At 39.0% G+C, this 72,089-nt stretch overlaps 3 protein-coding genes across 3 annotated transcripts in view; 1 reads left to right on the top strand and 2 right to left on the bottom strand.

The window, feature by feature from the left end:
• The window catches only part of LOC140237927 (angiotensin-converting enzyme-like), a 28,165-nt gene extending 28,060 nt beyond the window's left edge, over positions 1–105 (bottom strand). Inside the window, exon 1 of the mRNA XM_072317856.1 lies at positions 34–105. Coding sequence (XP_072173957.1) covers positions 34–105 — 72 coding nt within the window. The remainder of the gene's footprint in view (positions 1–33) is intronic.
• Positions 106–12,957: 12,852 nt separating this feature from the next.
• On the top strand, positions 12,958–33,179 carry LOC140238068 (uncharacterized). Its single transcript, XM_072317992.1, has 8 exons — positions 12,958–13,120; positions 18,980–19,169; positions 26,348–26,601; positions 28,245–28,688; positions 29,779–30,222; positions 31,023–31,448; positions 31,911–32,330; positions 33,008–33,179. Exons 1-8 carry the CDS (start codon positions 12,973–12,975, stop codon positions 33,055–33,057), a joined length of 2,376 nt encoding a protein of 791 aa, XP_072174093.1. The 5' UTR covers positions 12,958–12,972; the 3' UTR covers positions 33,058–33,179.
• A 5,803-nt stretch (positions 33,180–38,982) lies between these two features.
• LOC140238067 (angiotensin-converting enzyme-like) lies at positions 38,983–62,627 on the bottom strand. The gene is made up of 13 exons (XM_072317991.1): positions 62,486–62,627; positions 55,377–55,578; positions 53,774–53,904; positions 51,980–52,134; positions 49,442–49,695; positions 48,819–49,010; positions 47,970–48,105; positions 47,034–47,165; positions 46,322–46,545; positions 44,661–44,805; positions 42,816–42,914; positions 40,776–40,898; positions 38,983–39,253 (listed from the first exon to the last, which is right to left on the bottom strand). The coding sequence occupies exons 2-13, from the start codon at positions 55,564–55,566 to the stop codon at positions 39,061–39,063; spliced, it is 1,974 nt and encodes a 657-aa protein (XP_072174092.1). The 5' UTR covers positions 55,567–55,578; positions 62,486–62,627; the 3' UTR covers positions 38,983–39,060.
• Between the last annotated feature and the right edge of the window lie 9,462 nt (positions 62,628–72,089).

The raw sequence follows: 72,089 nt of genomic DNA, 5'->3' as shown, positions 1-72,089 counted from the left end.
GGCGACAAATATCATAATAATGGTCTCACTTACCCGGGGTATCCTCTTCAGTGCTAACACTCTCCTTTCAGGAAGCTTCACCGTCAGCCACACCAGAATTGCCATCTACATGTACCAGCATTTGCACCTGGGTCGAGAGGGACATCGTGGATAAAATTATCTTATGCAAGGACTCGAATTCGGGACCTTGGTTGTGATGCCAAGAGTCTTATCCGCTGTACAACAGAGCCCCGAACAACGTTTGTCAAGCATGACAGACTAGACATCTCCTAAATCCATGCTAATTCTGCAATGCTCGTTTCACTGTCATGCTACGGTATACGTGTCTGCTGGTTTCTAGTCCAAGTGACTTGAAATGCCGGAACTCACCCCCTCCTAAAACACGACCATCGCAGCAATGATAATCATGTTAAAAGGATCAGTTTCTTGCTGTCAACGCAAACCGACCTTTTACTTCCAAGAAGTGGTATGAAATCATTCGAAGAGTTGTTTGTTTGTTTGTTTTATTTCCGTACTAAAAAATCAACACATTTAATACATAAAGGTCAGTAAAGAAAAAAATACATACGGAGGGTAGCCCATTTTCAGTAGTGACAATGACAGTCACTTCTGGTCTTCCATGGGGCCCTGTACACAAAGATTTCATACAATCAGGGACTGATGATAGAATAAAGTATAACACGAACACAAATAGAACGGTACATACATTACTACATTGTGACTACATTATATACCATATTATCGCACATTGTTCAAAGGTTTGAAGCACAAAAAAGATCAAATAGAAAGGATGTCGGTTTTCACTAAATTGAACTTAAAAACGGGTAAAGAGGAAATTTGACGCAAATCATTGGGTAAGTTGTTATACGCTGATGCACCTCTGTATGAAAAAGATCTCTTACAATAATTAGTTTTTGGCCGAGGTAACTGTAAATCGTAAAGAGTATGGGCGTTGCACGTTGAAGTAATTGACTGGTAACTGCATTATAATTTTTAACTATAACAGCAGAACAGCAAATTAGATAACGACCGAAAAAACCCCGAAACAGTCAAATATTACTCCAGAGACTCTCACATTAACATAGCAAAGTCATAAACCTGCCTTGCAACAAAAGGTTGCTTGAATCATGGAGGCAGAAATGAGCCTACCTCCATGCTCGAATGTACTTCCGAAGGTAGCAATAATGCTGGCAATAAAACCTCAACAAGCCAATCGAATTTTGAAGACGTTATCGAAAAAAAAAAACTATTTGAAATTATATGATAAGAAGTGTTAATACAGCAAACATGACTATACATAATGAAAATGTCCTCTCAGTTCTTCACATATCTATCACACACACGCACTTATACCTTCACACACTCTCACACCCACACATACGCACACGCACAAAAACACACACACACATGCCACTGCGCTGCCCAGAGATTTCGATCCTTGCATGACAAGTTGTGTCAGCGATGCGTCGCTCCACAGATGGAAGTTGGTTCGGACAGATTGTTACCCACCCATTGGCGTCCGCGCTCTCAGACGTTCATGGCTGGAGTGCAAAGGCTCCATCATTTTCTAGACTATCTAATGTGGAGTGCGTAAATCATCTTCAGAAGAACGAGGTCCGTGAAATATTGAAGTCAACAAAGACACCGACAACTTAGGGGAAAGGAAAAACTCTGAAAACAAAGCCACTATAACAGCAGAAAACTTTTTCCCTTACTGGTGCTCATTGTAAAACCAGGATATCCCATCTCTTTCTTTGCCTCTGTGGGATATATGAATATATTAGGGAATCTAATGATTACGGGCATTCAGTCAACATTGGTTCTTCCAGCGCAAGCTTTGAGCAGGTGATATGTAGCTGCGTCATCTGTCCATGCCATTTACTTCCTTCTTTTCAATATCAAATATATTTTGTCGATGTACGGTATTGCTCACCGGCGCCCCCACTGCCAGCGGACTGTGCTTGTGTGTGCTTAGGCTGGTTTCCACACCCTTTGCCAACTGGACTTCGCCTTGAACTACCTAAAATTATACCAGTTTTCGACGTTGAAGGCGTCAATATCCTGAATAGCGAAATAGTACGAGCAGAGAGTCTGTAAGCCAGACTAGTGTGTGCTGGGCTGGGGTGGGGTGGGGGGGGGGGGATGGAGCAATAGTGATAGAACGTGAAAGGTTAAAATGCAAATCGCTTTGATTTTTTTTTTTTGTCTCTGAGATAATAAGATATCTTATTAGAGTTCATCGGAGTTGATACGCACTACCATTCATGTAGGTGCTCCAAACTCAATTTACACTTACCGTGGGTATCTCATTGGCCCAGCGACTGGATGGCGACTCTCAGCAACGTCTCTGCGACGTCTCGGGGAAATCAGTGGGTCTCCGGGGAGTCGCGGGAAAATCAAACATTAGGAGCATTTATACTGCAAAACACCAGAATTACAAAAACGTAGTTTTCGAGATACCGTTTACACTGTTGGAACACCAGAATCATCCCAGCTTTTTTTTTCCAGGAAATACGCATGTGCAGGAAAAACCCGGAATATAATTGGACCACTAATCTGTGTTATTCCCTGTTAGTATGGTTATTCCAAGAAGGTAGGCCCTACTAGGTGTATAGGGCCTACTAGGTGTTAGTAGAGCCCCCGCGCCAGAGAGTGGACGTCACGAGACATAAAATCGGAATCAACCTGGCGAGCCGCGAAGCGAGCGTTTACACTGGCAAAACAAACAAACAAACAAACAAACAAACAAATAACAATCAAGCAGACAAAGAGAAAAAAACAGAATAAGACTGCAGAGTCTTAAAAAAAAATCATTCGTGAGGAAGATTTGTTTTGTTTTTTCCATTCTTCGCGAATACCGTTAGATGATTAGCAGCCTACGGAGAAAATTATGATAATTACGATTTTTTTTTTTTTTTTTTTTGGTGGCAGTGTAAATTCTTCTGTATTCCAAACAACAAACAAACAAAACAGAATAATTCTACCATGTTTCAAAAAAAAAATGAAAAAAAAATCATTCGTGAAGAGATTTTTTTTTTTCGATTCCAGTTTTCGCTCAAACACCGGCAGATGATTAGCAGCCTACGGAGAAAATTGGCATGTGATTTTTTTTTCTTGCAGTGTAAATTCCCCTATATTCCATTTATAGCCATTATTTCAATCTCCAGCAGGTTTAGGAAACGTTTCCGCGACGCCTCTACGATGTCTCCATCAGTTGCAGCGACGAATTTTTGTCTGTGACTGTCCCCGACGTCTCTGCTGCTTGATCCGCTTTAGAGACCATGTGACCAGGGAGGTGCTATAAGACCTCCCTGATGTGACCGAGTGCGTGCTGGCATTGCCAAATCGCCTTCACTACAGCTGGTCCAAACGAGACTCTTCACGGTCAAGGTCTTTATCATTAACCGACACTTGTTTCTGCTACTGCTGATGCTCCTTAAACTGTCCCGGAAGAGGCGCTATATACCACCTTGTTTAATTTGCCAGGGGACATCTCCATCTCTAGTGATGCACTGTCCCTCTAACATGGCATCACCCAGGGGAGGTGGGGTCGCACTTTGTCAGGAGAAGGAGGATGACGCAGTCAGCGCAGTTTGTGGATGCTGAGGCAGCAGTTGATGATGGAGAGGATGAGGAAGATGGCTCTAGAGGCGATCATACCAAAAACAATACTGGTTGTCACCTTACTCTACATAGTGACATCTTGTGACGTCGCACCGGAGTGTTTTACTGTCGCCTTGGTGAGAGCGCAAGCCCTCCTTTAAATTGGGTCTCTCGCCCGAGCAGCCGAGACTGATCACCCTCGACAGTCGGCGACGTCTCCACCAATAGGGTCCTTATAAAACATAATTATATCATATTCAACAACATATTATTTCATCCTTTCACAAAAAAACTGTGAAGAATGTATCATACGGATTCTTTTTTTTTAGGGGGGGGGGGATCGAGCTGCAGTGTACTGATTCAAGTGAGTTTTTTTTTTTTTAATTATGTCAAAGTTAATTTTCACTCCATTTAACTTTGCTTCAGTAAATAAAGGTAAATGAAACAAAGTTATTTCTTATGAAACTTCTGCCAGCTGATATTTTCATCAGACAGGACTTACACTTTAAAGGACAAGCAATGCAGATGCACGTTAGATTTGTATTGTGCTGATCGAAATATCTTCCAAATCAAGTTTCTGAATGTAAACGTTCTCCCAGGATGAGGACAATGTTTCCATGTTGCTAATCTTAAAAAAAGAGATTGTGTGGAAACATGCAAGTCATGCTTAGTTTTGGGCAAAGTGCATTTCAGTGTTTTCGTGCATCATATTAGTAGTTTAGCTCTTATTGACAGATGATGTCACAGAATCTTAGTTTGAAAGATTTTCTTTTTCTTGTGGGCGTATCCATGGAATCTGAAATAGAATGGAAGAAAAATCATTATGAAATATATGTCATATATTCAGATATATATTTTGCCACATATGTGATGATCAGGTTGTCATTAATCAACACAAGTACACATGCATTTACATTGCATATACCCTTTAAAGGGTTCATCATCCATTGGAAGTATAATATCAGAATTTTATAGCGAAAGATTAAAATTTGACGCGTGTTTGACTATAGAATCCATTCTTCAAATTGAACAGTCAATCTTCATTCTTCAGACGTCCACCGTCAAAAAAAAAGAAGAAAAAATCTCAAAAGTCAGTGACGTGATGTTCATCGGCTGCTGATGAGCATTACCAAAAAAAAAAACAACAAAAAACAAAAACAAACTCTTCTCTCCGAGCTTGCCGAATCTGTACATGTATACCATTATTTTTTCCTCCCATCTATTGCTTACTCTAAATACATCTCGACAAGTTCTGATAAGTCAGCAGTCGATGTCACAAGCAGTGAGTGTCTAGATAATTTTTCGTTTGTCCTTAATGACTGGGTCTGCCTGCTGCTCCTACCCTACACATCTGCTGGAGACATTCCGCTATTGAAAGGACACTAGAACTTAAATAGCAAGCAAAATACTTGCACCTAACAGCTGTAATTTGCAGAGATCGCGCCCTACTTGATTGGGTCTGAGACAAAAAGTCTGCTACGTAAACGTAATACATTCTACAGTGGACGGTACTATGACCATGACCGAAGCATCTCACTTAAAGTAAACCATTCAGTAAAAAAAGAAGGGACATCGCTTATATACGATATCTATTTGTTACCCGTACGTATCATGACTTTATTTCTCTCTCCCTCTTTCTCTCACTGCTTCTCTGTCTCTAATTCTCTCTGTCTGTTACCATGGTTACTGGGCAGAACAATCATATCTATCAGACTTTTTGCAAACAAAGTCACGAAATATACCGAAAGTGCCTACTCGAGTGCTTATCTCTCGTATTGCCCTGACAAGACTAAATACCGTCAGATGGTGAGTGAAAAACTACTGTAACCAACGGTAACATAACCATGACACATATGAAACCGAACCCACCAAAACATGGAGCACTGCAGATTACGAGCAATGCAAAAAAACAAACAAACAACAACAACAACAACAACAACAACAACAACAAACAAAAATACAGCAGCGACCCCCCCCAAAAAAAAGTGTGAAGATTTAGTAAATTGAGGATATATTGTAGTAGTAAAGTAAGCCTTTACAGAACTCGCTGGATAGAGTATAAAAGGCATGTTTCGCTGAAGATACGAGAGCGGAAAGAAAATAGTTTAAGGTATTCATGCTCACGTGACAAGGAAAAGAAGAGCTGCAATGGAGCAAGGGTGAGTATAGGAGCATATCTGTCATGATTGGTATCATGACTTGATAATAACATCACGCAATAGTCAATATCTTTGTCATGCACGTACTCCTCATTTGCATAATATTTTACCCCTTGAAATAATTATCTACTTGCGTATTATAATGCAAATAATCAACATTCCATGAAATCCTTATTTCATGTTCGAAATTGATACGACGTCTACTTGTTTGTTGGTTTCATTCACTTCATCTAATCAAGTAAACGTGACCTTGGGATGAATTTTCATACTTAAAATCAGCTTTCCCTTTAACGAAGTCACGAGTAGAATTGTGACCTTATATAACAATGCTTTCTGAGACGTATGATATGAATAAACATACATTGAACATAATCTACAAATATTCAGGGGCGTCGACAGTTTTCAAGGTGTCAAGTGGAGGGGGGGGGGGGACCCTGAGGGATATGTGAGAGGGGAGGGGATGGAATGGGCCTTTCCTAAATCCCAAAACGAGGAAGCTTTTTCATTATTAGAATAGAAATTCAACGAATATATTTCACACATTTTTAATATATTTTTGGAATTTGTAGATCAAATTTTGAATGGCTAAATCGTGGTAAAGATATCTATCACTTCATTATCCGCTTGTATGTTTTTACCGTGTTCGAATTGTGTGGAGGTGGTCCGAGTGGGGGGGGGGGGGGAGGGTGTGGGAGGGGTATACCACACGAAGAAGCCTTAACAATTTTATAATTGAAATGAAACAATTTGAAACACACTTTTTGTTTTATTTTGGACAATTATCAATCCCAAATGTGTGCTAAGTTTATGGAGGTGGGTCGAACGGTATAGGAGGCTGTGGAAGAGAGTATCCCTAGAATTCCACGATCTCATGCACACGTCGGGTAAAATAATATTGACAAAAACGTAAGAAAACCAGTGTTTCTCGCTTGAGGGACAAAAGCGCAGGACCACCTTCGGAAGGGGAAAGTGCAGGGAAGGGTTAGATTTCGGAACCACTATGGGTGCTTAAAGGTACTGTTTACCATTGGGAGCAGTAATTTAGAATGCTCGAACTATCACATTTGATGCATATGTGTAGGTCAGTTGTATCACAAAACATCCTACCATATACAAATTTTGTAATAAAGCTTAAAATATAAGGAGATATCACTATTCTTTCCACTAAGCCATTACTGTAGACGGTTTAGTCTAGAAACATTTTTATTATAACTGTTTTTCACATTTCTTATATTTAACAATACTTAACATTGATTATACAAACTGTACTGATTCAAATTTTCACTTTGGGTGTTTCTATCCCTAACTCATCCTTTATAACTACTTTAAGGCACTAAAGCTTTGTTTTTGTTTCACATTCGCAATGCCCCGTTGAAGAAGGATTACCCATTCTAGAGATTAGTAAATAAGTGAAAAGTGAAAAAATAATTTAAAAAAGGAAGAAAACACTTTCAATTTTATCATTTCATTAATTTCATCATTTTCACCCTTGTTATAACTATGATTTATCAGATTTAACTAACCATAATCTTGGAAAAAAAAAAAAGCTATCGCTAAGTAATGTGAATGTGACGTACGTGGAGAATTGTAGAATGACCTGTAATATGCATCCGATTACAAATTTGGCCCTTTGTTTCAACCGTTTTATGCCTAGACCTTGGATCTGGAGACATGTAGAGGAAGAGACGACAGACAGATAGTGGAGGACAGTGATCGACGGCGGAACATGGAATAATTGATGCCAGACGATTGCACTCGGACGTCAAAACACGTGTACAAGATGTTGGTATTATAATAAATATTAAAGGGGACCTCCGGATGATTTTCAGACTTTTACATTTGAACAACTAGTTTCAGAATTTATAGTGATTTGAATGAGGAATACGAATGTTTTCAAAATTTATAACAAATTAATTGCAATGAAGAATAATTAAGGATGATGACATGGCAGCATCACCATAAGAATGCATGAGTTGCGGCTCAAGGAAGCAGAACAAAAAAAGAAAGAAAAGAAAAGAAAAGAAAAGAAAGGCATGCATGGATTCTACACATATTGTTAAAGAGATAGTACAGTATTGGTGGAGATGAGAATTGGGCTTTAAACTTTTTGCGAGATACCAAGAAAACACTGATGTTATAGTACAGAGCATACCATTTTAAGAGGAATTCAAAGTTTATTTGATGAAAATTGGGTTTGGAATGACTGAAACATCTAAAAAACAAAGTAAAACAAAGCGATCATAAAAAAGTGTGGGTCCCACACTTATTAGAATCGCTCCGTTTTGGATATCTCAGTCATTTCAAAACCAATTTTCATCAAATAAACGTTAAATTCTTCATGGAATTACTTGTTCTTTCATATTTCATAAGAGGTTTCTCATTATCTCACCAAAAACTGTTAGAAACCTGAAATTAGCTCTCAACCAAAACTATACGATCCCTTTAAGCAAGCGGTATTGTAATGGACTTACACTGCTACATTTCTGAAATATATGCGGCTCTGTGTCATCAACATTGTTTAGTGTAATTTTTTTTTTTTTTTAGTTTTTCAGAGTATTGGTTTCTCTGCTCAAGGACCACAATAAATTTCACAAGTCTATACATGGAGGTGTTGATTTATGTACTACATGATGTGAAATTATGAAAATCGTCTGGAATGCCCCCTTTAAACTGTTATCAACCCTGACTCTTATGTTCAGATTGATGATTGTGCTTCTTTGTTTGTTTGTGTGTGCGTGTGTGTGTGTGTGTTGTGTGAGTGTGTGTGCTGTCCCTATACGTCTAGCTACTGTCCAGCATACATAATCACAATAAATGTAACCAATCCCAGTGACTTTCTACGAAGATAGCCAAAACCCTGACATACAATTTTATTATTGTTGTTATAAAAGATGCATCAAACGAAACCAGTCAAAGTCAGAAATTCTAGATTATATGTTTCTCTCATGTTCACCATTAGAAATGTACAAAAATATATCTGTATATCACATAATCTGTATGATTATGTGATTTGAATGCCGGGCATAAATACGAAAGTGGGATCGATGTATATGACTAAATAAAATTGTACAACATTTTCAGGTATGAAATATATAAATATAAGTTAATTATGCAGAAATATACAGATTATATTGTCGCTATGTGGAAATTTACTTTAACATCACAGTAAGTTAGATTCTACCACACTACTAGTATATTCGACATCAATGTCAACTACAAACAATGTAAACATTTTGTTCCCATAGTATCATATCGGTCTCTTCCTCTCTTTTCTCTATATTCCCTTCCTCTCCGTTCCTTGGCCAATCAACTGTCAAGGAGCATTGTTATTGTGACGTCACCTTCTTACGGGCACGCATCGCGCACTGGGACGTCACTATGAGGCGCTTTACCAGGCTTGCAGTTGTGGGTGGGTATGGCAATTTTAGCATTGCTGACGATAGCTGTTGTCATTTCGTATTTCACATGCAGGTCATCTTGTTGAGTTAACCAAAGTGCCTAAGTAACAGGGGGGAAAAAGCATCAAGGAGAAACCAAGAAAAGAGTTAGATCGGAGCGCTCGTCAGGGCACGTGACACACTTGGTCAAAAGATTTCTGGTTACGAGCTAACAGCTACTTTTCTCTAGAAGTCGTCAGTTGGCTGGGAACCTCGTGGAGAAAGCTGGCGCAATCCCTGTTGTCGTCCAGCTCACCGCATCTTTCTCTTCATCGCGGTTTCTCTACGTGAAAAGTCCACGACTAGGAAGGAGTGTCCACCATGTATACCTTGGTGGACAGACTTCTGCGACACAGGCAAAGTCTGATTTTTGGGCTTGCTGTTTTGGCTACCCTTGCAGTTGTCTGCAATGGACAGGACGGTAAGATTTCTTCGTTATTGAGCATTTCTCTTTGTGGAAGACTCTAATTTACATTTTCTCCGATTTCGATTTTTTTTTCTCACTTGATACAACTCTCAACAAAACACTGAAATTTGATAAAAATACAAACAAACAAACAACCTACCTTTTTACGGTGGTAGTGTAAATGCCCGAAAAAGTGGTGCTTCCGATTTTGGAACGAAGAGGACAGGTTTTATATATTTCTCCATTACACATACGTCATAATGGGCCTCGTCGTTTCTTTTCCGATTAAGACATATCTGGATATAGCAAATATACTTACATGACTTTCATAACATTTCATAAATCTACCCTCGAACTGAGCTGATGTAACTGTACCTGTCACATTACTATATAGTCGGTTAGGCTTCAATTTAAGGGGCGCATTTCACACGATTTTCATAATTTCACAATCAGTCATCATGTAGTACATAAATCGACAGCTCCATAATTTCGTGTAACTTATTGTGGTCCATAAGCAGAAAAACAATACTCTGAAAAATACAGGTTTTCCCGCCCAATTTCATCAGATTTGCATTCGAATTTATGAAAAGGCGTTCAAATTCAAGCGATTTTGGTCACAGCTGTACTCTCACGGTTCATTTTAATTCTTTGAGTATTCAATTTCATTTTTCATGTCATTCCTTTTAGATTTTATTTCATTCAATTTAGAGAGAAATTCATTCAATTTAATGCCTCAAGTTGGCAGTAAATTTCGCGCTAGCTGGATAGACGTTTAAATTCGTGCCAAATACCAGTTTCAATTTCATTTATAGGAACACAACTTCGCACTTTGAACGTTCGAAGTCAATCAACACAAACAACTTCTATAGTCCTGTCTTTTTTTTCACTGTCATATTGGATGATACAATTTCATTTTCATTTCAAAGTCTCACTTAATCATCTTAATTGTGATTTTATTTCCACTCCTTAGTTCCCCATGTTCATACCATAAGTAAACAAATTACACTGAACAATGTTGATAACATAGAGCCTCACATATTTAAGAAGTGTAGCAGTGTAATTCCATTACGATACCACTTGCTTAACAAGTTCACCTATGTAGATTGTATGCATGCCATCTTCTTTTGTCCTGCTTCCTTTGAGCCCCAACTCATGCGTTCTTATGGTGAGGCTGTCGTGTCGTCATCCTTGTTCATTGCAATTTGTTGTCGATTTTGAAAACATTCTTATTCCTCATCCCAATCACTATAAATTCTGAAACTGTACTCAGTATAAATAATTTATAGTTATTCAAATGTAAAAGTGTGAAAATCATCTGCAGGTCTCCTTTAAAGTATAATTATGTTCAAGTTCATCTATGATTTTTTTTAAATACTCGGTAATCGTCACTAATGTTGAAGAGGAAATATTCTTTGATGCCTAAATAGCAACATGATTAACTGACAACGCCACGGGTCGGGCTGTGTTTTACTTGCCATTAAAGCCAAGCAAAGAAATCCAGGTAATGATGTTCAATATCAATTGCACTTCTCGTTCTGTAGTCAGCATTTCAACATTAGCAATGGAAGTGAGGTGGTCTTTTTCCTGTACATTCCCTTTTTCATCAGAGAATCCTGATGTCATCAAACTATTGAATCTAATAAGCATGCGGTTTTCCTTCTCTTTGCGACGCATTATTAGCTACTCGTTCCTCTCCCACTGACAAATTAAATGATAGCTATTCCTTTCATGAAATATACAGTTCGACCTCTCCTATACGACTTCCTTTTATCTGGATATCTCTATTATCCGGATGCGATCGTTTTTTTTTCTTTTCAATCTAATAATTACGGGGAAAGGGAGATTTCAAACTCAAACAAAATTTCTACACAAACTCACATGAATTACCTATCATTCCCAACATAATTAATATACATTCACATCTAATTTTCATCTAAATAGCATGCATTCAGACATTCACTAACCCCCCTCCAAAGACCAGGGACAGATTTATTTTTTTATTTTTTTTTTAATCAAGGCACGTTACAGCTGATCATTCATTGAGCAAATCATCAGAGAATTCTTAACGCAGACCTGCTGACGAGGACGTGACATGTTCACACAAAATTGATAGGCCTATACATATTGCTACCATTGGATAGGCAGCTGTGTGTATTATTATGCGTGTCTCCCATATCCGGCAAAATCCGTTATCCGGATGAACGCCGGTCCCGACATGTCCGGTTAGGAGAGGTCGGACTGTATTACTTTATGATATCGCATTTGCTAGAGGCGAATTTAGCTTAAAGGGATCGTAGTTTTGGTTGAGACCTAATTTCAGGTTTATAATTTTTTTTTTTGGTGAGATAATGAAAAACCTCTTATGAAATATGAAAGAGCATGTGATTCTATGAGGAATTCAATGTTTATTGGTGAAAATTGGTTTTGAAATGGCTGAGATATCCAAAAAGAGGGATTCTAATAAAGTGTGGGATCCACACTTTATTACGATCGTTTTGTTTTACTTTGTTTTTGTATGTTTCAGTCATTCCAAACCCGATTTTCATCAAATAAACCTTGAATTCCTCTTAAAATGGTATGCTCTGTACTATATCATAAGTATTTTTTTGGTATCTTGCAAAAAGTTAAAAGCCCAATTCTTATCTCCACCAATACTGTACCATCCCTTTGAATTCCCACGTGCCCCTGGCTCCGAAATGTTTTCGTCTCATGTGTGGGGCTAACCTCAATTATCAGTGAGAAGTAAGGCGTCTCGATATTCCTAAATCTCAGTCATGCGTGACATGCACGTCAACATTGCACGATTCCCTTATTAACAGTCGTACTGCGCTTGACCTCGAAAAAAAAAGCATGAATACGTGATTATATGCAGTTGTATCGAAGAGATAAACTTGAACCTGAATGAACTGGTCAATTCAAGAAAACCTTTTCAACGTTTTCAACGCTAGATTCGAATACAGTCGGATAGGTGTTATGTTTCTTTTCCCTTTGTGTGCTGTGTGTGCCGATGGGCACAGAAAACCAAATTGCGTTGTACACACTGTATAAATCCCTAGCACAGAAATGGTTGAAAAATGACACAATATTATTTTACATTCAGTTGTCTAATAATGAGGGCGTCAATTAGGGACTTCTAAACAATTCTGGTGCTGCTGTTTGCACGCCTGTTATGCCAACTCATCGATGTTTCATTACAGAGAATCGATTCTTGCTTACCTTATCATTCATTACGTTTGTGTTTCTTTCTGTCGCTTTCTATAATATTATATCGTTTTTCACTTTTCTTACTTTCCTATCAGACTCGTTATCCTTGAGCATCAGCTCCGCAGAGAATCTCCTCCCGTGCGTCTACCGGGGAACCCCTTACATGCACGGTGATGAGTGGGAGGTGGACGACTGCACCACGTGTAGCTGCGACAATGCCACTCTGACATGTGTGATTGAGAGCTGTCAGCCAGCGTTTTGTCCACAGCCAATCAAGCCAACGGGAGAATGCTGCTTCCTCTGCCCATACAGTAAGTAGATGCACTTTGACAGCGATACCGCCTTGTCTGTTTCGCAGCGAAAATTGTTTTAATTGAAGCCGCATCCTTTCAAAAGGTTAATACTTAAACAAAAGCTTCTCCCATTGGAAAATACAGGTGCCAGGATATTGGATATGGGTCAATGTGAATCGTTGTTGTTACCTCTCTTTTATCTATAAGTTATTATTCAATATCATTTTTTTTTTTTTTTTTTTTTAACACTTCGTCTGCATTACCCCGATTAAATGCACTCGATGTCGGGCACGCGTCGAGTTTGCTCGATCCTCTCGGGAGATATATTGTCGGGCATATGCATAACGGGATGTTTTCCTCTTCGCTTTGATGAGGCTCCGATTATTTTTTTTCCGGGGTGTGAAAACTCTCCAAAAGATGTGATTTGATAGTCTGTGCCTGTTTCCTGAAAGATGATGGTAATCCGAAATTGAAATACGGGTTCTTATTCAATGGTTCGTTATTCCGAAATGTTCGTTAATCCGAACATGAAATAGGTGAAGGGTCGTTAATCCGATAACGAAATAGTTTTGTCAATGAGAAAATGAAAGAAAGGTGGGTACTAACGAACCCTCGTTGTTGCAAACTTTATTTTGTTTTCGGATTAACAAACCATAAGAATAACGAATCTTCGGAATAACGAGCTGTAACGGAGGTCAGGGGGCGACTCTTAATTGATTGGCAAGGCAAAATTAGCAAGTGCAAAATGGAGTAAGCTATCTCAATCTATTGTGAATTGCACTGTTCATTTCAGTGTGGGGAACTTATCGAGAGTGGGTTATATTCATAGTTTGGGATAGCGAAAGGGCAAAAGAAAAGAAAAAAATATCTGAAATCATCCATATCGGTTCAAAAAGGATAAGGATAACATGCTGAGGAGAAACAAACAGGGGAGAAGAGCTAGTAAGGCGGGAACGAATAAGGATAAGTAGATTATGCACAGACCGTGTTCTCGATCTTCAGTTTTGCTAAGATGTTTGTACTTGTTACTACCACCGGACAGTATACTTCTATGAGTGATATTTTTAATATTTTCATCGTCTAAATGCATTCCAAATTGCTCAAATAATAGAATACGTCTGACTCTGCAATAATTCATGTGTCTCACCGCAAAATATACGAAAAAAAAAAACTAGAGTAATTTATGTTAACAAGTAAAAAAGGGGAAAAAATGGTCCACGCACTTGACTGGGTCTTGCCGTGCTTGCTTGGTATTGATCTAGATTACAAGACACTTGGAAGTGGCATGTTGCGTATGACAAGGATATTTTGTAGTCGGTTACATAATGCATATCATAATTATCATCGTAAATATTTCCGTCGTCTGCACCCTTGTGGAGCCGGGAAATGTGCAAACAACGGGAAATGTGCAAACGCCAGAAAATGTGCAAACGTCTCGCCGGGAAATGTGCAAATCTCTAAATTTCATCAACGGGAAATGTGCAAACGTGACGCCGGGAAATGTGCAAAATAAAATGTTTAATTTTGCCGGGAAATGTGCAAAAGCCGCCGGGATATGTGCAAACCGTTCATTTCACCTATATTATGTAATAGATGGAAGAGAAACTCTCAATCAAACCTGCGGTTGAATCATTACTACCCTTTCCACATGTCGTAGCCCTCACCTGTCTATAGCGACCACTTGTCTTTTTTTTTATTTTTAACATTTTCTTGTAAACCCCACGACGGATTGTCACCAGATTTGGCAGATAGCATCTTATAGGGTGTGTACAGTTCTGGTCGAGGTGAGGATTTAGCTTTCGTTTTGCGAGATATTCAGAAACCACTCTATGAGATGCCAAAGAGCATGCAATTCTAAGGGGTATCAACAGTTTATTTGATGAAAATCGGTTTTGAAATGTCTGAGTTATCCAAAAACAAGATGAAACAAAGAGATCCTAATAAAAGGCGTGGCCTGTCACCTTTTATTATTGTCACTTTTTTGGATATCTCAGCCATTTTAAAACCAAATTTCATCAAATAAATGTTGAATCCTTCTTAAAATTACATGCTCTTTCATATTTCATAAGTTTCTCATTATCTCACTTCAGATTGTTCAAATCATGAATCCCCACCTCAACCAGTACTGTATGGTCGTAATTTGTTAAAATGAGCCCCCCCCCCCACCACCACCACCACTGAAGGGGGGGGGGGTGAGGGTTGAAGCCTCAGAGTTCCTGATCTATGGATTTTTTTTTTCTCTCTTGTTCTGCCGAACAGGAAAAAAAAAGATAAATTAATGACTGCAATTTCATTTTTTATTGTAGCGGATCCAAGGGTGCCCTGATTTGGGGGGGAGGGGGGGGGGGTGACGCAGAGGAGGGAGATTGTCCACATTTTCAGCATCTTCTCGATAAATCTCATGACAGATTGTCACCAAACTTGGCAGAGAGCATCTTTACGGTGATACGGGGGGGGGGGGAGAGGAGATGAAGTGTCAGATCCCTAATCTCTGGGATTTTTTAATTCTTCTGTCAAACCAGAAAATATAAATGTAAGTTAGTGATATGAAGACATTAATGACTAAAATTTCATGTTTTATCATGGCGGATCCAGGGGTGCCGAGACTTGGGGTGGGGGGGGGGGGAGGGGGATTTTCCACATTTTCAGCATCTTCTTTAAAAATCTAAGACGGATTTTTAGTTTGAAGTTGAAGTTGGCAGATAGCATGTTTATGGTAGCATGATCTTAATTGATAGAATGAGCCCCCCCTCCCGCCAAAGGTGGGGGGGGGGGGGAGAGGGGGTTGAAGCCTCAGAGTCCCTAAACTCTGAATTTTTTCTTCTTCTGTCAAACCGGAAAAGATAGAGGTAAGTTAGTGCTAATGAAGACGTTAATGACTGAAATTTCATGTTTGATTATGGCGAATCCACGGGTGCCCAGATTTTTTTTTTTTTTTTTTTTTTGGGGGGGGGGGAGGAGGGTTTTTTTCCACATTTTCAGCATCTTGAAAAATCTACAACGGATTTTCACAAAATTTGGCAGATTGCATTCATTTTATGGTGATATGATCTTAATTGAGAAAATGAGCCCCCCCCCCCCACACACACACACACATACACCGCTGAAGGGGGGGGGGGGGGGATGAAGCCTCAGAGTTCCTAAACTGTGGAATTTTATCTTCTTCTGTAGAATAAAAAAAAAGATAGAGCTAAGTTAGTGCTATGAAAAATTAATGACTGAAATTTCATGTTTAATTGTGGCGGAGCGAGGGATATCCTTATGGGGGGGGGGGGGGGGGTAGAGTGAGGGGAAGGAGGGGGATTTTCCACATTTTCCCGCATCTGTTTGATAAATCTTCGACGGATTTTCACCAATTGTGGGAGGTAGCATCTCTAGGGTAATAGAATCCTACTTTGTTCGAAGGGGCAACAAGTCCAATTTGTTTCCTTTCCTAAAAGCGGGGGCTAAGACGAGGGTAGCCACCACGTTATAAGCAGACGTGAAATTTCATCAAAGTAGGCAAACCTCATACAATACATGATAAAACTGTGTTCTATTACTCTTAGTTGTACAGAAAATTTCTTCAAATATGTAGGCATATTCCTTTTGTCATGCGTAGGGTTTCCAAGAAATACCTGAAATTCTGAATTCCACCCGAACGACCACACCCCCTCGTCTCGGCCCTTTTCGAGGGGCTGAGATAGGGGTGGGGGGGGGGGGGGGGTCCACATCCTCCCACCTTTGGGGTTGGGGCGATGAAAATTCGTCCTAGATATTTTTTTCTTAAGAAGATGGAGAAAATTTGGAAAATCTCCCTCCTCCCCCTCAACCGACCCACCCCCGATCAGGGTATCCCAGCCTGCACCCGCCATAATCAAACATGAGATTTCAGTCATTAATGTCTTCATAGCACTAACTTAGATCTATTTTTTTTTTCGGTTCTACAGGAAATAAAAAAAAACATCAGAGTTTAGGGACTCTGAGGCTTCAACTTCCCCCTCCCCCACCCCTCCTCTTCAGCGGGGGGGGGGGGGGGGATCATTTTAACAAATCAAAATCAAGTTAGGTGAAAATCCGTTAAGATTTTTCAAGAACATACAGAAAATGTGGAAAATCCCCCTCCTCCCCCTCATACCCCCTATCAGGGCACCCCTGGATCTGTCATCATCAAACCTGAAATTTCAGTAACTATAGTGTCTGCATAGCATTAACATAGTTCTATCTTTTTCGGTTTGACAGAAGATTAAAAATTCCAGAGATTAGGAATCTTAAGCTTCAACTCCCCCCCCCCCTCCCCGAAAGGGGACTAGGGAGGGGAGTTGAAGCCTCCCCCTCCCATGGCCTCATGCCCTGCATCCCTGAATTTGCCATTAAACTTGAACTACTGTCATCAATGTCTTTACAGCACCAACCAAGCTCTAATTTATTTGGTTATATACTATAAGAAGAATTTTGATAAAACCGTAGTTCTGGAACATTGAGGTCCCCCCCCTTTTTTTTTTTGGTGGGGGGGGGGGGGGTATGACTAATCTAAACAAGCTGAGATCCTATTGCCACAACGGTGCTACCTGCCAATTTTGTTGAAAATCTGTCAAGGATCTTATTAAGAAAATGTTAAAGGTGGAGGTTCATGCGCAGTTCTGACGTGGTGTTTATCTACCATTTTTATACACAGTATTGATAAAGTAAATGGTTTGCACATTTTCCGGCGACGTTTGCACATTTCCTAGCAAATTGAACTTTTGCACATTTCCCGGCGTCATTTTAGCACATAGCCCGTTGATGAAATTTGCACATTTCCCGGCGTTTGCACATTTCCCGGCGAGACGTTTGCACATTTCCCAGTGTTTGCACATTTCCCGGCGTTTGCACATTTCCCGGCTCCACAACCCGTCCTGCATATCCCTCTCCTGCTCCTGATATCTCGTCGTGCCACATCCACCTTCTAGACACATTGCAGTCTCAAGCTCTGCAAATGATCTGTGCCAATAGGGCAGCATTCCATTTGCACCTCTCAGCCATTGTTTATTCGCTTCTCCGATGAAGAGTCAGATTTTGGCCGATGTATTGCAACATAGATCCTTATCTCCAATATAGCCAAATGCAGTGTCGAATATTACCTAAAAATGAGTAGGCCTATACATTGCAAATGCTAATAGTAATTGTGTGAACATGCAATTTCGATGAGACACTGAAATGAATCGCCATTGATTTGGTGAATACTGCAAGGCGTGATGGTCAAATTTGTACAGGGTGAGAAGGTATTTTGTTTTAACTGTGATAATAATCGTAGTTTCCGTGATTAGGGCGCATTTCAACATTTTGACAAACAGTAAAGTAATTCTGTAAGCACGTGCTGAAATCAAGATTATATCCAACGAACATGATGAACATGAACATGATAAAACATTCAAATCACGGGAATGTCAAGCTTTTGCTTTTAGTTGCGAAGTTCTACAATAAAACACGCTTTAAACATACTACACCTGGGATCTAAATGATCACTCGTGTATTTCTTTTGTACATTAATGTGTGAACCGCAGAGCGCTGCCTATTGGCAGACGCTTAACACAGAATACAGAAATTTTAGAGGAAAATGGACTACAGTAATTCCCAATTTGTCAGAGGATAGTTGTTATTACAAATTGTCATGTTAGCAGATTTGATCAACAATCAACATGATTATCCTATAAAGTACAACGTCATCAGAGAACTCTGGAACGGAAATGTATTTCGAAGGCACGTACTTATTTGAATTAACCTTTGGCCGTGGTGAGTTATATTCAACGTGTTACGCATGAATTCAAATGGAAAGATTGACATACGCTCATGTGGAGTTTATAACGTGACCAGTTTGCTATCGAGATGTTTTTTTTTTTTCCCCCATTATCCAAGACGTGAAGGTGAAGCAAGTCAGCCCGGAGATCACGAGCACTGGAGATCTCTTCGAAGGGGGCTCGAACAGGCTGCAGCTCAACGTTCCCATCAAGTTTCAGGAAAGCAGGGATACGACTGGCGTGCAAGGCGAGGATCTCTGGCGGCTCAGTGCTTGGGCCTCCGACAATCCCGATGGCACGGGAAAGAGGTACACTGTACTTTTCTTATTCTTCAATACCAAGTGGGTGATTTCAATGTCGGGGCTAGTGCTGGAGCAGGTTGATGGTTTGAGCTCCTACACAGACGGTCAGATGAATGTAAATGTAAACGATACCAATCACAGCGGCTATCGATCCCCGAGTCTCTAGTGTTATCTTCACACCGCTGTTTTAGAAGTGAAATGGCGTTAAGTCACTTTTGCACTTCCGAGATATTTGCGTTTGAAGTTTTGGAGCCTTTTAAACAGACGATAAAAATACGAAAATCCCAGTTAATTTTGTTCTGCTGAAGGTCGGTGATTGTTTAGATGTTTTTCAAAATAATAGTAAAAAATTAGAGATAATAACTACTTCATGCTGACGTAATACAAGAAATTAAAGGTGCATAGTCGCGGTAGTGTAGAGGGCGCTGTTGATGACACTGCCGATCACCGTTAGCATTGATACGAAGATTACCGAAGTTGAGCTGTCATCAAGAGTAAAGCGCGTAGGTGTTGCTAAGTAACGTTGCCTTCGTTGTCTCCTCTGCGCATCGGGCAGTCTGTAGTACTGCCAGGGTGCGTGCCTATGTGCTTGTTATTATGACATCACAATAGAAGTTTGCTAAAGCTGTCATCCTCCTCAGCCGAATCATGAGCCGAACTGTGATCCGACCACTGAGTACAGTGAATCGGACTTCTTCGGACTCGGGGAAGTGGGCCAAAGCGTAAGCGCCAAAGAGGAATCGATATCGTAGGTCTCTATAGGAAACTTGCGCCGTGCGCCCGCGTACGCATTTGACCAAAACACCGGAACCATGCACCTGCTTAGCGCCCTTATCACTTTCACAAAAGGTAACACGCGCAAGGGCGCTAAGTGGCTGCGCGCGCTTAGCGCCCTTATCACTCCGAAAAAACTCACGCAAAATAGCGGGATGACGATCGCGATCCACATCTCGAGTTTTTTTGCGAGCGTCCACACGTACCAAATTAGCGGGATAGCGATCGCGATCGGTATCCCACTAATTTGGCGAGCGTCCACACGTACCGAATTATCTCGCTAATTGCCGATAGAGATAACAGCAAAGCCTGCAAACTGGGTCACACAGCGCCCTTCTCTATCACTGCCTGCGCGAACTTACCTTTGTCCATTGTCTTTTACGCGTCAGTGGTGTGGTTCGCGCGCTGTTGTTGTTGTGCTCCAAAGAGGTGAAGGACCTCTTCGCTGAGGCCTCGCTGTTGTGATGTGCGCATTGCATAATGGGATGTAAAAACTCGAGATTCTAATCCCGACCGTTCACACGTACCAGTGCGGGGCCAATTATCCCGCTAATTGATGAACCAGCGCAAGATTTCTTGGGATTAGCATCGCGATGCTTATCCCGCTAATTTTCGGGTTTTTTTCTGTCCACACGTGCAAAAAACTCGGGATGACGATCGCGATGCAAATCTCGAGATTTGTATCCCGCTAATTGGTGTACGTGTGAACCCGGCTAATTCATGTTGTTCTACGTATAGGGTCAATGGTTCTACTTTATTGCGTTTTGTTCTTCTCCGCTCCAACGTTATTCCGTCACTTGAAAAAAAATGGCTTGTTTGTTATAATTTGAACATTTTATCTTAATGTGGTTGACGCTGTACTGTTGTTGCAATCAACGGTCTTTTCATACTGTAACAATGACACCAAAAAAAGTGTTAGAAGGAAAACTCGAACTTCTACATGTACTTGTATGTCCATGCTCCGTGCTGAAATGGGGATGTACTCTATCGGAAGTGTTAATCAATTCCTTTGACAAAAGAGAGCATGCATCATTCCTTAATAAAAACAACAACAACAACAACAACAACAACAACAACAAACAAACAAACAAACAAACAAACACCCTTGAAGAGCAGCTTGCAGTATACATGTACTTTGATGCCCCTTTCATTATTTTCGGCAAAATCATTTAGTGTGCGAAGGGCAGGACGCGCAAACAAAGATAGGCGAGGAAAAATGCCACTAAAACAAGCAAACTATGGGATCATTTCCATTACATTATACAATGTATTTCTAAACCCGGTAAATGAATTTCTGCACGGATATCCGCAAATTTGTTAAATATTTTTCTTGAAAATAAGATACTAATATTCATTTGTTCTGTACTAGGGCATTAACGTCAAAGATTTTAATTAGAAATGTCGCTAGGGCAACTGGTATGCCTCCGCCATAATACATGATTCTCCTATGAGGTCTATAGTACCTCTTGACAATTTGCGATGACAGTTTCACAAAATTGGCAAAACATGAAAATGACAGGTTTGTCATAAATGTGTTGAATATTAACTTTCCGTGAATGAGGCTTACTTGGATGAATGGCTTTGGATTATTGTTTAAGAGTGCAGGTATCTGGGGATTTGAGGGTTTTTTTACTTGAATTTTGTCCCTTTTATAAGTTTATGCATTGAGTAATTTTCAGAGTATGGAGAAAAAGTGTAATTTCAATATCAAATAGTACAATTTCAGCATTTTAACCTGGCCTTTGACTCTTGACCTTTGACTCTATGACTCCATAATTTCCAAGAGAATCACTCTCAGGTAGAACATGCATCTATATAGATATGTACCGATGTACTAAGTTTCATGATGATACCTTGAGTCACTTTCGAGATATGGAGAAAGAAGAAGAAATCAGCACTTTCACTTAACCTTTGACCTTGTGGCAAGAAATTTCCAAGGGATTTTTATTGGGTACGTATATATGTATATATTCAGTTTCAAGAAAATCCTGCGCGTATTGCATAAATACATTGTCTGAGGGAAATAGTGAGATTTTGAATAGTTGACCTTGACCTTAAACCCCCTGACCTTTGACCCATGACCCCAAATTTCCTACATAATCACTGCCAGTCAGTATATGCATATGTACTACGTCCCATGAAGATACCATGAACCATTTGCGAGATATGGAGAAAAAAGTTCATTACTGACTAAATGCCCCTCGGTTCTAAGCTCATTATCAGATATTAGGAATCATCATTTTCTTGTTGAAATTTTTGTCATCACAAATATCATGGCTACCACCGCTATCATAACTGTCGGTCTTCATGAACCCCAACATCGTCACATGAACTTCAGTATGTAATGGAAGTGATAAGATGATGGCAAATGGTAGTGTACTTTGTTTGTTCTATATCTTCTATTGTCATTTTTGTTGTTTTCCTCCTTGTATGAGTGTGGGAACTTGCAAACTAATTTGCTTACAAAATGGTTAGGGGTAAGTCTGATGATGAAAGTCTTTCAGTTTCCATGCACTACTTGCTTGAACTTCTTTCTATTACAACATTTTTTGTCACTTTGCTCACTTTTCCACTTCTATTTTTGTTAGATTTGCTACATCTATTCTCATCGCTATGGCACAGAAATCTATGAAAACATGATTCATATCAGCTAAAAAATAACGAACAAGTACATGTAAGGAATTCAAGTTCAAAACAATTTAATATGTACCACGTGGAACAATTTGATTGCGAAATATCTGTTGTAACTTCACCTCCTGTCTGGAGTGACATCCACCAGGCCGCGGACACTTCCACAGTTTACATGCACACATGAATGAAAATGATAATTTAATTTTTACAGCATTTCCATTTCTTATTTATTATCAATTGCCATTGGGGATCAAAAATATCATTTTTACAATAAACTTGTATGATTATCCGGAAAAGAAGTGGAAATCAAACAGAGTATCCTGACTTTGGTTTGCAAAATAATTTCACTAAATTGAGATGATCTGTCAATACTTGTTTTTCTTGTTCTATCATCACATGACAAAAAGTTGTTAAAGTTATGAATCAGACATATTTTCTGTCAGCATGGTTACATGCCCTTCTAGCAAACAAATACTTTCCTGCACACTTTCCACTGAAACAATCACATTATAGGCTGTAAGTTTTTTTGAAAAATTTGTTTTGCTATATATTAATCAATATCATAGCAGTAATCCCTTCGTGTACTAGCGCCATCTATTGGTTTGTAGTGTACCGACACAAATTGACTGTAATGAAATCAAGAGAATCCTTTCCCGTGGAAATGACACAGCAATAGTGTGTACACCTCATCTTTTTCTTTATACTATTAGGCATTGATAAAACAACTTCGTTCTTCATTGTCAAACAGCTATAAATAAGCAACTGCTTTAAGAAACTGTTAAGAAGTCTTTCTCATAGACCTCATGTGCTTCATGTATCAATGATTTATAAATGAAACATCATAACAACAATTTCACCTACTTGCTTAGGCACCAAGTGCGATGACTTTTGCTAATTATTCTCCCTGTTCTTAGTAAATGGCTAAACTCTGGATTGACAGAAAGAGAGAATGAACATGGTACATTCTATGAAATGCCTTAAAAGTATTCGATTATTAACATTTGATAGTTTAAGCACCTCAGTTGTAGTAGTCAATACTCAAACTGACCTTATCAGAATAGAAATACGTTTTAACCCTCTTGATTTCATCATTCATGCTACTATCATTTATTAATACCTAAAGTATGATGGGTTTGTTCCCACGATCGCCTCTCAAAAAAGAAAGAAAATAAAAATGAAATATTAAATGCATTTACTCCGTGACAACAGCATTGATGCAATTGAGAATTGAGCCAGCACATGAAATATTGTGAAAAAATACCAACTAATTCATGAGGATTAAAGCTAAAGGTATAGGTATAGATTAGGCTGCTTGTACGTTAATTTATGCCTTTAAACCAAATAACAATAATAAAAAAAAATTAGCTCTGGCCCCCATTTCCTAACAACGTTAAAATTAGTGAAATGGATGATAAACTGTTGCAACAAATCTAAAAATCAAACCAGTGGCGGGTTTTTCATTTGTCACACTTGGCATCCTTGCTTTGTGCCAATTTTTAATGTTCATCTCATACACAGGATTAACAAATTGTTTTACTTTTCTCGCATGTAACGATATTGAAGAAACTAAATGAAATGAAAAAAAAAAACCACAAACACACACAATGACAACATTACAAAGCTAACACTAACAGTTCAAGACCTAGATTATAGAAATCTAGTACAAACTCGAAGGTAAATATGTCAGAACCATAAAACCATGCATGAACCTAAGCCAATTTATCAAATTAGTGTCATTTTAATTGAACTATTGATTTTAAGTATCTTAGGCATTGCAATTACTGACGCGTACTCACAGAAAAAATTAATATGTGGGACCTATTAGTATTGTCTGGACTTGTTAATCGTGTTCAGTAAGTAAAATTAAGTACTGTAATTTTTTTTATATGTATGACTATGTACTGATAAATAAGGACAGCATTGTTCTTCGAATACAATTCGTGGGAAATGAAAATAGTGCAGGAATATGTTAAATTCTTAGTGTTCTGATCGCTTACCCGTCTTTGATAAGGCTGCTCCATACCTTTGCGTCCCTGTCACTCTCACGATAAATTTCAACATTGCCAAGCAATGAAGAATGAGAAAGACGCTAAGCTGAGCGCGCAGCGAAGAGGGAGGTTAGCGCCCTTCTGACTCAAAAAACAGCGTGCAATTTTAGTAGTTATCGCTCTTTCATTATTCACGAATATCTAGGCAAAATTTAAAAAATAGAATAAGCATGAAGTGCCATCTGGTACGAGAGGCATCAATGAACATCATGACACATGTACCTCAATTTTAGCAAAATTCGACATAACGCCCTACTCACTTTCAACTGACAATATTAAAAGACATTTAAGGGATTAGTCTCAGCCGCATGATAAAGAAGAATGTTTAAGATCCCACAAATTTCAACAGTTCTTTCGTCACTCCTAAGTACACAAATTTTAACCAACCTCCCACGCTCAGATTGATAAGCTCATGTGCGTTCCGCGTTCTACTATTGTATCAGCACAGGTTATACGCCCACTTGATGTTGGGAGGAATGACGTCTGATATACATATTGCAAAGCTAATACCAACCGACCTTTAATAATAAATTTGATAATCCCTTGGGACTATTTTTAGTCATATAACTCGTACATATATTGCTGACACATTACACGGAGCTCGGTGTAGCAGACAATCTTTAGCACCGAGGTCAACCTGATATAACGCCGACTGATTTCAAGTTCGGGATTATCGATCGTGCTAGTTTTGAAATAGCACCAACGAAGTTGAAATCACCCACTGTGAAAAATATAAGTTGAACAATTGTTGAAAGGGCAGGTAAGTATGTGATGATGGGGAAGCATGGGAGAAGATTGAGAGAGGGCGTGATACTTCCACGTCTGGTTTTATGTCTTGAATACATCTTTGCAGTTCAGGTTTAAACTGCATTAAATAGAGCGTTATCAAACAGACCTGCCTCCCGGGTCCACTATCCCTGGCAAAATTTGATATGCAGATTTGAAGAGGACTGGTGAGTGGTGATGATATTATCTCGCTTAAGTCGACTGGTGACTTGCACAAAAATCTTTGCTTAATGTTCTCCTTTGACAATATTTGAAATGAAATAAAAAAAAAAAGATACTTGTATACTACGCCTGGAAGAATATTTGATTAATAACTTTTTTTTTTTGGCTATGTGGTTCCTACCGACATCACTGTTACGTGAGAAAAACACATGAATCTACAGACTTCCATGATTTTATTGACATTTTTTAATTGACTTTTTATGAAACCTTTATTTTTCTGTTTGTTTGATATCACCATCGAAGTTCAACTGGCATTTTACTTGCGATTTTTGTGAACTGTACAACGGCACTTGTAAGCAAATTAGAATGGTCCATGATTTACTATTAGTCATTCACACGCCATCAGTTCTATTAAAGTGCTGAGTACGTCTCTTAGCCGTCCAAATGATCAAATGCTGTGTTGTCAATTACGTAGTGCGGAGTAGCCTTATTCTTACAAGGCGTCGGTATTTCCTACTCGACTTATACAACTTAGGTGCAAGGCTCTCATTGACAACCAGTTTGTATAATCGTGATGCAATAATTCCTGCTGTGATAATCTGTGAGGATAAGGATCTGACATCTAGCTCCAAAAGCTAGTACCATTTTAATCAACAGATTTGGTGTGAGAATTTTCAGTTTCGTTCCCATCATTCTTGTTATAATTTTCAATTGTTGAAACTCGTTGATTTGAGATGTCAGAATCGGTGGAATAGAACACAAACTTTTGTTATACACCAACAGAACCTCATTTCAGAGTGACGTCCTGAATCAGGAGCAGATGGATCAATACTACAAGAAAAAGGAGAAATTCGCCTTCGAAAACATTGACTTTGTCGTCGACGATCCCATGGCTGAATGTGCGGATCTTAAGTACATCTGTACCCGGATCGAAAGGGGACAAATGCCAATAACAAAAGGCAACTTAGAATTCACATTAGAAGGTTCTCCGGACGAGACAGCTCAAACGGGATGCACTCCGGCGCCTGACTGCAAAGGTGAGAATACGTACCAGCATGGATGAAGCGAACTTCAGTAAAGTAAGATCACCGGTGAAAGTATTTCATCTAAAATATAGAGGATCTCTAAGGTCTTTCTTCAATCCCCCATGGATAGAAGAAAGACATGTTAACTTTGCAGTGACTCACTGTTCAATAATGCTACAGTCAATCTTAATAAAGGCCGTGTCACACCTTTCCGGGCAAGCTACGCGGACTTGTTGCGAGGATTGATTTTCCAGCACGCAGGAAAATTTTCCGCGGGCGGACAAGAATGTTTGCGAGTTTCGCAGTTATTTCTTACCTGCTAGACGCGTGCTACTTACCTTCTACTTTGCGTGTATTCCGTGTGACCTGCGTGAGAGCTTTGAAACCGATTCGTTTTCTGTTACGAGCGACTTACAGGTACTGCATTGGAGTTGCCTGCGAGGTGCTGCCGGTTAGGGTCTCCTACTGGTGTTTTGCGTGTACCTCTGCTAGCGAACCCCCACGACTCACTCGGAACAAGTTTTGAGCATGCTCAAGGCCTTGTCATACCGTATCTGAGGAAGTTTTGCGGCTTGACTTGCGGGGAAACAAATTTGCTACCCGGAGATCTCCGCATTTGGTCCACACCTGATAGTACCTAGCGGGTATCTCACCTGTAGTTGCCCGGAGGTGCGCACGCAAGTCCGATTTATCCGCAGCCAAGTTTTGAGCATGGCCACAACTTTTTCTGGGTGAGTCGCGGGGATGCCCGGAGAGGTCCACGCAAAAAGCCAGTAGGAGGCCCTTAGCGGCAGCAACCTCCCAGGCAACTCCCACGCAGGTACTTCGCAGTCCCCATATGCAGCCAAGGTAGTGACATTCTGTGGGACTTCTGTCGTTCCTTTGAGGAATTCCTTCACTGAGTTGTCAGCCCCCACGCGTCTGACACACAGGTCACACAGTATACCCGCGAGTAGAATTTAAGAAGAACGCGTCCAGCAAATTAAGACACATGCACTGACTCGCTCAAATCCTTGCCCGCCCTCAGTAGTTGTCCGGTATATGCTGGAAAATCCCTACACGCAACGAGCTCGCGTAGTTTGCCCGGAAAGGTGTGACAGGGCGTAAACATGGTTGCGGGTAAAAAGATTTGCGTGCTCGCCTCCGGGAGACTACGGGTGAGATACTTGCTAGGTACTGTCATGTGCTGGCCATCTGCGGGGACCTCCGGGTAGTAAATATTGTTCTTTGCAAGTCGCACGCAAGGATTGCCCGGAAAGGTTTGACACGGCCTTTACCGAACAGAATGTTTTGGAGTTGTATTCACGCGCACCCTTCAAATCTGATCACCTTATATTAATGATAATAGAAACCCGTTGTAAGAAATTCGCATTGTAGGGATTTTAACGGTCTCTGGGAGGCAATTTGTTGATCAATTCCTATTTCTCTTTTATATGAATGAAAATTAATGTTTGTTCTTTTAAGTAAAGAATAAACATTCATTTTCATTCATATAAAAGAGGAATAGGAATTGATCAACAAAATTATTGTCAGAGTGTCAATATTTCGAGATAGGTCAAGCTAATCAATATCTACTGTATCAGAATAGACCAATTTACTCTTCTTGACACCTTGTACAAAGTCTCTGGACGTCGGTTTTCATATTCATGTCGCAGGAATTATTTCCACTGATTTTGACTGGAGCATGGAACCCACTGAGACAGTCATCCCCGGCCAGGCCACGGGTGTCAGTCTGGACAGTACGGTCTTCTTTCGCGAGAACAACCCAGAACTCACTGGCAGTGGCCTTTGGCGCATGGGTATGTACGGAAGCAGGAACGCCGATGGCAGTGGGGAGCGCTTCGGGTACGTTCCCCAGGCTCTTTCCGCGGCGGAGGCAGGCACCACACTTGGAGCGAACAGCCCATTGGAGTTCATGAACGTGGAGACGGACTTCGAGATAGGGTCCATTGGTTGCAACGACTTCGGATATGTCTGCCTAGAATTTACAGGAGGTGACGACCCACAGCCAAGCTACTTTTTCCGTGTTGACGGTGCAGTCGATGGGTCAAAGGAAGCTAACACGCTGACACGTTGCCGCGAGCAAGAATGTTTGGCGAGTAAGTATTAAAATATCGCCCCTTTTTAAAAGTAAGGACGTATTAATGTTAAGCGCATATTCATATATTCAATTAGGTTTGCTTTGTGTAAACCTGCATGGCTTGTAGTGGAGTTATGCTATTAGTGCACGAATTTCGCATGACGGGGGCCGCGGAAATTTCCTTGAGTGTGTGTATGTGTGTGTCAGTAAGTGTGTGTATGTCAGTGAGTGTGTGTGCGAGTTGGGGTGTTGGTGGTGCTCGTGGTTGATTGGGACAAGAGGCAATGCTCCTCGCTATGCCCGCCCCCGCCCCTACCTCCCTTCCTGAAGAATTTGGGGCAGTGCCCTCCAAAGTCATGCGTTTTCCTACGTTTATGCTATTTTCCATTTTTTGAAGAGGCAAAAGTGTGTTTGTGTGTTTTCGTGAATGTGTGTGTGTGTGTGTGGGGGGGGGGGCAAGATCCGCGCCCCCTGCATCGTACAGGCAAAGTAATAATTGTCAGTAATATCGGCGACGTTTATGCCACGGTGTGGTTCTGTGATATGATTGCTTGTTGGGAATGCTTAAGACCTTTCTCATGGGGTGTTCAGTCTGAAGTTGCTGTGGACAACTTTGTCGGAGAGACGGCGACCCAAGACTGCCCAGCTGTTGGATATGCTGCGACTGGCTTTCTTCAGTAATACCATAATGTTGGCTTGCTGGGTACATCTTCTATGGGTACGTGTGCAAGTAGTTTGGTGAAGGGTGAAAACGAGCATTGAGTGTGCACTATGACAAAGAGGGATACTAAAGTAGTTCCCATTCGACGTCTTCCGCCGTAAAATGGCTTCATCATATATTTTCATGGAAGTATCTCTTTCAAGTCTTGTGCTTGCCATTGAAAAAAGTCATCGCTCTCATCTTATTCTTGGTGACGGTAGACCGAAAGAACCAAGCGGAGTAGAGTGTAAGCTTCATTGTTAACCCATTGAAATATCCGTGATAAACCTGACACTTTGGAAAGATGATATCCTCCGAAAAGACGTTCAATTCTGGTTGGACGATCAGGTTGGATGTGGAACCTTGGAAGTAAGTGATAATGCTTACTTCTCAATTTTCTGCCGAACAGATGTCTACGCCGAAAGTCTCGACTGGAACCTCCAGCCGACTGACACACCTGTATCGGGTCAGGCTACCGGTGTAAGCCTGGACAGCACTGTGACGTTCGAACAAGGCAACCGAGAGGTAGCAGGAAACGGCCTTTGGCGGATGGGGATGTTTGGGAGTAGGAATCCCAACGGCGACGGAGAACGATTTGGATACGTGCGACAGACCCTCGACCGCAGGGGGGCTGGTACGACACTCAATGCCGACAGCGATTTGTCGATTGACGGTGTTGAAACCCAGTTTGAACTCGGCACAATAGGATGCAATGATTTTGGATATGTATGCGTAGAGTTCACAGGCGGGGATGACCCCGATCCTCTCTATTACTTCAAGGTCGCGGGTGCAGAAGATGACTCCAGGGAGGCGAACACGATCATTGAGTGTAAAGAGCAAGAGTGTTCCTCGCGTAAGTAAGGGAGCTATAATAATAAGGGATATGTAAATTGCCTACTAAATAACACTAAGCAAAATTTGCAGCACTGTTTTCGCATCTTCCTTCCTTTCTACAGTCCTTCTTTCATTTTCCCTCTAACCGCATTGTCCTGTATACGTCTTTGTTTCCCTGAGCGTCTGTGTACCTCTGTGTTTGCTTCCGTTATTTTTTCCTTTTTTAAGTTCAATTCATTGACCTGCCCGCATTCCTACAAGCTTGTATTATACCTGGGCCTCTCTTTCCCAATAATGAACCAACTTTAGACAAAAAGTTTCATGTAATACACATGTTTTATATTTGTTTATTGCATTGTTTGTTTTTATAATTGTATCGAGAGATTGTCGTTTTGAAAATACATTGATTTGTATACTGAATATCTGTTACGCTGTACAATAGCGATTGAAGTAGCCTACGTATGCATGACTACATCATCTCCAGTAGACAGTAGACATTGAGAAATGCGGAAATAGCTCTGATCCTTCATCTTATTCGTAATTAGCAACATGCATATCGGAAGTATAGTATATCCATTGATGTGTTAATTGATGTTATGTCATAATACCGTAAGAAGTGCTGTGAAAAAGATACACCGACAGTACCCAATGTGTCAGGGTGTGATGTGTATGGATGGCAATCAACTTATGTGTTGCATTATCTTTGTTTTTCGATTCTAATCTAATTCATGACCGCAGTAGATGCACTAAATTTTTTTGTGAGTTTTCTTGTGTAGACTTGTCGTCTACTGTCTAAAAGCCTTTTGCTTCTGTTCACAGGGGCTGTTTTCACTGATCTTGACGTTGACATGGGCAATCAGAACCTCCTGGAGAATATGATGACTCCTCTGACGGTGGACCTGACCGGCATTACCGGCGAAGGCTCGACAACTGTGATGGGAGAGAACCTCTGGAAGGTTGCTGCCTACGCGAGCCCTAACCCCGATGGCACTGGACCCAAAACCGGTCTGATAGAACAGATTCTGGATCCGGCTGATGCTTCTACCGAGCTCATGGAGGGCTCGAACCTTCCGCTTAGTCAGGTCGATTTCGACTTCGACATGAGAGGAGTCAAATGCGACCAAGCCCCCTATCTCTGCTTTGATCTCGACAAGAATCCTGAGGCGAGCGTCGCCTTTCAGTATGAAGCCCGGCCCGATGACTCGGTGACGACCAAGTGTGTCGACATGAGGGATCGCTGCAAAGGTTTGTCCTTGATTTGTGTTCACTCCATCTCAAGGTACATGAAGTAATATGAAATGACCTAAAAGACCTATATTGGAAATACAAATGCTCCATCCTTCTGGGGGAACGCATGTTTAAAAAACAAAAACAAAAACATCAAACAGATTAATCATCACATTCTTCATCAGCGTGCAGGATTTGATATGACGTAAGACTTTAAAATCCGTTTCTGAAGAAGACATACACACAAGGTTCTTCGTCCGCTCCCCGTCGTATGATTATGTAAGTACATATATTATATATATATATATATATATATATATACATACATATATTTGATACTTTGTCAATGTGAATAGCACTCTTTTTCGTAAGGTATACGCAACAGTCATTGTTTTATGATTTAAAAAAATAGTTACAATTTTTGGAAGATTCATATGCTGCAAGCATAAGCCATTTGAAGTCCTGATGTTCCTTCCACAGGTGCTACTGCCATCGACATGGATTGGGAAGCAGACATAGGTGACGCTCCTTTCGACCAGCCTTCCCCTCTTTCCATTGATGCCAACGTCAACTTCGAACCTGACGGCGCAGACATCGAAGGCCAGGATCTGTGGCAGATGGGACTCTTCGCTTCGCAGAGCCCCGACGGAACCGGGCCCCGCAAAGACGAACAAACGCAGATCTTAGACCCGTTCAACCAAGCCATGCCCCTGGAAGGTGGAGGACCCATTGAGTTTGATGACATCCAGACAAATTTCCCAGTCAACCAAGTCGGCTGCGACGATTACGGGTACCTGTGCATGGAGTTCAAAAAAGGCCAGAGAGCGGCACCGGACTTCAAGTTCGAGACAACATCGGGCGAGGAGTCCATCGTCTCTTGCAAAGAGCAGGAGTGTAGAGGTATTCTTATATATTATTTTCATCAAATTCCTGTCACATCCTCTTCTAAGATATTTTCTGTCACTATGAAAGCTCAACTTTTACCCTTACTTTTTACTTTCATCCATGATGATTGGCCACCAGTGTGTTACCCATCTATAATGGCAATGAGGTTTCTGTGATGAATGGTCCTGAAAGCACTCTCAAACCGAAATGGTACGGTTTGGAGAGTCTCACGAATTTTCTCCTATACAGCATTGGGAAATCTAGGTGTAGGTCTCTGGAGGGTTGCATCCATATGATAGCAGGAGTGAATGAGGAAGCATCATCATGCTAGCTGATGTGATGTGGGACTCTTCTACAAGCATCCATGGTATCTGAGCGGTATTACGTTATTTTTCAGAAGGTAGGAAGGTCAAAAGGTCAACAATGGCTAATTATCAAATCTCATTCTATAAATGTATGTTCTGATTGAAATGTGTTTTTATTCCTACTTCTAGATAAAGAAGATAGGATAATTTGAGTTGCTTTGAACATATTTTAGGGTAAATATTGCGTGAGATTCATCGTTAGTAGCATTGCCGGAGAGCAGCATGACTCGACGTTCACTTCTTCCTTGGTAAGTAGTCTTTGATAGCCACAAAAAGCCGGCATCGTTCCCTCCCCCTTCTCCTCCTGTCCCGTATCATGTCTCACAGGTAAATCAATTTTTAGCAGCTTTAGGCAGTTTAGCGACGACCATGGATAGACACCTACTCAGCTCTTCAGGGACTATCTGCAGGTTGAGGATCAGCAGGTTGTCTTAGCGTCTACGTGATCAACATGACTGGAAAGAGGTAGTAGTCGGAGAAACAGCGTATATCAACTAGTCCCCCGGCCTCGTCTTTTTGAAGTCAATCAGGCAGCAACAAGGTACTTACAAGTCTTTTTATTCCAATCTACCTTTTGTCTATCTTTCTCACTGTTCCCTCCTAAGTTCTTATTTCTAGAAGATCCACCAATCCGTAAAACTTTTTACTGCATTACAGAATTACTTGAACGTTTATCAGTGAAACCATCTTTATCAGTGGGAATATCAGTGCGGATCTGTTCTGGTTAGCCAAGTTTGCAGCATTGTTGTACTTCGATTGGTTCCCAGTGATTCGTTTTGATATTGTTCCCTAGTTTAATATGACCATTTGGTTCTTAAGTTGTCGTTACATAGCGGTACCGGGGATTAACGGGCACCTGGAAAAAACCTCATGCAGAATCACACGATTTTTTTAATGTATACATATGTTGGCCCGTTTAGGCGCTGGGCTAGTACCCGGAAGTGAAACTTTGTGCCTACAGAGAAATCAAAACATGCTCTCTACGCTGTGAGTCCATAACGAGCACACACAAACTGGTGAGCGTCCGGGAGTCTTCCCACAATCTTATTGGCCTCTGTAAGGTCCATGCAGCTCTCAGAATATTGAGGTCTTTATCACGGTCCTGTGGTGACGTGTGATTCTTCATGTGACCATTCGAAGCATTAAACTGTCAGCTTAAATCTCCAAGCAGACGGGGACAATGCGCGTGGTGTCCTCCTGGTGGTCTGAAGCACCCTCTCCAGGCTTGTATCATACTCTCATAGATAACAATGCCTGTTGGATGACAATTTAGCGATCAGTCATTGATCGTTTTCTCAAATCATTTCATTTGCAGAGAGAGCGAAAAAAACATCAGTAGAACACCCCGTTGCCGTTTACGGGAGACGGAGAGCTGCTATAGGACGAAGAGGAACGGTTGATTTGGTGAGTAGATATTAATGCACTCTTTGGTACTAAACTTCAGTCCATGTGATGCAGAATGATCATTTTTTCCCCTTCTCCCGTCATAGAAGTGGAATACGGAGGTTGAAATCGAAACTTTAACAATGGATTGAAATAAGTCTTTGAGTAGTACAGATAGGGCTAAGAAATCTTCGGTGCTAAAGACGTCGATTCGCATGCAGTCACAAGCTCGAATTGAAAATAGGAAACATCTGTTTCATGTATCCATCCGGTCAGACCTGATGCAAAAAAGGAAAATCAGGACATCCTCTTCACGAGATCCAAACCAGACTGTTTCCATCTTTGGCGCCTTGGTTGTCAAAGCCTGTCACCGTCGATTCCATGTAGTCATATGGAATTCAAAATCTGAGAAGGGATAGAATTTTTAGATTACCAGCAATCTAATTTGTTGTCATATGCAGATTCTAAATGGCAGCAGTTTGGCGGACCTAACCTGCTCTCATCAGGGAAACAAGATCGTATCCATTCTCTCGTCATCTTGGACATCCGAGTTTCCAATTCCTCTGTTAAGTCAAACTAAACATTTTGCAAATCTAGCTTGGTGTTGTGGTCGCAGAATTCTGCGGAGACGATTGTCATGTAGCTCGTATCGAAGTCACAATGCTCACGAACTTTCTACAGCGCATAATATATGTATATGTTCACCAAGAGTTGTTGGTAACCGCATCACAACTTTGATAAATGTATTCAAGTTCAACAGAAATTGCCATTCTACAGAACGTTCTTGTTAATATCTTATCAACAGCAGTCTTCTTTGCCCTTGAATGATAATCCACTTTTATCTAGATGATCACAGCACTGGCATGATTTGGCGAAAGTATAGTAGTTAGGAAAGCAATTGAGAACAGTAGCTAAACACAAATTCTGAATAATATAGATACGTATACATATACATTTTTAACATTATATCATATATGTACATAAACATGTAAAACATGTATGCATATATGAAGAGCATGCTTCCAAAAGGCGTCAAATCCATCGGTTTTTTTTTAATGGATTTAGCGCCTTTTGGTTGAAAGCTCTTCATATAGTGGTAGAAGGAATAAAATGCCTATGTAATTGCTTAGGTGCTTTTAAAGGCTGGGAATAGTAATGCTATGTGCTGTTTAAGAATAGAGACCATTAATTTTGTTACATCTTAATACAAGAAGAACAACATTTATGTAACTAAAGGCGTTAGGGATAGTTAACTTAACCTCGATCATATAAAACATTTATGCATATATTTGCTTGTATACATTTGTGCATGGTATGAAACTTTCTGTCAGGAAAGTCTCGTAGGAAATCACGTGAAAGTGTGTGATAACAAAAATGAAATAATATAATGTATTCAAAATGAATGAAAGTAATGTTACTGCTTATAAAAATATATATTGATGATGATTGTGTTCTCATTTGCTTCTCGCTCGTGTGTGCGTGATCATTGCCCACATCAAAATCATACTTCGCTACTTTAGACAAAGATGGTCATTTACTGCCTATGTAAACGATATGTATACAACTATATGTATATATATATATATATATATATATATATACATATATGAAGAACTTGCTTCCAAAAGGCGCTAAATCCATCATTTTCAATTGATTTAACGCCTTTTGGTTGCAAGCTCTTCATATATATATATATATATATATATATATTCATTTATCTATTTATCTATCTTTATGCATTATACAGTACACAGTGTTGTATAGTGTCTTTCTGTAAGTGATGTTCGTTATTCCTAAGGTTTGTTAATCTGAACATCAATTGTCCAAAAATGCAAAGGAGGTGCGTACTAACGAATCACTGTTCAATAGTCATGTAAAATTCAAGAAACATGATGACAAAATTGCCAGATAGTTTTTCAGATAATTCTGTTTTGGCCTTCATGACAATTAGCTCCAGCAACTGAAAACGTACTGCACAAGTTGTAGGTTAAGCGTATCGAAGCGGTAATCATTGTGTGAAGATGTATGTGAAAGCAAAGCGTGGTTCACATGCTGGCTTTCTTTAAAGAATTAAATATAAACGGTTTCGTCAGGGTACTCCGTCATATTAAAGTTCAGGTGTCACCAATCTTTTTGTGTTTGAATGTGTTTCATCTTGTTCTTCTTTATAAGTAATAACTGTGCGCTTATACACATCCACATAAGAGACGCAATTTGTAAGGGTGGGAAATACTGTATGCTTTTATTCAAGTACACCGTTTACTATATATGAATCTATCGTTCTGAAAATAGACTTTACCTGTCCCACATCCATATATACATGTTTGGTATTGTTAAGGTCTATAATATAGAAATCAAAAGAAAGAAAAACAAACACAGAAATAAGTAAGTAAATGAATAAATGTGTATAAATAAACGAATGTATGTGTGTGTGTGTGTGTGTGTGTGTGTGTGAACATGAACTGTGTCATTCGACAGAAAGATTCAAAGTATGCACATTATGACGCGCTGATAAAGCAATGTACATCGTATTATAGACAATATTACTTTTCTGGGAAGATTGCTTTGGAAAAGGATAATGGAAAAAACTTTAAAAAATTTGGCATAAACATTATTTTGTTTATTTTAAAACTGCCCTATTCTTCTGCAGAGGTGTACTCAATGTCCAATCGCGGGACTTCTATGTATTTGGTTATTTATTTGTTTGTTTGCTTGTTTGTTTTGATAGCCATTAGTAAGTCATATCATTCAATGGTAGACTGTTATATGACATTTATATCATGCCGGGTGTAGACGTTTTCGACAAGGACTATCGGTTGAAAGTACCCTAAGCGCTTTTTTGGCTAAAATTAGAAGTGTCATACATAAATTGTACACATGCACAATATCATGCTCTCTAGCTTCACTCTAAAGGGAGAACATAGCAAATTTAGTGCTTGACTAAACATTTTTCCACTGATGTGCCTATACGAACTTGGGATTGACAAAGAACATAATTTAATCATTGTTACAAAGAGTCAAAAACGAATAAAACGAAACAAAAATACGAGTTTATCGCCTTACTTTCAGGAATTAGATGAGATTGCTATAGCATTACAATATATCACACTGCCCCAAAATGATAGATAAAAAGCGCAATATTTCATTAATGCACTCTGAACGCAGAACGAGTAGTAACTGTCATAGTAGGCAAACCCATATTTTTCCGGGAAAATCTTAACTCGTTGCTATAGTGTATACGACTAAAGACAGTTTACATTCTCCGTATGAGGCACCACAATCAAATCACCCTGTCTGATTGGAAGGTGGGGTAGACAGCATTAATGTGCTTGTCTGACGTTAATCCCACATCTGCATGTGGTAACTTGTCATTTCATTGATGTTTCAAATTTAAAATCAATCTAGCGGAACAAAAATTGCCCTTCCATAGTACCACTGAAATACCTCATTCTTCTTAACTGCACATGGTGCACAGTTTCTTCCATTAAGCTCTTGAAGTTGAAACACAAACAACAACACCGAAATAATATTTCATATTGATGATAAGGATTTGAATATCATCTGGACACAAAAGCTATATGAACTTCAAAGGGTCAGTGCATTACAACTTGTTGAATTGTCCTAACTTCAACACTGGAATTTAAACAAAATTGATGTCTTCCAAGCAATTTGGACGGTGCAGTGCAGAGTTGTTGATGAGATTCTGACGAATAAAGAGTGAAATGGTGGCAATAACAACGTGGTGACTATACCAGGCTGCAGACCTGCTTAATCTGTCTTATTCCCATCATGATAGCTGTGTCACGATTCTGTATTCATAAAAGTGTTGTTTTTCTGCTTGTAAAGCGACCAGTGCTTTTCGATACTTGAGCAAGATGAAACAATATACCTCAGATTTCCCCCCTTCTATACTTCTAAAGAGTTTAGACTGAGATTATTTCATTTTTCCTGACGACAAGATATATTCAAGATATTTTCAGGATTTTTGAATGTCGGGGTCTAGACCGGACATACGTTTTTAATCTATAACAAATAAAAGTTACCTCTAAGTCCTATAAGCAATAATATTTCTATTGTTTGGATGACACGAAAATCAATTGATTTTGAGTACTATATGACCTTTGAATAATAATATAAGTCGGTTTAATTAGTTTGACTATCACCAAGAGAAACGGGAACAACACTAAAATCTAGCACGAAGTCTGTCTGGATTCGTTCCAGAATTATAATTAATATAATAAAGAATATGGTAGAACCTGACGAAATATTCAAACATTGTGGGCCTATAAATCATTCAAAAGGAACCTTGAAACCTTACTTTTGGGGATAACTTCAAACATACGGGATATTGCACCATTTTGTTTCTTCACTGCTAGTAAACAGTGACAACGGCTTTAGCGCGATTTTAAACGTTTTATGACATACAAATGCATGTTGATTTGTGTTGATTCATGATACCCTCAATATCACTTTTGCGGTGAAACGAATATTAGAAACATTCTATAATAGTTTTAAATAAATTTTCTTCTATATTTCTTCAGATTACTTGGATACGCCCACATAAAAGCACCTTCCAAACCATGATTCTGGTTGTGACCTCATCCGTCAATCATTGCTAAAGTACTAATATATGATTAACAAAAGACATTGGAATGCACCCTCCCCAAGACCGAGCATAACTTGCATGTTCCCTCGCCATGTCTTTTGTTAGCCAAATTAATATCACAGAAACATGCAAGTAATGCTGAGTCGATGGAAGGTGCATTCCAATGTCTTTTGTTAAACATATCAGTACTTTAGTAATGATTGACAGATGATGTGGACGTATCGAAGTTATCTGAAGAAAAATAGAAGAAAAATTATCTAAAAATATGTGGAATGTTTCTAGATATTTGTTTCACCGCAAAAGTGATGTTGAGGGTATCATGAATCGACACAAATCAACATGCATTTGTATGTCATAAAACCTTTAAATACGGGGCATCTTTAAAAGCTGTTTAATTGCCATCGCGCCTGAAGACTCGGAGTTCGTCGTCCCAGCCGATCAGGTGACCGTCGTTCTCCGTCTCCAGCCAATCCATGAGAAGACGGAAGTAGCTTTTGATGGCGCCCGTGTCCATGAACGCCTTCCCGGTCAACTTCTTCATCGCCTCAGGCCACGGTTTGCTCATACCCATCTCCAGCATCGATCTGATTTTGGCACAAACGTTTAGGGAGAAGTTCGGTGATAGAAGAGATCGTAAAATGGTGATAATTTATGGATCCTAATAAAAATATTGGCTGAGAGCAAATCCGACTTTTCAACGGGTGTTGGTATACTAATGACCAGCGCGAACATCGCCTGCTTTCAGCTGCAGTGCGTGTGTATTATGAATGCATTGCGATTGTGCGTGCGTGTGAAGAATTATGCAAAAATGGCTGCCGCTGGATTTAGATACCTAAACTTCCAACTGATACCTGAAAATGAAATTGCTGCTCTGCCAGTACAAAGAGTAGTAGCACGTTTGAATTCACCAAGTTTGAGACTTTCCTCGCCTGAAGCACAAAAAACACTCTCAAAACACACCTCGGCCTGTTCCAAGTTATCATCTGGTAGATATAACACCCTGTGTAATTTGCCTCATTTGTATTCAATACACTACACACAGTTTTGACAAGAATTATCAAAATTGAATTTTTGATTTTGTTATATTCTTTATTCACTTATTTTTCTATTTTCAACAAAACATATATACAAATATATATCAATATATCAATATATATATATATATATATATATATATATATATATATATATATATGATTCGCACTATCATCCCTGACGAAGGGGGAGGCCCCCGAAAATTCGGATTTTGCATTAAAAATCAAGGCAATTGGCATTTAATGCATTCCTCTATTGTGACATTATATGTATATATATATATATATATATATATATATATATATATGATCAGAAGTTGAATGCATAATTACATTACAATGCTCAATAAACGAATCCATAAGTTTGCAAAATATTCAAAGTGTACGGAAATGCTGAAAAGTAATGCATGCATGTATAGGGTGCATTACCCCCACTCCCCCCCTTCATCCCCCGCATCTCCCCCATACCGCTCTCTCTCCCTCTCTCTCTCCATATATATATATATATATATATATATATATATATATATATATATAAAGACGATGAAGACAAACAAGTTGACATAATGCATTAGATTCCAATTTCATTTATTTGTAAACAAATGAAGTTGGAATCTAATGCATTATGTCAACTTGTTTGTCTTCATCGTCTTCATGCTCTTATTCCAACACGCGGATAATAATACCATTATATATATATATATATATATATATATGTGCGTGTATATGTGCGTGTGTGTGTGCGTGTGTGTGTGTGCGTGTGTGTGTGTGTGTGTGTGTGTGTGTGTGCGTGTGTATTCCACTGTGTGTATATTTGTCTGCAGGCGTTTGTATGTGACACATCCCCAACGCATTGATACGCAATAAAACATGAGTGCTCGAGTGCAATGTGAGGTGTCTTTTAATGCGTTCATTCCTTAAATCATTCCCGTTGAACCCATTATAATCAAGAAGCAATGGAGAATTTAAAAAAAAAAAAAAAAAAAAAAACGTATACCTGCATGTACCTCATTATTCCCCGCAAGACACAGTAGTGTAATTAACTAATATCATAATTCGGCTGGCGACTTACTTGAATTTAGCTCCCGCCTCCTTCGAATTGTAGATATTGCAGAGGTGAAGAGGACCCTCAGTTCGAGCCGCAGCGCAAAGAGATTCTTGGAACTGGAACTGAATGAGAAAGCTCACGAAGTATCTGTCGGAAGAATTAAAGAGGCCAGTGAGATTTTCCATATCTAGTCCTTTCTCTCATTTACTCTGTATTTCATACAGCTCACAAGTCATACAGCCCATGAGCACTGTGGTATACAGTGCTGTCCTTCATTTGCTCATTGCTTTGGCAGGGCCCTCTGGTAGAGCAGTGGTAACGCTGAAGAGGCTACCCTGGGTAAATAAGACCATATTATTTTGTGTTGTGCTCTTAAATTTATTCACTTCTACGCATTCTAACATCTAACACCTTCTTAGTCCTACATCCGTTCGCGCATTTTTTAATAGTTGCCCACATTTTTTTTTTCTGCGTCTACAAGTATTCTATGATTAGAAGACACCATTATCTGTACATATACGTGGATTAACTAAGTTACTCTCAATTCAAATGCCGATGTAGCAGTGGGATCATTTTGGTAATATGGGCAAAACGACGGTAACAGCACAGCAAAGTGTGTGTGAGAATCTCCACTTAAAGGGATCGTATATTTTTTATATCGTTTATTTTTTTTTTTGGTGAGATAATGAGAAACCTCAGGTTTGTTAATTTACAGATCAGCAGTTGCGATCTTAACAAATTTTCATTTGTAGAGGGAGACAAACGGAAGAAACTCAAACCTGAGCCTTCACCCCTCTGAATAATATCTTTCTTTCAATGAGAAACCTCTTATGAAATATGAAAGAGCATGTAATTCAAAAAGGGATTCAATGTTTATTTGATGAAAATTGGTTTTGAAATGGCTGAGATATCCAAAATATAGCAATCCTAATAAAAGGCGCGGGACCCACCTGTTATTAGGATCGCCTTGTTTTACTTTGTTTTTGGAAGTCTCAGACATTCAAAAACCAATTTTCATCTTATTAAGTTTGAATTCCTCCTCTTGAAATGGTAGGCTCTGTATCATTTTATAAGTGGTTTCTTGGTATCTCACAAAAAGTTAAACGCCCAATCCTCATCTCCACCAATACTATACTTTCCCTTTAACAGTTGTTTAACATCTAATGGTCTTTGCTATGAGGCGTTTCAAGTTGACATCCATGAGCTCAGACAGGTGTTCACGTTTGACAAAACATTTGTGATTATCGTCGGTGACAATTCTGTTTTTCTTGCCTCCACCAGTATGACTTCATCTTCTCATCTGTGGTCGTGCTGTCCTTCAGTCATATCTTTTTCTTTTTTTTTTAATGGTAGACATTAATGGATTCTTTCTTGTCTCCTACTTTTCTCTTCTCTCGCACATTCTTGTCGGTTTTTGTCTTCTGTGTTCTTTTTTGTTGCTGTTTTTATGCCATGACTCTTTCCCACCGATTTCTCACAAGATGTTGCTCTTGTCAAAAGTCATTTCCGGCTGAAATTTCCTATCGTGTACTGAATTCATTCTTGCCTGCAATAAGACGGATTGGGAGAATAATACAGGACGGAGGGTTAAGGCCTTCTACGGCCACGACACGCATTTTGGCTCTTAAAAAAAAAAAGAAGAAGAAAGATGGGGAAGGGGGTTGGGATCAGAAAAATAATTCAAAACGATAGGGAGAGGATATTTTTACAACAGTTCCATTTTTGTGTGTTGTAATTCCACATCGTCTCTTTGAAATGGTGTAACTCTTGCTATAATTATCATGAAATAATCGCTTTTTGTCACTAAATATTTCTTACCGAGGCCGCGGAACGTTTTTAGGGAGATGGGGGTAAGGTGGCGTTGTGGGCCAAAGTTGATTTACAATGCTAAAGTAAGAGCATCGGTAATGTTTATAGCAAAAATGGGAGACAAATTACATCATCACCTTCATAGTAGCGAAGACACGTAAAATTGGAAATTCTGCAAGTTTCTTAAATTTGCCCAATTTCAATGACACGTTCTTGACTGACAGAGTGGGTGTTATGATATCATGTCTTTTTCACCTTATATAGGGCGTTCCCGATGGTACGTGGTACTTTGCTCCAGGATCGAAATCAGAGCTGCTTCTCTCCACTGGTGGTACAAGGCCTTGGTACTCCCTCCTGAAGGGCGGGGGAGAAAAAAGTTCGATATTTACATTTGCATTGTATATAATATATATATACTCAACAAAAAAAGTAAGTTCCTCCCTAGCATTTTTTGACATATCTAAAAAAGTATTTTACGGATTTTCATAATTCAAACGGAAATGGATAGGGAATTCTATTACTCACAACATGAGTGGCAAATCATTGCCAATAGATATCATTATTGGTGTGAAAAAAAATGCATTTTATGTAAAAATGCATGGAAAAAAAGTTGCACTTTCGTGATTTGCAGTGACCTTTACACAAATAATCAATCACTCATGATTCTGAACATTTAAGCATGGTTTATTGCATATTTTTTCTATCTCTTTCTTTTCATGAGCATACAGTGAAGTATTTAACAATTGATACGTCCACCATCCGCTTCAATGACCAGCCGGCATCTCTTCCTCATACTGTTAACTAAAGTTTGTACTTGGCGCTGCTCAATGTTGGCCCATGCTCTCTGCAAGATGCCCTGAAATTCTTGCAGTGAAGTGTTTGGATCTTTCGAGCTCTTGCTCGCTTTCCGCTTAATGATATCCCAAAGTTTCTCTACTGAATTGCAGTCAGGTGATCTTGCAGGCTACTCCATACGTTCGATGCCATTTCCCTCAACAAACTGATCTACAACTTGAGCGCATGATGCAAAATGGCCATAGGCACATTAATATGATCAACCCAGATTGGAATTAAAAACCACATGGCTTCGACCAACATCTTCATATTGAAAAGGCCTATTGTTTAAAAAGTATGCATAACATCTGTTTAATAGGGAAGCACATTGTACCTGAAGAAATTCCTGAGAATTGCATAACAATTTAAAAAGGTAATTTGCTTCTTGCATAGGAAATGTACACAATATGCTTCATAAGGCCTGAAGTGCAACTTTTTTCCATGCATTTTGACATAAAATGCACTTTTTAACACCAATAATGATATCTGGTGGCATTGATATGCCATTCATGTTATGAGTAATAAAATTCCCTATCCATTCCCGTTTGAATTATGAAAATCCGTAAAATACTTTTTGAGATATATCCAAAAATGTCAGGGGGGGGGGGGAACTTACTTTTTTGTTGAGTGTATATACATACATATATATATATATATATATATATATATATATGTGTGTGTGTGTGTGTGTGTATTTATATATATGTATATATATATATATATATGTATATAATCTATATATATATATGTATATATATATATATATATATATGTATATAATCTATATATATATATGTATATATATATATATATATATATATATATATATATATATATATATATATATCAGGGCTCCACACTAACTTTTATTTTTGGTAGCCCAAAGGCAAACATCCGTCCTTTTTTGGTGGCCCGATCAGGCCACCAAAGTCTTCATTTCTGAAATTTTGGTGGCCCGATGTGCGTTTTCGGGCCACCGGGCCACCGTTAGTGTCGAGCCCTGTTATATATATATATATATATATATATATATATATATATATATATATATATATATAAATACACAACACACACGCACAGATATGCGAAAATGTTCAAACATACATTTTTGTTTCATGTTAGCTCTTTCTTTCTTTTTCGCTCTGAAATTTATTGTTTCGTTTTTCTTTCTATTTTTTTTTGTGGGGGGGGGGGGTGCTGCCATTTTTGGAAGATGGAAACCCGCTTTCTTTCTTTCTCCGTTGGACAGTGAGTGTCCCTGCTCACCTTAGCTGCCACCATCGCTGGTTGTACTGTGCTGGTGTGATCCGGCCGCGGAATACCTCCCACCTCCATTTGTCTATCAGCAAGCCGAACGGGAGGAAGGCGATCTTGTTTAGCGCCACCTGCATCAAGTAGTTGATCTCTTGTGCTAAAATACAAAACAAGAATATCAGCAAAAATTTCACTTTTGAGATTTTGTGCTTTCTAGAACTTTCTACAAAAAATGACAAGAAAAATTCAAAACATTTGATATGTGTTTTACAACTTTATTAAATCCTCAAAGTGAAAACTGTATGGTGAATTTCAGTACATTATATCTTAACCCTAACTTACCTGGGGGGCATAATGCCCCCCCCCCCCCTCGACTAATTCCGACCGCGCCGCTCGCTGACTTTTTACTTTCAAGTCTCGCGCAACTTTTGGGACCAAATTTGTCGCGCCCGGGCATACCGTTCCGAAGCCACGCCCCTTCAAAAAATTTTCGTCAACCCCAAAATTGCTCAAAAACGTGATTTTGTGTACAAAGTCAATACAAATTGTGTTTTTTCAATTAATTCATATAAAGATTCATTTTTAAAATTTTGATGGCTGAAATCAATTTATTTTAGTATAATTATGCTTCAAAAAATGTGTATGACAAATTCTGCTGAAAAAAACAACAAAAACAAAAGTTCGAAAAAACAGAGAAATACATAAAAAATTGAGAAAACAATAAAAAACATAAGAAATTAATTTTGATACTGAATCTTTTTTAATGCATAGATGTTTGGAATGTCACTAGGAATATTAACACCAAAAATCAGCATTCCATAAGCTTTTATAAGCCAATTACAGACGAAAATTAGGTTTTTTGCATATATTTGAATAATTAATTAATTAAAAATAGAAAATGCAATTTTTTTTGAAAATCTAACTCAACAGTCTTGTAGATTATATCCGGCTTTATGTTCACGCAAAATTTTGCGGCGATCGCGCGATCAACGGCCGAGATCTAAAGGGGGGGGGGCCATAATGGCCCCCAGGAATTCAAGCTCGCTAAATAGCCCAGGTAAGTTAGGGTTAAGAGATTTAAAACATTTTGAATTTTATTCGGTGCTAGGTTTGTCACATGATCTCAGTGGTCTAATTTGCACTTTCGAAAGAGACAAAGAAAAACTGTAATTGTGTATCAAGTCTACTCTTTTTTTTTTCTTATCTTCTTCATTTTCTTCACCAATATTCAGTATCAGTCACGAAGGAAATACGTGAAAATAATGGTCTTTATGATTTCAATAACCCGTGAGCTGCGGACCTTCTTCATAATAGGGAGCTTTAGATTTTCGTGACGAGGACGTTCAGAGGAAAAAACATGTTCTGAGCATGTGAACAATCACTTATCGTCTGAGTTTTCACTACGCGTTCTGGGCCATTTTTGCGTCCGCTCAATCCACGACGCAGAGAGCTACCAGATGCACCGATCATATGGGGGCGCCATTTTATTTTTTATAGGTTGCGTCCTCACGTAATCTAAAGCTATTTTTCAACACGACGCAGGGAGAGAGGAGCAAGGCCAACGCAGTCGTCGTCTCAAACGTCCTTGTCGTAAAGCCAAAGCTCCCTAGTACAAATCTACTCGCAGACGGACCAAGGAGGTACTCGCAGAGTACCTCCTTGAACGAACTTACCTCGGTCAATTTCCTTGCTCTCGAGGAGTTCGATGGTATGGAGGTAATCTGGTGTTACCACCGAGAGAGCTATGGTGTCCCCCACAGCCTCATGGAAGCCCGGATTTGCCCCGCCCCTTAGTATCATCGGTTGTTTGCTGTATTGGAGGTAATACTCGCAGTGTCCCATCTCGTGATGTACTGTATTGAGGTCTTCCATGTTGACCTCCGTACACATCTTGATTCTTTACAAAGAGAAAAGGAAAGCGATTCTAATTAAAGACAATATAACCACACGAAAGAAAGCAACAATAATAACATCAAATTAATGATTTCTTGCGTATTGAGTTGTTTTCATTGCAACTGATTCCCTTCATCGACGTAAATAAACACCGATTATTCAGTATCCAGTAGTAGTTATGATGAAAAAAGAAAAATCACGGGCATACATACTCGGGTTGGACTCTAACCAATGATTCATGACTGGCTTCGATGAAGGGCAATTTGTCGATCAGATTCAACAATATCAGTTTAGGAGGAATGAAGCGAGACAAAAGTTAATAAACAAGCAAAGACTAAGACATTGATATCATCGTTGTGTGCGATAGTCAACAGACGCTAGCTCATCAATAACAGTAAATGTATGATATATATTTTTATAATTTATGAGTTTTTTGTTTCTTCTGAAAAAAAGTATAAAAAAAAAAGCGGGAAAGGAAATTTTTCATTTTACCTTACGTCTCTGTTTTTTGCAAAGTCGTGGGCTGATCCATGGCAGACTACCTCCCTGTCTGTAGGCTTCTCCAGCATGGACCGAGTCCAAAACGTGTCAGGCATTGGGTCCAGGCCTAGCGAGGTGAAGAACCTGTCCATCCGGAACAGATAACCATATCATTTTCATCACGCACCTTGAACACTCTAAAAAATGGATTTGGCGTGATATAAATCATTTGTTATTATTATCATTATCGTCATCATCATAATCATTATCATTATTATGTCACTTATGAAAATATCGCGCCAATTCTTCGTGCCCGTGGCCAAAGCAACAAAAGAATATCAATTTCCCTTTCTGATAATTAGTGTGGCTTTCTTTATCCAAGGTAGCATCTTCAGCGTTGCCACTGCTCTACTCAAGCTAGGGCCCTGTCATTTTCATAACCGTAGCATTGCCCGGGACCTATTTTAACCCCTGGGTAGAGAGGGAAATAGGTGGTGAAAACATGTTCAAGGACGTCGACACTTGAGGGAATTCGAACTCGAGAATTCCGATTGCAAGTCAAGAGTATTATCTACTGTGCCACAGTGGCCCCACATGTCCGTCTATAGAACGCTACATTAAAACTACTAGACCTGTCCACCTAAATTTCTTTTAAAAGTGATTGCTGTCATTGTAATAAACGCTTGTGCTAATAATGATGATAATATTGTCTTTCACTTTACTAAACGTCGCAGAGAGATTTAGTTGCAAACTTGATGTATGACTGAAGTCCAACTCTGGGAAGATTGCAATAAATGTATGTAAAGAGCAGTATAAATTCGTGTGTACAGAAGGCAATACACGGTTGCTGCACAAGAAGGGACGGTAAATAATGTTATTAATCAACCTTTCTCATGATCGGCCCGTATAGGTCATACTTCGATTTGTTTGTTGTCCACGTGACCTTACCTGTTGGCCACCTGGAACATCGTCTGCACGGTCCATTTTTGTTGCTTCATGGTGGCTGTGACGTCGATAGTACCCTTACCTGGGTACGGCTCTACGATGTCATAGATGTTGTTCCACTGCTGGGCCCACATATTTCCTGTCGGCATGTTGGATAAGAACGGGTGTCTTAGTTAAAGAGCGCAAAGAAAAAGTACTCTCAAGGTCATTGTCTTTGTGCGAAGAAATGAAGTCAAATAAACATTACTGCTTGCAGGAACCGAGTATATACCATTGGTTATCAGGTGGTATGAAAATATGGAAAATATTCCATGTCAGGAAGGTATTTCAAGTGATTTTTTTTACGAGTTCCCTGTGATCTAATGGCTTGTGAATGGTCATGATGAAGTACCAGCGAGAGAAATCATGATGATGATATTGTACTAATAATGTCAGTTATGATAATTATCATTGTTATCATTACGGTCATTTCTGTTAGGATTACAATAATTTCATGAATTACAGTTTCATATTTCTAATTGTTGCATAGTGTAGAAACGGAATTGAGTCACGGTATCACAATAACCGCATTGATGAATGTATGTTGGAGACAACGCTATGAGGAGAGAATACCCCACAAGGATAAGATTTTTTTTTTTTTTTTTATTCCCATTATGGAAAAGGACAATTGGAGAATTGCTGGAAAACGACATCACAGGGAAAAGAAAAAAAATGAACAAGGACAGTGTTGACAGTCACATGGAATAGTACATGTTGATAATTATATTGTAATCATTATTATTAAGTCAAAATGGCTTTAAAGCTAAGCAAGTCAATGTAAACATATCAAGTCAACTCGTAAGGTTTCCTTGCCTAGTAAATGCGCAGGGATAGGCTCGGTTGGGTCGACTTTATCCACACCGTACTGTTGAGATAGTTTGCGTCTGACATAGGCGTGCAGCTGGAGATACATGGGTTTAATGTCCCGCCACAGTGCGTCAACCTTCGTCTCAAACTCTGGATCCTCGTAGAGTTCCAGGAGAACGTCAGTGTAGGAATCGTAACCTGTCAAGAACCAATGACTATGAGTTGGTAAAAATTGCATTTGAATACGACATCCTGATTAGAAGCTGGTCATGCGGTATCACAGTTATCTCTGTAATACCGTTACCACTTTCGTGATTTTGTGTTTTTATCTAATAGATGTATTATTCTAAATCATCTTGGTGATTTGGTTTCAAACATTTTTCCGTTTTATATCCTTTTTCAATCAAGAATTGTATTAATGTAACTGTAAACTTTGAAAAGGGGAAATGAGAATATTGCGTCTTCATGAAATCTCCCCTTATACCCCATTGTAGTTGAACGTTCTTAGCAACAATTCAAGTGGATGATTTGAAATAAAAATGAAGTAAATGGGAATACCTCAATGCACTGACATATCAAGAACTGTAAGGCAGTACTGTAAGGCGGTACTTTAAATAGGTGGATCATACCTCCATTCTTTGCCGCCTCGTTTTTGAGCCCCACGTACACGGGGTACAGGCGACCAATCTTCGGCCCCACAGCGTCCCGCCATCCCTTCCAGGCCTCGAGCAATTTGTTGTAATCCCGACTTCGCGCCATCACGTCCTCCAGCTCCGGCTCCAGGGACAGGCAGCCGTCTGTCTTTCCCGCGCCTTGTGATGGCGGGCACACCTTCCCCACGCTGTATATTGTCTGCATCTTATTGGAGGTCTTTTGCAAAAGTCTGTGTGGTAAAACCCCAGTAATAAGCCATTGTATTACATCGTACTGTCAAACCTGGAGTACACATTGTGAAAACAAATAAAACTTGATCACTGTCCACGCCCACTGATTTGCCACCCCTCCCCCGCGCAATGTTCATGCCCGTCCAATCTACCACAATCTATTTTCATATATCTCAAATGAAAATAACTAAAGAAAAAGTAACAACTAGAAAGTGACAAAAGAAATACAAATTAATACTCTCATTTAACATAAATGAAAACTGACAAAATGGTCAGTACACAGTCGTGTTGAGGTGATAAGGAATGTGAAGAAATACCAGTATGATTAGGCCTACGTAAATGCAGAAGACTCGAATCGATGACTTGCATCAAGAAAATATGCACTCTTCTTCCAAACACCCTAGTACACAGAGGTGTCCTTGCTAGTTTACACACATGAACACACACACTCACACACACACACACACACACACGCACACGTAGTAAAATGCAAATACATGTAATCTTAAAAGTTGAAGGAAGCAGTGTGACTAGAAGAAGAAGAAAGAAGAAGAAGAAGAAGAAGAGGATGTGGAGGAAGAAGAAGAAAGAGAACAAAGTCAGCTTGTTTAATTTCAGGTCCTACGAAAGACTAGGTCTTGCGAGATTAAAGACTTTGACTTTGTGAATAAGGTGGGACATTAACATGGGAACGGGTTGCCTTTGAATGTTCTACAGAAAAATGACGCTATAAATGTTTTTCATCATCATCATCATCATCATCATCATCATCATCATCATCATCATCATCATCATCTTCATCATCATCATCATCATCATCATCATCATCATCATCATCATCATCATCAGATCGGACAGGCTAAAATGACCTCAATATGATACTACTGTGACTAATGAAGTTGGGGAATAACAATTAGCAATGATAATGATAATGATAATGATAATGAATAACATTTATATAGCGCTTAATTCTGATGTTTCTAAGCGCATTGATCCGGAAAAAAAGAAAGAAAAGAAGTATGACATTAAAATAAAATATAACATTATGTAAATATACGTATTATGATATAACATGCGGCAGCAAAACAACATAATTAAAGTTGAGTAAACAGATAAGTTTTCAATGATGACTTGAACTTATCAACGTTATCAGCATTACGAATATGGAGAGGAAGTTTATTCCAGAGAGACGGGGAAATAACAGAAAAAGCCCTATCACCATAGCGGGTGCAGGTGCGGGGACCATGTGATAGTTGGAGAGTGGAGGAAGAACGAAGAGAACGGGTTGAAGTGGAGGAGCGGAAAGAAATTAAGTCTTTGAGATAAGATGGAGCAAGATTATTACATATCTTGTAAACGATAAGGAGAATTTTGAAGGTGATACGTTGATGTATGGGGAGCCAGTGGAGGGATTGGAGAACAGGAGTAATGTGGTCAGATCTTGAACAACCAAACTATAGCAAATGTAGATAACAGTGATCACTGAGTAATAATAAGTACATTTATTGATGACTATGTCACTGATAATAGTACTGATGATAGTACATGTAGTTATAATCACAGTAAAGATAAAAATTATGATATCGACAATCCTAACTGGTAAAAGTTTCAATTCGGCCCTCCAGAGACTCAGCCATTATATCATAAACCCAACACAGCAAGAACACAGGGAGCAGGAAAAGAGTACATTAAACTTATCCACTAAATTGCACTAGACAGAGTTTTTTTTTTTCTTTAAAGAAGAATTTCATTATATTCGAAAAGTAGGGACAATGTTACTTGTGATTGTGTAAAATGATTTCTTTTTATATTATTGTGTTATTGAGGAACACTGTGTACCATTGTTTTCAATTCGTCAATCAGCAACAGAGCTAATGATAATAGCGATGATGATTATACTATCATATTGACTATCAGCATTTGTAAAGTCAGACGAGAAATTAAACCTATTATGAAACTAAACGAAGCCCATCAACATTTGAAAATAATTAGTATTATAAGTCTAAAGGCCATTGTTGTTAAATGATTGTTCGAAGATAAGTGATTAGAGGCTCTTTAAGAAATCAAATAATGAATAACATTAAAACCTCGAGAATTTGCCCACAAAAGAACGCTGTAGTGTTATATTGAACATTCACAGTAGTCATATTTGAGAAAGTGAAATATAATACTATGGATACAGGTAGAAAGAAAGAAAATATGAAACAACATAAACAGATAAAGGACACAAAACATCTACATGGTTCTACTGGCCAACAAAACGGTATGAATCTAGAGATGTACCTCCTCTTGTCGGGATCTCTTAGCTCGCCACCTCGTAGAGCAAATTTTAGCATCCTCTTTTGTTCGTAGGTGAGATCATCTTTGACTATCCGCTTGGCTTCATCTTTCATCTCGAGTCCATAGTTACCCGATATCATCGAAACGTTTGATAAAAACTGAAAGGAAAGATGCAATGGAGAAGAAAATTACTGTAAAACATGATGTATTCGCGGCATGAATTTTTCGCAAATTGGAGCCGACGACCTTTTTTTTGCGGCATGGAATTTTCGCGAATTGCCACTGGCATTCAATGCATATAGTGTAGACAAGAACTTTCGCGTGCATTTTAATTTCGCGAATCTTGGCGCTCGCGAAATTAAAATGCACGCGAAAATTCCTCGTTTTACAGTAATTCACAAACAGTGTTTATTTTTTACATTTACGGAACTTATATGCATTTTATTGAAAGGCAAAGAATCATATTCCTTAACTTTGCATACGTAACATCATATTATGCTTTATTAACCTGTGATTCACTCCGCACGTTATCTTTATCACGCTATTAGCACTTAAAGTCTCTAAGATTTTTTTACCTACTTTTTAGGGGGGATGCATCGTATATAGAAATACACGTTGCGTCTTCCGAGTAGCGATTTGATCTCGATTTGCATGAGCAGAAGCCTGGAATATGGCACACACTTCCTCTCCACACGGCTATGATATTATGTCAGTCGTAATTTGTTATCTTGCACAGGATTCCATCAAATTATGAAACATTTATTCATGACGTGGATTACACCCACCTTGAACTAGGCGTGCCCCATCTCTTACCCGCACCTTACTGCCCATGTCTTGGGCTTTACGAGGAAAAAAACGCGGCACACTATATCCCTTGATTCTCATATTCATCTTCGAAAAGCATTGTATACCGCCATTGCGCAAGTACACTACTCCATTTTTGTAATACCTGTCAAAGATGAATGCTCTACAAATTGTATGTGGATGTTCATGCACCACTGATAAAGTAGGCATGAAAGGTAAATCGTTATTTCCGAGTTGACTTTAAAGTCCACCGTTGTATTACTAGACACCTCGGGTGTGGTAATGATAGTTGTGGGCCTTGCTGTGAATTACAGTTTCTGGTAAAATGACACGAAAAGCAAAGATGAGTGTATTTCATGCTCATTTAGGTTAAGTTTAATATCATTGGGACATTTTCCACGAAAAGCATACATGAATTAACGGTACATGTATTTTTAATAAAAGTGTACGTGACGAATCCAAAGTATGATAATCACGTTAATCTTAAAGGTATCAGAACAAATCCTTTGAAATCAGAGCAGTCGATAATACACTAATTTCCAGTTTGACAGAGAAAAGAAACGAAAATCAGGAGTCTCTTATTTGATAGAAAGGTGACTGTTATAATCATTGGAGCATAAGTATGCCAAACACATTTAGTTTCATCACGATTCAAATGCTTCTGTTATCGCGTGTAGATATGAATATGTCTCTTAATCTTCACACGGATTTTCATTTGTACCTGTTATGAACGTCATGAACGTAGGCCTACGTATTGATAACGTATATTTACATTTGGTAAACTATACTGTCTTGTGAATGTGTGTGTTAGACTATCAATGTTCTTACATAATATATCTTTGCAGAGTCCCTTGCTGCACTCATAAAAAAGAAGAGAAGATGAAACTCACGAGCACACACGCACACACACACACCCAAAAAGCAAAACAAAACAACACAATACCCATACACACAGACAAATTGGGGGAGGATTACCACAGTGATGCAACTGACCTCAGTGTTATATTTCGTAATGTTTGTAAGATAATTCCATGACGATAAGGATGCAAAGTGTGATGTCTCCGCCATCGTGAAATTTAAGGCATCTAGCCAGTCGCTTATGACTGCCTTGTCCTCCACGATCCCTGAAATGGCAAACAGAATGAAGTGATCTTGAAGAAAGATAAACAAGCACATTACTGAAGGAGAATCAAGCCTCGATAAGAGTCCATCAGAACTCGCGAAGCAAGTGTCGATACCTTTTTGATCTCACCGCCTTTTGGTTCTACTTCCAAACATTCATAATTAAAGTACGAGTTTCACCGCGGCAATCAAGCATCATTAGATCTTGTGATAAAACACGAACAACGTGAAAAGGAATCGTATCTGTGAGTTTTTGTCGTCAAGACCAAAAATATTTCTATTTTGTCTCCTTTCCCATTTTATCATAATCATATATGAAGAACTTGCTTCCAAAATGCGCTAAATCCATTGAAAAATTGTGGATTTAGCGCATTTTGGAAGCAAGCTCTTCATATCTTCATGTATAATGTAAATAGTTCGCTTATGTCTTTGTTGCTTTATTAAAATCATGCATTTCTGAGAGGTTATCAATGTAGATATGTTTTTCTGGTACAATACATGCGATCACGCTGAAGCAGATTGGCTATTTCAGGCCAGAAAGTAAAAATATATTCTTCCTTCCAAATAAACACTAATTAACATAAGTAATCATATTAATCCAAAAGAGTCATATCACTACTTACTCTCACAAGTATATTTTATACACTTAGAAAGATGCTAAATCATTAACACTTTTCTTTCCCTATACATTTGGTTAACCGTTGTACATAAACTTTTGTGGAGGACCAGGAAGAATTTGCAGAGCGCTCATTCGATTGGGATATTGCCCAAATGCTTCTGACCAGTGCATGTGCGCGCCTGTAAGATGGCTGCGACTGGCTGGAATGCTCCCCAGTGAGTTGAGTATGAGCACTGTCAGTGCTGGTTGGAAATAATGTATCCGGTGACCGGGGTAATAACAGCCTTATTAACTTAACAAGTGTGAACTGCATAACGATATATAAAAACTATATTGCTATTATCATTATTATTACTATTACTACTACGACTACTACTACTACTACTACTACTACTACTACTACTACTACTACTACTACTACTACTACTATTGCTACCTTGGCAAAAGGAAGCAAGTGACAAAAGTGACATTTCTCGTAAAAGAGCAAAATGTGTCTGTCATTTACACTGACGTCAATGGACTATCACGATGTCTTATCTAACATATCTCTTAGTAGGATGAGTGTTTCTGCGTGAAATTTGGCCTGGAAGAAGACCTCATTATGTAAATTATGAAAACATCAATAACTAAAATTCGGATGGTATGTCACTTGCTTCCTTTTGCCAGAGTATGGTAGTATTATTATTATGAATTTACTCGGGCTAAGCACATTGCAAATCTACCAAATGGGATGTCTGATGTCGTGTTTATTATGTTAACAGGATGTAAGGAGCAAAGAAGGAAGGACAACCTGCAAACAACATACCATGGGAAACCTTCGGGATGGGGACATAAACGTTGGAGTCTCATACTTACCTTCAATATTATAGAGTAGACACGAGAATGAATAGGAATCCTCGCATGCCATTCGTCCTAAAAGTCCCCTCGAACCGTCGACAACGCGCTGTAATTGACTGATGTCGAGTTGCAGGTAGCAGGTGACGTGAACGCTGAGAAGAGTGAGGAACAGTGCGCCTCCAATCGACCACCCTGTGGACAGCTTCATCTTGACGGGAAGCTATGTAGAACAGAGGGGACATAGATACAAACTAAGTCAATGGAGTAGAATGATTCGCATGTTCAAGCAAAATGCGATGATAATTAGATAAAGAATCACAGATTTTTTTATTTAAGTAACATTTCACGAAACACTGAGGAAATCATGTATTGTACGCAAATGAGCACGTCGAGATATTGTGACGGAATCGTAATCATAAATCACAAGTTATTATGTGGGTAACATCAAAATGATTGTTGACATTTCAACTTTGAAAATACGAGATGGACATGCTTCCTATACGAGCACATCTGCGAAGAAATCAACAGTTGATGGGTGAGTCATGTTAAAAACTCTTCTTCAACAAACATGTTACGCTGCATGAATCGTAGGTATGGAAGACCAAAGTAAAGTGGGCAAGGCTACGGGGCCTTAAAAGGAAGATCCTGAATTCGAATCCAACTCGGTGCCATCATATATATATATATATAATAGCAAAGTCCGTCTTTGCCCAGGTGTAAAAATGGGTACCTCGCAATGTTGCATGGCAGAATAAAAATGTCAGAGCCCTGTTTAGATGTACATGCGATTTGGAGGTTAGATATAAAAAGTACAATTATCATCTTTGGTACTACTACTTCTACTACTACTACTACTACTACGACGACGACGATGACGATGACGACGACGGCGACGACTACTGATACCACGATTAAATATCTTAATTCTTCTTGTTGTTGTTGTTGTATCGTGATTTTAGTTACCATTATTGCTATCATTACCATCATTACGAGGTAACAACGCTCGCTGTTATGAATAATTGAATACGACCTTCACTCTGCTCAAGCTATTAAAAAATCACAGGCAACTACGTAACTGGGCGTTTCTGTGATGTAACAAGGCCATTGCAATGAAATAGATTATTGAACAAATAAACTATTAAATCATTATACTTGTTATTCACCAAAATGTTGGCTTCCTAGATGCTGAAAATGTGAAGAGGGAACTTGTTATTCCTGATGATAGACACTCTTGTTCCCTTTTGTCTCGAAAACATTTGGCTAATTTTGGGACCATGACTGGCCTCGCTTGGGTGTGGTATTTGTAGAGGATATTTATCTCTATGATTCGGATATATGTGAGCGTATAATATTTTATGTACATGAACGCTTAGATGAACGGCGGGCAGACGCGATTACAAAACATCTTGAAACACATATCAATCATTTCAATGATGCCAGAATATCGGCGGTTCCGTGACAGCGAACAGCTTAGCTTTGACGTAAAAGACTTCCATTTGAAATAAATTGATTAGTAAAGAGAACGGACGATCAAGCTGTGCATCAATGCGCAACGAGATATGAAATACATAATAGATCGCCCATTAAAATGAAAAAGCAAAATCACTTCCTCTCAATTCTATTTGCTTCGTTCCATGAATCACGGAATCAAAGAGGTGGAGGACATGTACCAGCTGGGTCCATCGCACAATCGATTAGCGCCCAATGTTAATAACCTGTCCTTCTCATGGTCTCAGGAAGATCTCTCATCCTTATCTAAAAAGCATCTCCAATGACTCAGCTTCATCTAACCGCGGGGCCAGGATAACTCCGACTTCAAACACTCAGTGTTAACATGTACATTTTAATGACTTCTGAGACTAATCCATTCACTTTTGGTAAAAACTATCTCTCACCTTTACACGTGGTTCAGTTCAAGTGAGTTCAGTTCTCTCTCACTTGCGTTGCTGTGACACGAATGAGATCACGCCAGCCTTGGCTATCAACTACTCAGTGGGATTCTGCCGAGCCACTCCATCCTCACTACCTTTGAACCAAGATGCTATTAGTCTCATTCCCCTCCTCTGACAATCTACTTATCCCCACATCAATGTCTTTGCGAAATAGTTTAGACTCATGACAGTGAGTCCAAGGAGTCCCTGCTTCAACTGCTCTACAGCGCACCACTTGCCCAGAGCTAAATAATCAAGCGCAGACTCAGTTTTAGCTCTTCGTAGTTGTTTTCTCAGTAAGATTTTGAAGAGCATCAAATCGACTGCACGTAAGTGCATCACTAAGTACGAGACTGGCAATCTTTCCGTACAGAAATGTTTCTAAAAATCATTTCACCATACTTTCAGGGTCAATAATTGAACATTATTGTATTTGCATTCACCTTGCTTGCCTGTACATGAGGCGAGCCGTTCTGCATACAGCAGCACAAGGGGATTTCAAACAGTCACGTACATACGCACGAATAGTATCCATTCTGTTACAACAAAACCTGCCTTCATACTTGTCAAAAGAGACATCCATCATTGTGCGCAAGCCACCAGCTTTTCTTTACCGGGATCCTGTCTGATAGAGACATATATCGTGCAAAATTACACAAACCCTCCCACCCGTAAAAGTAACCCATCTTACAACCATCTGTAGTGTAATATGTTCAATCCGTTACGTAGTCCTATCATAGTCGTATATATCTGTTGAAGGGAGAACAGTTTTTCGTGCAAAGCATTCAAAAGTGGAACGCTAACAACGTATAAAAGGCGCCAGTCATTATTTTATTGAATGTCATACACAATGCATCTACCAAAGACTGTAAACCGTTGGTTCTGTCCCTTTTCCTTGTTTGCCCTGCTCACACGTCAGTGATTCTGCATATTTTTGGTTGTTGGAGTTTTTACACTTTGTAGCTGTTCTCCTATATGATATCACCCTATAGAAAATTATACGACCTATCTGAACTTCTTATTCTGTGACTTTCATCTGTCTCTTTCTTTTAAAGCTTTGCTGAGCTGAAATGATTGTTGTTGTTTTTTGTGTGTTCCGTCTTCTAGATCTATGGCAAACATATATCGTCACATATACTTTCTCTTGTTTATGTGTTCTTTACTTATGTTTTTTCACTCTGCTGAAATATAAGCAAACATAAAACAACAACAACAAATCCAACTAAAAACTTGCGACAACACATCCTTTTCTTGTGTAAACTATACGAACATGAAGCGATTCAAAATCACCGATCAAAAATGGTGACTCTTTGAACTAGAACCTTTTAATAGTGGAGGGAGGGTTTATTTTGCAATTGAACCAAAACTCTGTGTACTAACTTCCTATGTAATCAAGAGGGCCAAATTTGACTTTGGCCAAAGTCTAAAAGGAGCGTGGTAGATGACAAGAGCTATGAAACACGCAGTTTTTTTGTTCTTACTGTGTGTGTCTTTATTAATTTTCATGTAGCGTGAGGAAGGGAAAGTAATAGCGATATTGTGTTCGTTGTATTAGCACGACGGCTTTGGTCACACTTACAGACAGCTTGTCAGTGAGTAGCCTAATCACGTTATCATGTAATAATGCGACCGGCCAGTGTCGGATCGAAGGCAATATCACGGTCCCTACGGGTGACCGACAAAGAATATTGCCATCATAATAATATTGCTTACTTGGTAAGTGGGTGGGGCGGGTGGGATCTGCTTTAATAGATAGCTGTCCTCTTCTTTGTACGCGCTGAGCATGCACTTCTTTCTCCGTAGCGGTTGGTGTAGGCTGGATGGTGGTGGTGGTGGTAGTCGTGGTGGTAAAATGGAGGCGGGTATGGGGTACAAAAGACACTTTGGTGCTTTCGGAATTTAATGTTGATTTCCCGTTGTTGTCATGATTATATAGCAACTTAGATGCACCAGATTTGAGGGACAAGTCTTTATTAGCCTCTCTTATACTGAAGGACTGTGTCCACACAATGCTCACTGCTCCACTGCATTGCTTCTGGCTAATAACAGATAAGAAACTCAACCAGATGATCGGAGGTCATTCTCTGTCATACTTTCGATGCGTGTTATTGAATGTATTCGTGCTGTAGGCCTACGCACTGTTCTTCATGTACTAGAAATGAAATTAATTCTTGCCCTTGGTATGCCTTATGGTTACATTTAGAGATATCAAGGGGTCAAAATAATGACTATTAAGACGCTTGAATAAACGATCTCTCTTTGAGGATCACAAGCATCCATGCCTTGCCTTTTCACGCAGATAGCTTTCAGTTTGAGCCAAATGTCGTACTGGACAGGTAACAATCTTTATGGTGTATCTTATTTTCCTGAATCGCGCACTGGCATATCCAGGCCAAGCCCAGAAAATAACAATGGGATTATGTCTTACTGTTGGTGAGAGAGCCCTCGCTACAGGCTACAACTTGGAGGAACACCCACATTTTCTTCATTTTTTTTTTTACACTGCTTAACAACTCTCTCATCAGCAGCGACGATTGTTTTCACCAAAGAGCAATTTTAAGTAAATGACACAGAAATTCTGTGCAGTTGGGCGAACATTACCAATGCATAACGCGACATATGTATTACAAAGAGTCGGCTTGATCACATCACTATATATAGCGTCACTTGCGAGGTACTGCTTAATCGTTTAAAGTACGAATATACTTGTTTCACATTTCGTTTTATAGGAAAACCTTCTACAAGATTGATACTGCATGACAATGATTCAGGAATTTACGCTAAAGTTAATCTGCAAAGACAGAAAAAAAGTTGATTGGTTCTCCCAAATGCTAGACAGAACATTACTGTTTGGTCACCATGTGAGCCCCAGACACATACGCCAGAGTCATAAGATGTGGCTGTCTTTTTTTAGAAGTTGATTGATTGATTGATTAATTAATTAATTAATTAATTGAGTAAGTGATTTTATTCAATAGATATTTGCAAGCAAGCTTACAACATATTAATCAATTAATTACGTCTCCGTGATTAACGAAAGTTAACTTCACCTATCCCGGACTGCCTCCGAGATATCTAAATTTAAATCTTTCGCTGCAGTTCTTCTGTCAAAACGTGCAAAGTAGGCCCTACTCTCGCTGTGATTTCTCTTCAGAATAACGCAATAAAAAGAGTCACAGAAAAGAAGATAACCTACCACAAATTTATCCGAAGTTGATAGGCATGGTTTACAAATGATCTCATTTGAATATTCCAACAATCAAAGCAAACATTAGACAAAAAGACACTACTTTGAGGTGCCACGTTAAAGACAAACCAACGCCCTCCCACCTATCCCCTCCCACATCTCTTTACTCTCTCGATCCACCACTGCCGGACAATATTTTAATCAGAGAAGCATAACACTACGCGTCGTGACAAGAAGAAACAGGCTTCCAAATGAGAAATTTGTAGGAAATGATCGCATTTTGTGCAGCCATGAGTACGTAAAGAGAGTAAAGACCGTCAAGCGGTTGAAGATTTTGGCTGTCAACACCTGCTCATTTGTTTTAGTAAAGCCTGCACACCCACAGACACAGTCACAAAACTGAAATTCCACTATTCGCAACAACGATCCGAGTAAAGTGCTGCTATAATAAGGCAAACGCCTCGTGCATTGTAGTATATACGTACAGTTTATACCAATGTAGAGCGGGTGAATTAATTTACAGACAGCTCCTTTACGAATGACAGACACAATCCCACTACAATGAAAAAAAAAATGCAGTGAGGGTGACATACTGCGTCATTATTGCTTCTCATCTCTAGTAATGATACACGATTTTGGCTTAAAGGACAACTCCGGCTGATTTTCAGACTTTTACATTTGAGCTACTATAATATTGGTTATACTGGGTACAAAGTTTCATAATTTGTAGTGATTGGGACGAAGAATAAAAAATGTTTTTAAAATGTATTACAAATCACAGTGAACAAGGATGGTGACATAGCAGTTTCACCACTTAATACAATGCATTAGTGGGGGTTCAAGAAAGCAGAACAAAATAAGAAAACACGCACATATTCTATACAGGTGACCTTGTTAAGCAAGATTAAAAGTGTAATGGAATTGCATTGCTACATTTCTATAATATGTCAACCTCCTATTCATGCATTCTCGTGGTGAGTCCCCACTCATGCATTCTTATGGTGAAACTACTACCTTGTTCAGTGTAATTTGTTTTGGGTGTTCATAGTATTGGTTTCTCTGCTCAAGGTCCATAATTAATTCCACAAATCTTAACATGGAGCTGTCGATTTATGTACTACATGATGTTATAAGTTATAAGTTATAAGTTATAAAAATCGCCGGAACTTCCCCCATGTACCCTTTAAAGCACTGGGAAAGAAAATGGCGCGTAGTGATTAGCATGATGTATGGAATAGCTTTATTTCGTTTGTTGCAATCGTTGCTTTGATTGATTTCGTTTGTCCCGCCTACCGCCATGATCGCGATGACTCTACAGACAGAATTGCTGGTGGAGTTAAGAAGACTAATGGACAACCATGGTTTGAACCAAAATAACGGGTTCTGCGCTCGTCATGCGTGTTGTGCCATTAATTCACTAATCACTTTTGTCGTTTTGAACGTGATTCTCTCGAGGAACTTAAGTAAAACGTGCTGTCAATTTATGGACTGAAATTATGACGGTAATATTACATCCGGATCCCTCTCGTTTATCATTCTCTCTGAATTCGCATTTATTTGGTCCTTCTTCTAATTCTCTTATTACAATAATGATAATAATATCATAATAATTATATAGTTATGTCAAAACCCACCATTTAGCATTACCACCACCACCACCACCAACAGCAACAACAACAACAACAACAGTAGCAGCAACAGCAGCGGCAGTAGCATCCAAATAAATCTTCAGCAATTAAACAAACGAACAAACAAACAAACAAACAAACAAACAAATAAATAAACAAACCATAGACTAACAAGCACGTTTATGCCACAACATTATGTCACAACCTAAACAAACTGTACAATCAGTCACCGCCAAACGAGGCTCTACGAACGAGAATAACGTTAGACGGTGGCTACCTTGTATACCAAAAAATTACACTCAGCGATGTCACTGTAAACGCCTGTAGATACTTACGGAAGCCAGTTTTGGAAATCCGTTGTCTAATGTCAGTTTTGCCTACCTGAAAACTACGACGTCATAACACATTTAAGCAGCATTTGCAGGGGTCCGCTCAAGGCAGGAAGGTTCTAGGTAAACTCTATATAGGTAAGTTGACCCATAGGAAACACAGGCTTTGGATTGGTGTGGCACTGCTAAACAGGCCCACCTTGGACACTTGTCTGACGCCTCATTCCACTCCGTATACACTACAGCCGGGTGGTGGTCATTTCACCCCTTTTCCACGTGATTAGGTGCGGGATGTGTACAATTTAACGAGTGCTCAGTGAGCTGTGTGAAGTCAGCTGATTTGAGTCAGTTTGCGGCTCTAGAGATCTACGTCCTGTTATAATCAAACACTACTTGTATATGAGATCTCTGTTTCAATTGCGTTCAGGGAAGATCTAACAATGATGTCGGGGATTTGATGCTCTATCAGAGCGAGAATGGGGTTATAAATTTTCTATTAAATCGGTTTGTCTTAAACACATGAGTATACCCAACTATCACCGTTGCCTGTCTCGTTCATATGGTTAAAGGGGAGATCAAGAGTCAAGAGTCATTCTGAAAAGAAAGACTAAAATTTCATCGGCACAACGGTGAGCATTCAATTGATCAAATATCGGATAAGAATTATGAAGAGTAATGAAATAGCGAAGCTTCGCTAATGTTCACAAAACAATTTTTGAACAGTCAATATGAATATGCAAGAATTACAGAATTGATGATGCTATTACCTCAGAACTTCCTACTCCTATACAGTATGTATATAAAAACTTGAAATGTCTATATATATATATTTTTTTTTTCCCGGGGGGGGGGGGCACTCAATGCAACTATGCCCCAGTATCATTTAGTATATTCATCTGACTGATCATTAGTTTAAAGTTATATGATCAAGAATAATGATATGTTTTACATTTTTATAGCAGAAGAATTTGATTTTTTTTTTGTGCACGATGAATTAAAAAATTGTGTGGTGATGACATCATCATATCAATTGTTCGAGAACTGTTTTGTAAAAATTAGTGAATCTTCAAAAATGTCATAACTTCATTACTTTTAATTCAATTCTGATAAAATTTTCACTGCTGTACTTATAAAATGTTACTCTTTCTTTTCGTACTAATTTGGAAAGCAACATAGGGTCTGAATGGTATACATACATATCTCTCAATCTCTCTATCTGCCTGTAATTCTATGAACAGTGTATTATCATTATTCGCATATAGTATTATATATATTCATTACCACCTCATAAAGGCGATGGCATAGAATAATCGTTAAATGTGAATTAAACTAGTATACTCGTGTATTGATAGAAATAAGAAATTTGATGTTTGCGCAAACCTCAGAGTTCAGCATCGCAATATCCATGCAACCTACAAAGCCCCAGAGATTTTTGAAATTCAAAACAGTTTTCTTACACTACAAAGCATGTTGCCATGGTATTTGTGTCAATCTATGCATTATTGTATTTTCAATCTTTCGTAGCTGTCACCTCTTTTCACAAAGAAGATTATACCAAATTTTACTCGAATTTTCGACATATATATTTGCACACGCCAACACATAATAAGTTCATTTCATTTCATTTCATTTCATTTCTTTATTGTCCAAATTATGTATGAAAACATGGCATGGAAATTTGATTTTGTCACACATTCATAGACACATATTGACAACAGATAAATAGCAAATGATATTACATTACATATAAAACATCAAGTGAATACTCAAAAAATACAGGGAACCAAACATACATCACAACATTGACTGGCATCATGTGTTTAACGTGCAGAGGGGGAAAAATAAATATATTTGTGTACATACACAGAAAACTATGGAAAAATCAATTGCCGCAAAAAGTTGTATAACCACAAATTCTGAAACACCTTACTTTACACAGACCACTCCAAATATCATAATCCATAAATTATAACACATATTGCACATATTCCTTACACCCCCCCCCCATACACACAGCTAAAATCCGCTTCGTTTCACTGAATCCCTGACACACCCGATGTGCACAATCAGACAACTATTGCACATTAATCTTAATTCACTTAGAAGTTATTCTATTCAAATAATTGCAAACCATAAAATTCTTGTGTGTTTTTGATAATGCTCAAAATACCCCCCCCCCCGCCGTCATACACCAAACCAGCTACAGCTCTCCCTTCACTTTATACAAAAATCAGCGGTTGTTATTACACATCCTGATTGCGTATGGAACAAAGGAGTCTGCGTATCGATTTGTACGACATTTCAGAGACCGTAGTCTTCTGCCTGATCGTAGGAATTCAAAATAATCATGTAGCGGGTGATTCTCGTTTAACATAATACCATCTGCCATATTGGCGATCCGATCTGTACATTCCTTTGTAAGGTCGTAACTTTCCCCAGTGATTTTGCTAGCCTGTCTCACTATAGCTTCCATTCTCTTGAAGTCTTGTTTCCTGCAGACCCCGAACCAGATGACACAGTTAAACAATACAATACTTTCAACAAGTGATTTATAGAAAAGATTGAGAATAGTTCTATCAATGTGTAGTGATCTCAGTTTTCTCAGAAAGTACATACGAGTCCGGGCTTTTGAGATAACAGATCTACACTCCTCAGTCCAAGAAAGTTTACTGTCCACTGTTGTCCCTAGGTATTTGTAACTCTTGACTATCTCAATATCTGTACCACCAATATTTATAAATTTTGGCTGTGGGGGCATTTTCCGAAAATCAAACACAATCTCCTTAGTTTTAGTGAGATTTAACTGCAGACAGTTCTTGTCACACCAAGAGGTAAAACGTTCAACCTCGGCCCGGTAGCTAGATTCATCCTCATCAATAAGTCCTAAAATAACAGTGTCATCTGCATATTTCAAAATGAATACATTTTCCCTTGCTGATTTACAATCGTTCGTGTACAGAATAAACAGCAACGCCGACAAAACACAGCCTTGTGGGGCACCTGTGTTCAAAACGACAGGGTCTGAAAAGCAATTTTGAACTTTCACAGTTTGAGACCGATTACATAAGAAATCTTTTATCCATAAGATCAGATAAGATGGTACATTCATGTGACGCAGCTTCTGAAGAAGAATGTGAGTCTGCATAGTATTGAACGCCGAGGAAAAGTCTACAAATAAGGCACGTGCATAGCGTCGTGGTTTATCGGTGTGCTGAGCGAGCTCGTGTACGAGTGTGAGAACAGCGTCATTCACAGACTTTTTAGGTTGATATGCAAATTGAAGTTTGTCAAGAAGATGGGACACTGATGGATAAAGGAACTGCATTATCAGTCTCTCGAAGCATTTCATGACGATCGAGGTAAGTGCCACTGGTCTGTAGTCGTTAAGCTGTGAAGTGCGATTTGTTTTCGGCACCGGAATCACGATCGCTGATTTCCAGCTGGCCGGAGACATACCTTCATTCAATGACATTTGGAAAAGTTCACAGTAGGGAGTTGCAAGCTGTTGGGCGCAGCATTTTAATAGTTTAGCATGTATCTTATCCGGGCCCATTGCTTTGTTCACTTTAGCCCGTTTGAAAAGAGTCGCGACTGTTTGCTGGTCAACGCGAGGGGGTGTGACGCTAAGCTCTCGTAGCTCTGAACACATTGATGTGACTTCGGCAGAGAAATCCATGGTGTCGAAACGAGCATAGAATTTGTTAAGTTCATTCGCTGTAATAAGGGCACTGTTTGACACAAATGCAGAAGCCTGTTTCTTCTTCTGATTAGATCCTGTTAATGTATGTAAACATTTCCATGCTTCCCTCGTGTTATTTGATCGAAAACACTTTTGAAGTTTCACTTTGTATTTCATTTTCGAGCTTGCGATTTCTTTCGTCACTTGTTTGCTGATTTCTTTCACTTTATCGAAATCTCTGTTTTGAAATGCGATTTTCTTTGCATGAAACAGCGCCTTCAGTTCTTTCGTCACCCATGGTTTATCATTTGGATAACATTTGACCGTCTTGTTGGAGACATGAAGCTCTTCACAAAAAAGAACGTAACTGCTGACAATATCAGCTGCTTCCTCTAGATCATCAGCACTTCCTATAAGCATATCCCAGTCAGACAACTCAAAACAGGTTTGTAGCATTTCCATAGAATGCTCATTCCATACTTTAATTTGTTTTGCGGTTACTTTATCTGATTTCAATTTACTTTTATACTTAGACATCAAATGAACAGTGGAATGATCTGAGTTACCAATGGGGGAACGGATGTTTACTTTATAAGGATCTTTCACTGAGCAGTAGCATTTGTCAAGAACCCGATGTCCGCGAGTTGGAATCTGCACACACTGCACATAGTTGGGCAGTGCGTCCTCTAATGAGCAATGGTTGAAATCACCAAGTATAATCTTCGGTGAATCAGGTGACGCCGTTTCCATGGCATTCACGGTATCCATGATATCTCGAACAGCTGCATCCGCGTTAGCGTCGGGTGGTATGTAAACAAGAAATATGTCTACTTTGTTGAATTCTCTTGGCAGATAAAATGGTCGGAACGAAACACAGAGAAGTTCCAAATTTTGGTGACAGATCTCGTAATGTACTTTGTAATTGCGACACCATTTCTCATTCACATATATTGCAAGCCCCCCTCCTCTAGTTTTGTTCGTTTCTGCAAAATCTCTGTCACTTCGAATCATGTCGAAACCGTGAATGTCAAACGCCTCACTAGGTGTATCTGGGTTTAACCAAGTTTCCGTAAAGCATAAAATTCCAGAATTTCTGAATTCATTGTCATATCTCACTTTTCCACGAATTTCGTCAATCTTGTTTCCAATTGAACGAACGTTACTCATTGTTATAGTAGGCAGGGCAGGTTTGAACTTTCGTAGACGTACCTTTTGTCTTATTCCTCCCTTCCTACCTCTGCGGCGTAATTTCACTCTATCGTTTGTCTCACCATCCTCGCGTAGTGGCACCCATTCCGGCAAGCCGACCGGTTTGAGTTTCGAGGCCTCAGCTGTAGCTAGTTCGAATATGAAGTTGCGTTCATATGAAATGTTTGGGGTGTGGCTCTCCAGACATAAGAAACCCGGTGAAAGCAGAACACAGAAGGTTAAAATCCATATCCAGGGCATACTGAACGTTTGCACTAACATGATGACAAGGAACAGTTGGCGAAAATTTCACAAGAAAAAGTAAAAATGGATAAATTGTAGACAAAAGCACAGGACTAAAAAATGTGTGACTTGGTCGCCACTGAGCAGCGTCCTCTCTCTGCGGGAATTAAATTTCTCAATTATAAATAGAATTGCAATGATTATTTTTCATATTGGTAGCGTATCCTTATCCTAAAAATGTTAACCTAAAGGTTTAATTGTTATTGTTCTTGAACGTAGGCTTACTGTTTTGCGACGATGTGTGTTGCAAAGACAAACAGACAAACAAACAAACAAACAAACAAGCAAAAAAAAAAAAAAGACGATCAATCAAGAAATCTGTGAAAATCCCTGCCAAAAATAAGATTCAGCAGCAGCTTGTTCGCTATTCTTTAATCCTGCATTACTGTTGGTTAAATACTTAAACCCACCCCCAGCACAAAATACCCACACCGACAATCACTCAAATACTGTTAAAAAGAAAGCAGATACAAGGAGAGTTCAGCTATATTTGAAACTCGCATCCAGCAAGGACAAATAAGTTTCATCGACTTGTCAGAAATCTCGATAACTAACATTTGTCAAGTATATGTAAATGCAAACGAACACCCGAATCCGCATCAAATCACGAAAAGTGAAAAAAAAACAAAAACAAAGAAGAAACGAAAACATGAAACAAAAAAACAAAAAAAAAAAAAACCCACCCCAAACATCGGGAAGTAGTCGCATTGAAATTTTGTTAGAAGAACAATAGCTACTTAATCATTAGCGTCTTATGCTTGAATATACATCCCGAAAAAATGAGAAGGAATGTTACAATGACAATGTTACTGTATTCCTGTGACCGAATTTTGCAAAATATCGAGCTTCTCCCCGCAAAAAAAAAGAGAAGATATGGATAAGGAAGGAATATACAGCATTCAACAATATTTTGTAGGCACCCGTGAATACATACAGTACGATCGACATCGGAGGAAAGCGATTAAAATAGCGCTTCTGAAATATTTAACATGTGTGCTGGCGGCAACAAATTGTTGGGACAATTTGATGGTCTATATGATTAATGTGATTCATCCTTAGCTTATCCATTAGCGTGATAGGATGGCGACGTGAATCATGCAGCAACTTAACTGCTCTCAGTGGACGATAAACCTCAAAACGTTTCCCGAAATACATCTCATCAGATTTTGTGAGCATTACAATAAGACGTTAATGAGGTTTAATAACAATAGTGCTTTTCTATACGTAATTTTACTATCATCATCGCCGTTATCGCAATCATGAATAATAATAACTAGAAGCACACGCTCACATACATACACACGCACACACACACTTACAAACAAACAGGCACGAACATGGACATTATATATATTATGCAATATAACGTGCAGATAATCACATGACTACATCCGCTGTAATATTAATCTTGGTAGAAAGTATAGAGATGGGTTTGTTGGGCGTGGCAACCACGCACGTTCCCGTTCTGCTGCAGGCGACTATAAGTGATTGGAAAAGGTGACAAATTGTGAGTCCTGACTCCTCACTCTTCCCTTATAGCTGTGTATAAAAGTCGTTGTCACTGAAGCTGTTGTTGTTTTTGCCATCGTACATTGCTATTATAGGACCAGTAGTAAAACTTGTGGTAGTCATTATGTTACTGCTACAAGTATTTGTAATAGTGTTTCAGTCATTAACAAAAGCATAAAAACGAGTAGATGGACTGGTAGAACTAGCAGTATGTACTAACAAAATATTATTGTACTAACTGTAGAAATAGTGGTAGTGACAACAAGAAGCGTTGGCAATTCAAATGATGTGAAGAAACAGTATTTTGGACTGCTCTTGCAAGCTTAGTGAAATGTGCACGAACCACTTGGTATGCTTCTTGCACAGCTTTAAAGTGATCGCGGTTTAATCATTTATGATACAACATTTCCCGACACGAAAGCGGAGTGTAGCTGTTTACGCTAGGAACAGATTGAATTCCTTTTTTTTTTCTTACACTATTCCAACCGAGTTCATCATTTACCGATGTCTTGATGTAATAGCCGCACCTAAACCAACATTACGGACTCGATTTCAGGCGGATGACTTGTGATGATGGTGAAAGCAGCCACCGCATGCCCTGGGGCAGGACGACTGCTAGCCCCCACCGATCATCATTTTTCTGCTGATGAATGAAGGAGATAATATTCATCTCCTTTTGATGCGTATCTCGGTGGGTGTCATGCTGCGATCCGGCAGCCCAGAAATAATTTCAACCCCTACTTCCATCCCCATCCTTAGCAAAAAGCTAGAGGATACACCAATTTCCCTTGTACTCTCTCTTCAACCCGCCCCCTCTCCTTTTTCTCTCTCTCTTCATCTTTATCTCATCTATTTTTTCTTTTTTTCCTGGAATCGATACTACTAATACTACATATTACTGCATCTGATGATGATAATAATAACAGTGATGATTATAATTATCAGGATCATCATCATCATCATCATCATCATCATCATCCTCATCATCCTCATCATCCTCATCATCATCATCGTTTTGCCAGTCCATCAACCCAACAATTTTCTGTCTACTTTCTTCGTAATTACTTAAAACGATTCTTCATATCTTGATGTGCTCGTTTCTCCCCTTCATCATGATCGTCTTTACTTATACATTCTCTGTGACATCACTACACCTAGTGATTATTCTGTCGTCAACAACCCACGATTCAAACTAGCAAAGCCCAATTTGATCGGTGTATTACATTTCAACTCTGAAGATGCTGTGACTGATATGAACAGGTTCCACTATTCAAATTGCATCACTCGAGAATTTCATTTTCTTATCTCGAAATGAGATCATTGGATTGTTCTCTGTTGAAAAGAAGATGACAAGGAGGTAAGGACTGTATTAACGTCTATCTTTGTTGCGGGATGATGGAGGTTGGGGAGAATCACTAGACTTCTTCTTGTAGTTGTTGAATGATAATCACATAGTTTCCTTATATGGCTCGAAGATATGACGCTGATGATTCTTAGATTGATTTCTAAACAGGGAGTCAGAGGATTAATGTGCAAACTGGAATATTGATGACAGATCGTACAAGAAGATAAAAAGATTGAAATAACTCCTTGCACAGGAAGGAAAACACGACATTTCATTAAGTAGCATGAAATCTAGGGATTGGAGTACCACTACCAAGCATTCAGACAAAATTCTGCTCTTCGTACTGGTATGGCAAACAGGCTGAAATTGAAGGGAAAAAAAGAAATAACGAGACCAATCAATTACACGGTTTGTACAGATCAATTGTAATGATCTTTCAATGAAAGTGGTTTGATTTTCCTTCCAAATCCCCAAACGCTGATGAAACCATGCATCAGTAACTTTCATTTACTCCCCTTTCATCTCACCACTCTCCCATCTTCCAAAGCGTCTTCCAACAGGTGTCAATATTTTTCGATGCTCTGTGTTTAAACTTCGTATCATTCCCTCTGGACCGTCGATCGATGCTGCACCCTTTTCAGTGTGTCGATATCGCGCAGGTGTAAGCCCGAGCTTTTGCTGGGCGCCATGCCTTAATTTGTAACGAAACCAAAAGAGCAACACTACGCATCGATTGTCAGAATCAAAGCGCCACGCAGCTCAGGTTTGTAGCCAAGCAATGTGGAATTGGCTGAAAGGCTTTACCATCCCACACACTAAAAGGGCCGCCATTCGCTTATTCTATTGCAATCGGTTGATTTCAAGGAAATGCGCCTACTATAAGGAAATGAGTGATTTCAAAGGTCTGGGACACGTAATATCTATCATTACACACAATAAAAAAAAAACAGATTGTGGTACCTTCGATCCCTACTCAAAAGAATGAAGAGAAGCATTATATATATATATATATATATATATATATATATATATATATATATGGAATTCAAAGGAGTTTGACAGGAGAAGAAATATGCTGAGTTTGGTGGACTCTAATTTATCAACTTTAACCCCTGCATCAGTTGGAAGTGTTCACTGCTTTAAGGACTTCAGCTTGGAGTTGCACCGTTTGTCATATATTTTAGGTTTTCGGGATATATATATATATATATATATATATATATATATATATGTATATATATATATATACATATATATATATATATATATATATATATATATATATATATATATATATATACATACATATATATATATATATATATATACATATATATATATATATATATATATATATATATATATATATATATATATATACAGTCTGATAGATATGCGTACACACTCTTACACTAAATACTTATTTTCATTTACGATACCACAGATATGGGTATCCTGGATATGGATATTATATGTAAACAGATACTAGTATTCACTTGATTTTCACATTGCCTTCCTCCAGTGTCCTTATGATATACAATGTATATCTTTTTCAAATATTGTCATTTTTTGGGGTCATTGATTGTACTGTTTTGTTAGATTGACATTCTTTTTTATGTGTAGTACGCAATT

This window comes from Diadema setosum, chromosome 14 (genome assembly GCF_964275005.1).
Source record: "Diadema setosum chromosome 14, eeDiaSeto1, whole genome shotgun sequence".
In the NCBI taxonomy this organism is placed as follows: Eukaryota; Metazoa; Echinodermata; class Echinoidea; order Diadematoida; family Diadematidae; genus Diadema; species Diadema setosum.
Note: the sequence above shows the minus strand (reverse complement) of the source record. Positions and strands in the feature narration are given on the sequence as shown.

What these genes read in the sequence shown, in the direction of transcription:
- LOC140238068 (XM_072317992.1), top strand. Translation starts at nt 12,973, where the DNA reads ATGCACGGTGATGAGTGGGAGGTGGACGACTGCACCACGTGTAGCTGC. An exon ending in CGAGCAAGAATGTTTGGCGA is followed by an intron (nt 28,689 to 29,778) that starts GTAAGTATTAAA and finishes TCTGCCGAACAG; the next exon opens with ATGTCTACGCCGAAAGTCTC. An exon ending in AGAGCAAGAGTGTTCCTCGC is followed by an intron (nt 30,223 to 31,022) that starts GTAAGTAAGGGA and finishes TTCTGTTCACAG; the next exon opens with GGGCTGTTTTCACTGATCTT.
- LOC140238067 (XM_072317991.1), bottom strand. Translation starts at nt 55,566, where the DNA reads ATGAAGCTGTCCACAGGGTGGTCGATTGGAGGCGCACTGTTCCTCACT. An exon ending in TTACGAAATATAACACTGAG is followed by an intron (nt 52,135 to 53,773) that starts GTCAGTTGCATC and finishes CTTTCCTTTCAG; the next exon opens with TTTTTATCAAACGTTTCGAT. An exon ending in TATCCCTGCGCATTTACTAG is followed by an intron (nt 48,106 to 48,818) that starts GCAAGGAAACCT and finishes ACATGCCGACAG; the next exon opens with GAAATATGTGGGCCCAGCAG.